The sequence below is a fragment of the Sabethes cyaneus genome, chromosome 3 (assembly GCF_943734655.1).
Source record: "Sabethes cyaneus chromosome 3, idSabCyanKW18_F2, whole genome shotgun sequence".
NCBI classification, from domain to species: domain Eukaryota; kingdom Metazoa; phylum Arthropoda; class Insecta; order Diptera; family Culicidae; genus Sabethes; species Sabethes cyaneus.
In genome coordinates this window covers 103,886,114-103,958,202 of record NC_071355.1, presented here as the reverse complement: position 1 = coordinate 103,958,202, position 72,089 = coordinate 103,886,114, and the positions used below count along the sequence as shown (strand labels likewise).

At 39.7% G+C, this 72,089-nt stretch overlaps 2 protein-coding genes across 2 annotated transcripts in view; both read left to right on the top strand.

The window, feature by feature from the left end:
* The first annotated feature begins 14,184 nt into the window (after positions 1 to 14,184).
* On the top strand, positions 14,185 to 58,724 carry LOC128744453 (gamma-aminobutyric acid receptor-associated protein). The gene is made up of 3 exons (XM_053841483.1): positions 14,185 to 14,358; positions 45,618 to 45,815; positions 58,469 to 58,724. Exons 1-3 carry the CDS (start codon positions 14,269 to 14,271, stop codon positions 58,535 to 58,537), a joined length of 357 nt encoding a protein of 118 aa, XP_053697458.1. The 5' UTR covers positions 14,185 to 14,268; the 3' UTR covers positions 58,538 to 58,724.
* A 7,566-nt stretch (positions 58,725 to 66,290) lies between these two features.
* LOC128739970 (uncharacterized) overlaps positions 66,291 to 72,089 on the top strand; it is a 5,973-nt gene continuing 174 nt past the window's right edge. The window contains exon 1 of the mRNA XM_053835477.1: positions 66,291 to 72,089. This exon is cut by the window's right edge and continues 174 nt beyond it. Within this exon, the coding sequence (XP_053691452.1) occupies positions 66,291 to 72,089 (5,799 nt within the window).

Here is a 72,089-nt window from a genome sequence, read left to right as displayed (position 1 = left end):
GGTCCCAATTCATCAAAGAAAAAAATTTTTGTCTTCAAAAACACCCACGTGCCAAATTTGGTTCCATTTGCTTGATTAGTTCTCGAGTTATGAGGAAATTTGTATTTCATTTGTATAGGAGCCCCCCTCCTAAAGTGAGGAGGGGTCCTACTTCATCATAGAAAAAAATTTTGTCTCCGAAAACACCCACGTGTCAAATTTGGTTCCATTTGTATGATTAGTTCTCGAGTTATGAGGAAATTTGTATTTCGTTTGTATAGGAGCCCCCCTCTTAAAGTGGGGAGGGGTTCTAATTCACCATAGAAAATATTCATGCCCTAGAAAACTTTCACATGCCAAATTTGGTTCCATTTGCTTGATTAATTCTCGAGTTATGAGGAAATTTGCATTTCATTTGTATAGGAGCCCCCCTTCCTAAAGTGGGGAGGGGTCCCAATTCATCATAGAAAAAAATTTTGTCTCCAAAAACACCCACGTGCCAAATTTTGTTCCATTTGCTTGATTAGTTCTCGAGTTATGAGGAAATTTGTATTTCGTTTGTATAGGAGCCCCCCCTCTTAAAGTGGGAAGGGGTCTTTATTCACCATAGAAAATATTCTTGCCCTCGAAAACTTTCACATGCCAAATTTTGTTTCATTTGCTTGATTAGCTCTCGAGTTATGAGGAAATTTGTATTTCATTTGTATAGGATCCCCCCCTCCTAAAACGGGGAAGGGTCCCAATTCATCATAGAAAAAAATTTTGTCTCTAAAAACACCCACATGCCAAATTTGGTTCCATTTGCTTAATTACTTCTCGAGTTATGAGGAAAATTGTGTTTCTTTGGTACAGGAGCCCCCCCTCTTAAAGTGGGGAGGGGTCCTAATTTTATATAGAAAATATTCTTGCCCTCGAAAACTTTCACATGCCAAATTTGGTTCCATTTGCTTGATTGGTTCTCGAGTTATGAGGAAATTTGTATGGAGGCCCCCCCTTTTAAAGAGGAGAGGAGTTATAATTCCCTTTATAATGAGGGGAGGGGTCTCAATTTACCATAGAATAAATTCTTGTCACCGAAAACACCCACATGCCAAATTTTGTTCTATTTGCTTGATTAGTTGTCGAGTTATGCAGAAATTTGTGTTTCATTTGTATGGGAGCCCCCCCTCTTAGTGGGGGGAGGGGTTTCTAACCATCACTAAAACCTTTCCTGGCCCCAAAAAACCTCTACATGCATATTTTCATGCCGATTGGTTCAGTAGTTTTCGATTCTATAAGGAACATACGGACAGACAGACAGACAGACAGACAGACAGACAGACAGACAGACAGAAATCCTTCTTTATAGGTATAGATATTATATTATATAATGTGTAATATAATTTACCATAATGAATGATATTAACATGTTATTCATGATCACCGATAATTGAACTGGGTTGCAGTTTGATTTCAGTTTCTACTGGGATGGCTAAATATTATTGAACGCCCACTGCGGGATTCATGTTCGTCTCCATCGGATTAATTCTGTATACTAAAAACATTTAATTTAATAATTTAGACTGCAGAGATAAATTCACTCTACTCACGCTCCAGAATATCAGTGATTTCGAAGGAAAACATGGTTTAATCTGCTGGTTTTACGTCTTTCTGCTGACTACTATAAGTTGCACTTTTGTTTCGCCCTTTGACATTTACGAATTGCAAAACAAAATTCAATTTCAATGGATGAAAACAGTCATGTAGATGGTGTGTTCCATTAAATACTTTTCAACGGAAGATCTCTATGTTAAAAAATAAAAATCTCTTGAAAATCAATGCTAAATCACTTCAATTTGCAGTGCGGCGAGACAAATTAAAGCAAATGCAAAAACACTTGAAATAAACGTGACGATTTTTTACCGTATAGTGCTTCAAGTAAATTTTAATTCAACATTGAGAATGCCATTTTAAAGCTGCTATGCATTGACAATGCTGAATTATATCTGGCAGCATGCAACTTGCAAATATAGAGCAGCTTTCAAGCTTAATTCAGTGCTTAGCGCAGCGGGGTGCTATCCGTATCTTAACGAACGGTGTTTGACAGTCCACTTAACGAAGGGCGCTATTTCAAAAAATGCAAGAAATAGCGCCCGTCTGACAGGTAGATTTGCTGCCAACCTTTGTCGAGATGTGCTGAGATGTTGGCAACAAAAACATGGCACCCATCGCAAGCCCCTGGCTTAGCGGTTACCTGGGTAGGGTATAAAGGCCCAGACACAATGCATACGGATTTTACTACGTTGCGGCAATTTGACAGTTTTTTCATGGGTTTTCTGTCAAATATCCGCAACATAGTAAAATCCGTATGCATTGTGTTTCGGCCTTAAGGGTACCGCCAGAGTGCAAACGACATGCGACGCGACGCGACATTTCTTGCTGTAGTTATACGCGCAGCCCTTTTTCGCCCGAAGCAGGACTGCACTCAAAATAATCCACACGTCCTTTCCACGTGAAAAATCACTTAAATTTCTCTACAGGCAGTTACGTGATTTTCAGCAGACTGTTATTGGAAAAAATAATAGCATCTATCTGATTTTCACGTTAACGCATTAGTATGCGTGCGAACTACCTGAAAATCACGTAAATAGTACAGGAAAAGTTGGATGGAAAATATTCACATAACTTTTCCTATGATTTCGACGTGAAATTTATTTTGAGTGTGTGCATTTAGCAACATGAGAGCGAAGTCGTGTCGCGCCGCTGTCGCGTTTACTCTGTACGGGGCCTAAGGCCTCGTACAGAGGCGTACACTCTGGCGGTACCCTAAGACATCAACCTACTAATCAACCTACATCGTCGGGTTTCGTAGGTAGGTTCATTTCGTCACCCGACTTATTGGCGAATTTAATCTGTTTTCGTAGGTTATCAATTAAGTCGGCCAAAGAGTCGGTTTAGTTTGCAAGGATTAGTTTGTCAATTAAGTGCAACGATCAATCATCAAACGGGGTCGGTTTTCGTCGCCCGACCCGTCACCCAATTTATTGGCGAATTTAATCTGTAATCGTAGGGTATCGATTATATCGGTCAAAGAGTCGGTTTAGATTGCAAGGATTAGTTTGTCAATTAAGTGCACCGATCAATCATCAAACGGGATCGGTTTTCGTCACCAGACCAGTAACCCGATTTATTGGCGAATTTAATCTGTTATCGTAGGGTATCGACTAAATCGATCAAAGAATCGGTTTAGGTTGCAAGGATTAGTTTGCCAATTAAGTGCACCGATCAATCATCAAACGGGATCGGTTTTCGTCACCCGACCCGTAACCCGATTTATTGGCGAATTTAATCTGTTATCGATATTTCGGTATATCGGTCTCTATTAAATCGGTCGCAAAATCGATTGAGCCTGTATAGAAATATCTGTATATACCTGTTGACAAATCTGAGTATCGAGAAAATGGCACTACGGGATGATGTTTGTGGAGTTTGCATCAATAGTTGGTAATTTTACAATGTTCGAGTGCAATTAGTTAGTCAACAATTTTAACAAAATGTTTTCGTAGGTACGAGCGGTTTGAATTGTGCTTTATTTGCAGTTGACAGTGACGGTACCATCGGAGGCCATTGCATAGCAAAGGATAAAACGCAGATTGCAAACTTATCAAGGAAGCAGCTGCCGAACCTGGGTCTAACCCAGGTTTAGCCGCTCTGATTCCGGCAGTGCAGTATTACCGATACAACGATCACTGGCATTTTCTTACCCAGCGGGTAATTTTCCTAGTTGCGCTTACAGTCTACTTAGAAAAGGAGGTTCTTGTGAGCAGAGATGCAGCGGAAATTTTGGGAAGTATGTTTCGGATGTGCAATAAATTCTAGAATTATATATAACATAGTTCATTGATTTCAGTGAAAACCAAACAAGTCGATGGCTTTCATTTGGATATTGAAAATTATCCTGTGGGCGTTCTTCATATGGCACCCGAACTGGTAAAAGTTTTGTTGCTACTGAAGCGGCCGAGGAGCCATAAGGTATTACAATTACTAATTTCAACAGTGAAGCAATAATAAAGATCTGAGTTTCAGGGTAAAGAAAAAGTCTACCTACCATGCCTTTACTTATGAACAGCTACTATGTTGTTTAGTAACTGTTATTTTAATTGAAGGCATCATCCCAACACGGTAATATGTTGAGAATAAATTGTATTACGTTCTGAGGAGAACTAGCCCATATTTCCGAAGGCTCCAACAGTCCTTTATCAAGAAATTTGCGCCTTTTATTGAATAATGCCGTGCATTCGCACAGTATATGATAAGCACTTTCACACTCTAGATTGCAGAAATGACATCTATCATCATTAAGCTTTCCTATTACCTTCAGATGATATTTGCTTGGACAATGACCAGTAACCACTCCGCTAAAAGTACTCAAATCTTTTTTTGAAAGATTCAATAGCTTTTGCGTGATTGAGGCATTTGGCTTAATGAACCGTTTTGCATGACGAGCTGATAGAGTATTATTCCAGTTCAATATGACCTGATTCTCTGCCCATTTTTTCAGTTCCATATTGCACGTACTATTGGATACCCCACAGAAAGGTTCGGGACCTATAAATTCCATTGTAGATCCAAATCTGGCTAACTCGTCTGCTCTTTCATTACCTTCTATACCACAGTGCCCGGGAACCCAAAAGAGGTTTACCCTGTTGTGTGTAGATAGCTGTTGAAGCAGTTTTACACAGTCCCAGACTAATTTGGAAGTGCAAGCAACAGATTTTAGAGCTCTCAGAGCTGCCTGTATTGTCTGAGAAAATACAAATATTTGCATACCTATATTTTCTCTTCAAGCAGATCGAAGTACATTCTAGAATAGCATATATTTCGGCTTGAAAGACCGTTGGCCATTTGCCCATTGCCACTGACCTATTCAGTCCAGGACCAGTAATGCCAGCCCCCACTCGGTCTGCCAATTTCGAACCATCAGTGTAAAAAGTTATTGAACCATCTCTGACATAGGAGCCCCCTCGTTCCCATTCACTACGATCTGGTTCATGGATGCTAAATAAATGGTCAAAATCGAATTTTTTTCCATTAGGTCTTCAGCTTGAAAAATAAGAGGATTAATTTCAAATTCCTTTAGGATACTTAGGTGGCCTTTTAGATCACCACTGAAAAGATTTTTGGTTCGTCTGAGTCTTATCGCGTTTTTAACAGCATCTAGTTGAATGACCTGAGATAATGGCAGCAGATTTAATAGAGCATCTAGGGCTTTAGACGGAGTAGTACCCATTGCTCCTGTTATAGCGATAGTAGCGAGCCTTTGCAGCTTTCCAAGTTTAATTTGAATCGTTTTTTGTTTCGTTTTCGGCCACCAAACCAATGCTGCGTATGTGATTCTAGGTTTCACTATAGCCGAGTAAATCCAATGTATCATTTTTGGCCTTAGACCCCATTTTTTACCGAACATTCTTTTACATGCCCAAAAAGCACTAGTAGCTTTGTTGATCACTTGTTCGATATGTGTATTCCAGTTGAGTTTTTTATCTAGAGTAATTCCAAGACACTTAGTTTCTGTAGAAAACGGTAAAGGAGTTTGGTCTAAGTGCAAAGTTATGAAATTAGTTTTATTTCTTTTTGTAAATGGTACAATTGGGTATTTTAATTTCCCCAAAAAAGTGGATTTTTTCACCTTATTTGATAGCTCGTCGTTTTCTGCATCTAACAGTTCTTTTTTTATTTCAACTAGGTCAATATTTAATGAAAAAATTAATAAAAATCAAAAATAGAATGATTTGCTGTTTGACAGATATCAACCAAGCTGATTGATTGAAATGATGTCAGAAGTTCTTTCCCTCCCTTCTATCTTTCTGATAGAGCTCTTCATTTTGACCGAGCTTTTGACAGCTCCCGTATGAAACCTGCACTCTTAAATGATTCTACCTGTAAATAGGTCGGATTTAGTTAAAGTTAGGTTGAAACTACTCAAAATGCCCTTAAAGTGTACAAACTCAAACTTTAGGTAAAAATTTCAACCAATTTTGGCTACTTGCTACCGATAATTGAATTATTCTCTATGACAAACAACGCAATTTTAAGTTCCTTCTACCAATTTTTTGGTTGAAAAACTACTCAAAATCTGAGTTTGTACACTTTAAGGGCATTTTGAGTAGTTTCAACCTAACTTTAACTAAATCCGACCAATTTACAGGTAGAATCATTTAAGAGTGTGTATCGTTCGATGACCATAGTTTATCTATTCACTGTGTTGTCTGAGTTGAACTGAGAAGAAAAGTGGGTTACTTTTCAGCTATCGTCTTATCAAAAAAAAAATTTTTAAATTAAAAAAATGCTATTTTTATTACTTTCACTCGTCAAATTTGAAAAAGTCTTCATGTGACGATACAGTGACATTATATGTTACCATAATATGTGAAAATTTATATACCGCTAAAATACTCAATTGTGGTCTTACTAGGATTTATATTCAGTCCTTCTTTTTTGCACCATGAAAGGGTTAAACTTAATGCTGTTTGCATTCGTTCTGAGACTGTTGTATCAAATTTGCCACGGACTATAATGACGACGTCGTCCGCAAAACCAATCACTTCGAAGCCTAGTGTACTGGAGTTATCTGTAAGATATAACACACCTTACAACGTCTGATAGAATACATTGGATTAGGAGCGATGTATTGAGTGTGTCTACTATGTGGGGATTATCGAGAGAGGGAGCGCGCCTGATAGCCGTGCAGAGAATCGGGAGTTTACAGATAGACACGACAAGAAGCACGTCAGTACACCTAGCAATTCCAGGTTTTTCAAAAGGTCATCTACCACCAACGACCAAAGCAGTGGAGATAAAACTCCCCCTTGTGGACAACCTTTAACAGCTATAACTTTTAATGAAGATTCTCCAAGATTGGAAACCCAGGTAACCGCTAAGCACTGAATTAAGCTTGAAAGCTGCTCTATATTTGCAAGTTGCATGCTGCCAGATATAATTCAGCATTGTCAATGCATAGCAGCTTTAAAATGGCATTCTCAATGTTGAATTAAAATTTACTTGAAGCACTATGAAAAGCTGATTAGATGCTCTAAGCAGGCTTTATTGCCGTTACCGGCATCAAAAGAGATTTTGAACTCTGCTCACACTTGAAGGAATTCTGCTTGCGAACGTACGTGTGATAAAAGAAAAAAATGCTTCCCTCTTTTTTTAATTCTATATTAGAGAGGTTTTCAGCCTGCGGCTGGTTCGCCTCTTCTTCCCTCTCTTTTTAGCTTACGCACAATCCTGCACCGCCGATAGAATAAACATCAACACGAATTAGGGTTGCCAAGTCTGAAAATTACAAAAACCGGCCGGTCGATCCTGCCTTCAAAAAATGCGGGGGGGGGGGGGGGGGTGTTGTGGCAGCATATTAGAGGATTTGTCTGTAATGTGTAACGTGCGTTAGACAGTTTCCTGTGTAAATTATTGAAGATAGCTAGTTTTTGAGTGACAACTACTTGCTTCTGGCGCTAGTGGACAATTTAATGTATATTTCCGCCAGAAGCAAGGTATTATCACTGCAAAACTAGCTATCCTCAATGATCCAATTTTCAGAATTGGTAATAAATTTATCAGAAAATTTAACAAACCAGGCAAAAAGTACAAATCCGGCTTCATACATCGGAAAACCGGCCTTTTTGCTGGATTGACCGGCCACCGGCTTTGCAAGTGAAAAACCGGTCGGGCCGGCCAAAAACCGGCCACTTGGCAACCCTAACACGAATCTATATGGCATATGCAGATGGATTTTACAAGAAATATTTCTATGCATGTATGCCATCACATAAAAAGAAAATAAAAGGTAGGTAATTCTCCCAAAGCGCAACTTATGGAAGAAATGTAAAAAATAAAATCTTTCCCTCCATTCCACCTCGATAAGCAAATCAAACATCCGAGTTAAGAATTTCGGTAATTTAAGTAGAGCTATTGGCAGCTGACTCGCAACTACCGTTTACAGATCAACTGGTAAAGGCGTTGCCCTACTCCTCCACTCCAAGCCACGTAATCGACAGATTGGCTGGCTGGCGGTTCAATTCTAACCGAAAAAGAATATAACAAAAAAGCAATCTTGTGAAACGTCAACAAAGTACGCCATAATAAGCATAACAGAGAGGGAAGATAAAAAAGGATGTACAATATATTTTTCGCATTTTTTTATGTTTGACGTTTTACCGTTACGCAACAGGCGTTACGTTTTATGACATTTGTAAGTCTCCAAGCACTAATGTAGCCGGATATTTCGCCAAAACCGGCTTTCTAGCAGCTTTTTATAGGCATATTAAACTATGCTGCACGATATGGTGTGCACCATAGGCTAATAAAAAGCTAGATTTCTGCTTCTTTAAGTGCTCACTGGTTACTTGGGAGGTATACCTCGATATAAGACAGCCTCGTTATAAAACAACCTCGATATAAGACAATTCGATATAAGACAATTTTGTCTTATATCGAAACAAATCCCTTTGACATAGCTGATAACGATACCAGAGCTGATTTTCCATTCTGAAATCGGTGCCATGAAGATGTTCATTATTTCAAAATAACCTTAAAAATAGTTAAAAACTAATAGTTCAAACAATAATAAATAGTTTAAAAACCGTAAACACATAACACAGAGTAAAACTGGCGACCGCTAATGCAAATTTTTTTTGAAAAAAACCATGTTTCGATATAAGACAATTTCGATATAAGACAACTTTTAGAAATTATAAATTGTCTTATATCGAGGTATGCCTGTATAAAGTGAACTCTATTTAACAGGTTCGTTATAACACCACCATTAAACAGAAATTTGAGTGGAATATTAATAGAGAGAAAAATGACTGTCACATAAGTGTATATATAAAGAGTAGTAAAAAAAAGAGAGAAAAAAACTAAATAAATAAGTAAAATTTTAAAAATTAATCTTCAATTAGCTATTTGTCAATACAGTCAACTTTCGTTCGTTGGGCTATCTTTAAGTGGGCTACGTTTTAATCGGGCTCCCGTTAATTGGGCTATAGCCCATCTAAAACGAAGTCAAACGTCATTTCTGACAGCGTATTTTTTCTTTCGAGGGGCTCTTGAATATAGTTCATTGAAGTGTGGAAAATACTAAAATTAATTAAATGGAAACACTTATGAACTTGACCCCCCCCCCCATTTTTAGCATCACGGTGAAACAGTTAAAAATGACAATATATATTAACATTGTTGTATGAAATTCTACTATTTACTTGTCAAATAATCTAGAAATAAATTTCAACTACGAAAAGATTAGTTTCCACTTTGATTCCGTATTTTGTATTGTATTTTGCAATCAAAATTTTACCATCCAAAGTGCGATATCGTCATAAAAGTGCTATTTTGCATTAAATCGTATCGGTATCTTCGGCGCACTTTTTCGTTATCTTCCAAGCAATAAGTGCGCCGAAGATACCGAAACGATTTAATGCAAAATAGCACTTTTATGAGCAATATCAGTATAATCAATATATATTGAATGCCAGTGTCGCTGGTGTTTCATGGATATTTTGGTGGCAAACATGTTGCTGGTTCGTGTCTTGGATACGGGAACCCAAATTGCCCAATAGAAAATTTTCCTGCCGACGAAATACCCCAAAACGACCAAATCGGATGATTTATCCTACGTGATTTACGGAAAAGTAATAGGATTTTTTATTGGGTTATCTTTTTAGTTTGACAATCAGATTCCCGTTTCGAATCGATCACTCATACATATGCGCATACAGTGTAAATACGTAATTTTAAAATGTGTGATGTTTACCACGAGCACTGCAGCGACACTGGCATTCTATATATATTGATTCAACTGCAATACAGCAAAGTTTCGTTAATTGGTGGTTCGTTAATTGGGCGGTTCGTTAATTGGGTGTTCGCTAATTGGGCTATGTGACAACCTGAATGTCAAAATTGTATGGAATTTTCGAGTTTAGAAATTTCTAACAACTGTCAGTCGGCCCAATTAGCGAATCAGCTGGAGTGCAGTCGTGGCCCAATTAACGAATTCAGGCTGTATCGCACTTTGGATGGTACAATTTTCCTTGCAATTGACAATATAAGTGTATATTATTATAAACCTTTCTGTGACGATTTCGACAAAAACAATCGATATATCCCTCGGTTTTGACATCTCAGCCCAATTAACGAAAGTCTTTCACTAAATGGGTAAAGAGCTTAGTGCAGTTAGCGAAAGTTGACTGTATATCTAAAAACCAGCGGGGTGGTGTGGCTGTCAAATCACATACATTATCCATGTCCCACTCATCGGTTTTGGTACCTTTGGTACTGGGACCTACTTAAAGGTTGATTCGTTTTAAAACAACTGAACAAGGCTGCTGATTTCTCCTGTGAACCAAAAATCGCTGCGCGTATCATTCGCACCGTGCTAACCTTTTACATATACACTCGCTTGCCTCATCGGTGACGAACGTATGTGCATAGGGAACGAAACAAGTGATTTTTATTTTATCCCTCTTCTGCATTGTCTTTCCATTCAGCGATTTGTTTTCTTTTACAAATAAGCGTCGAACATTCGGCAATGATTCGCTTCAGTATAGATGTGATCCTAATTGACTCACAGGCGATGCGAAGCAACGTGATAAGAAGCGATGCGATTGCGAGGTTGAACTGAAACTAATTAGAAAGTAGTTGAACACAGCTTTTTAGTTATAATTTAACTATTATTAGCTGTTATTTTCGATACGCTGGCTGGTTCCAAATTATCGCCATCCATGGATGTTTAGTCCGCATAATTTTGACAATTTCACACCCCCGCTAAAAACTCGTTAGTTTGATTTTTCCTTTTTTCCCCTTTTTTTCATTTTATTATTGTGCGCGCATTCCCTAACTGGACACGACGGTTGAAACCACCCCGCTGTCACAAATGTCATTCCCATACATTTTTCGTGTAGCCAACATCTCATCTAGCCCACAACAAACTTTGCCTCGGACAAAATGTATTTGTGAGTAGCCCGCTCTAACTTCAGCCTCGGATGAATGTGTATTGGTAAGTTCCCGAACAAAGTTACTTTTTTGCTTTTTTTCTTTTTGTGTCGGACGTGTAGGAAGCGTAAAAAGATGTTAGCTACTTCTTTACCCTTCAGTTTCATACGCCTGGTTGAAACAGTCGTGTTTCTGAACGATCGTAAAAAGGGTCGTTTTTAGCTTTTGACAGATAAAATGTCAAATTGTGTCATCATCGCTGTTTCATTACTGGAACCAATCGAGCAAAGTAAATAAACCTAGGAATTACCGTTCTATCAGAAGAAACGGAATAAAATTCAGCATGAAATGAATTTGTATTTTCAACGCCGGTTTGCCGAAATTTCATAGTGAATAAAGCGTAGTTTATCCTTCATTATCCAAACAAGCAATAACAAAGCAATAACGTTCGTATTCGGAAACAATTTGTTTAATGCTTTTGTATGATTAACACGAAGTCACGATTAAGGTTGCGACAGAAACGCAATGAGCCTGTGTTGCCAGTTATGGCGATAAAACATTACGAACTGTGTTGCCAATTTAGTCATTTTTTTACCTTTAGAACGTTTGAAACCAGGGCTATGGTGTGCTTGTCAAACTCCATATATTCGATGCGTTACTAACATGCACCAAAAATTTGGCTCTTAGGGTTACCAATTTTTCCAAATTCGAGTGACCAAGAAATTTTTGCAAGATTTTTATAAATTTTTTACTTTCAATTAAGGCGTTTTTTAATTGGTTATAAATTGAAATAACAGCGAAGAAAAAATTTGACTTACATATAAAACTAAATCGCTTGTGAAACTTGAAGCTCGTTTTAATTAATTACAATAAAAATTCATTACGACAATTATCAATGACCTTCAAACAAAACAAGTTTGGTTAGCTTATTACGAATAGACTGAATGCTTTTTACTATTGAGTATTTGTGTTTTTATGAAGAACGAACATTGGAAGAACTGGGATTGTTGTTTTTGAAATACTACTGCAAATACTAAATAGGAGGAATTTTTTATGGGGATGATGATTTCGATGCTAGGTACGAAATTTTCGCTTGACACCACCCCCCTGTTTGAAACAGTACCTGAACTCCCCTCGGAATCCATCGATCAAGTAAATGCACAATATCACACTGCATACCAGCATACCAGCCTTAATGACTTGCCATTAGTAGAGTGACTATGTACAGAGTGGCGACAATGTCAAAATTGGAATGATAATTATCTGTCAGTGTCATTCCAATCGAGCAGACGACCTATCCAACGCGTATGCAGGAAAGAGAAAGAAAAACCTTGGAAAAGCTACATTGCATACATTTGGGATGACTTGTCGCCACTCTGTATATAGTCACTCTAGCCATTAGTAGCAATCGATGCGCATGAAAGTATACACCGAAAAAACTGTACACGTGCGTTCAATATGCAGTACACATAGATATTCTCCTGATGCTAATCACTATAGTTTCATAAGAATAACACATGAATCATATTCAATGATATAACCATGGGTAAAAGACTTTGAGATGACCTGATATTCACATCAGCTCATCATGAAAGCCACGTGAATTTCAAATAGAATGACATTTCATAACAGTTACCCTTTGATTAAACGTGTAAAACCAGTGAAATATTTATAAAAACTTACACTTTAATTTCATGTGGATTCCAACAGGATACGATCTAATGGTAAAACACGTGGATTTGCAGTGCGAAAGCAGTGACATCCATGTTGATTGAAGGTTTGTTGGAAAAAAATGGTTGTTTAACGTGTTTCCCATATGAAATATTTCATTTCACGTTAAATCGAAGGGAAACGCTTTTGATACCCGAATGATTGACAAACGAAACAAGATTATCAATATTTGCACGGACTGAAGTTTTTGGAGCGTCTTAGTACACTGAGAAAACTTTTCGTATAGTTTCTATGTGTCCCACACATAGATTTTTGCAATGTGCCCAGTTAATGAACTTTAAATGCCAAACAGTTATAATTTATGGGTACGCGAAACTTTTGCACATACTATTCATTTGCGCATATTTTTTATGTGTATAATTGCACATACTATTCATATCCGTATAATTTTTATGTGTATTTCTAGGCGGATTGTGCTTATATGTGGCACATGATAATCATCTGGAATTTCATATGGAAATTTACCATTAGTTATGTGCAGAATATTTTGAGTGTAGAATACGAAACCTAAAAATAAAAAATAAGAAAACTTATCCAATTTAATTCTACTATGTGTATTTTATTCAATGACAGATACGTATTTCGCCTACGACTTGCAGGCTTCCTCAGTGTCTGTTTTCGAAAACAGACACTGAGGAAGCCTGCAAGTCGTAGGCGAAATACGTATCTGTCATTGAATAAAATACACATAGTAGAATTAAATTGGATAAGTTTTCTTATTTTTTATTTTTAGGTTAATATTTTCACGTTTAAATTCATGTGCAAAAGATCTCTTGGTAACGCCGTGTCTATTTTTATCAGTGTAGATAGTCACTCAAGGATAGGGTTGCCAGTCCCTTGATTTCACCTCAACGTCTGTCAAAAGGTCAAAATGGTCAAAATTTTTATGGGGAGATATCGATGTTATCCATCATATTATCGATATGTCTGGGTCTGCCATCCACAAATACAGAGATGCCAGAAGTGAAGACATGTCTTCATTTTGAAGACATTTTTGTTACAAAGAAGACTTTTATTTTGAAATGTCTTCACTTGAAGACATGTCTTCACCATGCAATTCAAATGGGTAAAAAAATCTGGAAAGCCAGGGGGCTGATATGACGTCACATTTTCATTGCTCACATGAAAAAGGCGGCAAACGCAAAGCGATTTCGCGAAACGAATTTAACTAATCATTTTCACAGTTTCATGTATTTCGCATCAATTGCCTGCCTGGTATTGGCTATGTGATACTAAAACCTTGGCTAAAATCAAACTAAAACTAACAAAATTGAACAATTTACACATCCCACTCGGTTGTCAGCTTGAGCCCATGTATGAAGCTGTCAGCTTGGGCCCGCTCTATGTTGGCTACGTTTTTTTGTACAGGTTGGTATTGGAAATGTCATTCCCGTGTGGAAAGCCGAAAGAAGACAAATGAAGACATTTTTCTTGATTTGTGAAGACTTTTCAAAAAATCACCTGGCATCCCTGCACAAATAGTTCGTAGTTCGTTTTCGTTCAATTATTATTTAATAGAGATTGAAGAACACAGTCACAGTGTTACAGATTACTTTTTTTCGTAGTAAATCAATCAAATAAATAAAAATGAAGTTCCAATATAAGGAAGAACATCCTTTCGAGAAGCGGAAGGCTGAAGGAGATAAAATTCGTCGTAAATATCCGGATCGTGTGCCAGTGAGTTTCAATATTTATTTATCAATGTGTTTATTCAGACAAAGCCTCGTCCTTTTAATTCTCGAGGACGACTGATACAATGGTTGAAGATTACTCTTCATTTCATAGCGAATGATTCATTGAAAACTGTAAATCAAAATGTCCGATCTACACATCTTGGTTATTCCTTTACAATTTGCGCATTTGCATCACACTGTTTTTTTGTATCTACATGGAATTAACAAATATCATGTATGAACAACAAGCTAATGAACTAATGCTAATGCCATATATGAAACAATGTAGATAGCTTTGCCCATGTTTGATCCCAAGAAGTTTTGTTATTGTTAGTATGTGTGGAAATAATTAAAAGCTGACCTTTACTACAGCTTGAAGTTGGTTTAAACTGCTCTTTTTGTCATCCGACTTAGACTAATAGCAAAATAAATTAATGAATCAGAGTTTTTGAACGGATCTTTTTAATTTTTGGTACTACCATTATGGAATTCCTGGTGAAATGATCATTATTTTAATGTAACTATTATAAGTATCAACATGTGAAGGAAGCCCAGAAAGTCATTCTTTTTTCACAGGTGAGTTGACTAAGTAAGCTGACTCAGTCGGTTGACTAAGACTAATACGGCCGCTTAAGACCTGAGACTAAGCTTAAGACTAATTTTTAATATGGGTCTATGTAGTTCAATTGAGGATTATAAAAAATACACTGAAAATTGATTTATATTTTGGGCATGAACGAGGGGCTCACGTAGGACTACGTACGCAGGTTTAATTTGACAAAGCTTGACATTTTGTAAATATTTGTCACGCACATTTTTAATTATCTGTCTTCTAATAAATAAATGCTCTGAAACCAGGGGTGTGAAATTGTCAAAATTTAGCGGACTAAACATCCATGGACGGCGACAACTTGGAACCAGCCAGTATACCGAAAATAACAGCTAAAATTAGTTAAATTATAGCTAAAAGGCTGTGTTTAACTGCTTTCTAATTAGTTTCAGTAGTCTTAAAATGGATAAACCTTCAAGTAGGCACTAGAACCAAAAGTACCAAAACCAATGAGTGGGACATGTACAATGTATGCAGTTTGACAGCCACACCACCCCGCTGTCTGAAACATTCTTATAAATTTGATAGGGTAATTGATCTTGAATGGACCTATTTAGCGCTTTTTAAACCCCAACTCACACTCCTGCTTAACTTCTCGTCATTTATAAATAATATGTGGTGATGTTACTATTTGTTGGAAAGTACCACCTTTTTACTACATTATCGGTACTTTAAAAATGTATAATTGATGAAGTTTTTATTAAATATATCGTTTTTTGCCAAAGCCTTTTTTTGATCTTGAATGGACCCAACATGATCTTGAATGGACCTAAATTAGGATTGTCATAGTTTCTTCCATGCAAATGAACAAAATAATAATAAAGATTTTTTTTAATAGTGCAACTATACTACTGTTATTTATTAATAGGACACAAGGTTGAACAGCTTTTACCTTTCTTATACTCTGTTAGAAAAGTATCAAAGTCGTTTGAAAAATATGAAATCGGTCACAGTCGCGGAGGGTCTTGTTTCAGCCCAACAATTGAACAATGTCTCAATGTTTTGGTATGTGTTGTGTAGGTATCTGTGTGTTTCATTTGTATATTGGAAATTTATTATTACCTGTTGTTCAGATTCGGTTAAAACGATTTCCAGGTCATAAAAAATTTATCTCCGCTGTTAGTTTCAAAAATTTAAACCATTCTTTAAAAAATACGTAATAACTTGTATTATACGTAGTTTATCAAGTAAAGCGTGATTTTAAGTTTTTGTTTATTGAATATTTCGAAAGCTATAAGATTTTTACTGACGTAGGACTACGTCTTACTGTAAAGTTTCAAAAGGTTTACGACTGCTCCTGTCGAACTTTTTGGACATAAAACCGTTGCAATCGTGACAAATTCGCTGATTAGTGGTAATTATTCAATTTTTGACACATTTATATGCAATTTTTTCAGTTCAAAAATGATCTAGATGATTTTGCCACGGTTTCGATTTTGGCAACATAGGTGACACGCATTTATTGTCAAATTCGAAGTCAAACTGTAAATGGTGCTTGATAAAATTAGACTTGGTAATTTTACTAGGTTTATAGGTTAGGCTAGAAGCTAGGGTTTAATTCTAAATGATGGTCGATGAAGAACTATATCAGATAGAAAGTAGGAAGTTTCAAAAATGAATATATCTCAGGGTCACTCAATTTAGGTGGAGATTTTTAATCTATCTGTCAATCGACTAAAGGGTAATGTGAAGTCAACCTGCTTACGGAATATAATTTTACTTTATTCAGAGCCTCACAATCATTTTGACTATTTAGAAAATTATCAAATACAATATTATTTCTTTTGGCAAGTCTTATCACCAGATCCACCAGGCACCAGATCATTATCCAGGCCTTTACCTAATTTTGTAATTTTGTAGGTCGGTTGGGCATCGCAGAGTTTCACGAGGGTGACGAAGTTGGCATTCTTGACCATCAGAAGTGGCTGCTTCTCTTTGCCTTTCTACTATATAAATATATAGTACTAGCTGACCCGACAAACTTCGTATTGCCACAAATTAACCTGTGTTGTACATAAATCATGAATCTCGGATGATCTTTGTCACTATCTCGAGTTTTGCAAGCCCCCCAGTGGGCGGCGCTTCCGACGGCGGGTCACCGGCAACACTCGCGACCGGCTCGTCCTGAATGATCTAGTGTTACTATAGATAGTTTTTGTGGTCTTGTTATTGATTAATGTTTTATGGAAGAGTCTCGAATTTCTCGAGTTGGATTAGTTTTTGAGTTTCGCAAAAATTTCTGTTTTATTTGTATGAGAGTCCATATCCCCCTACCACAGGGGTGAGAGGTCTCTATCATAAAATAAATTCAAGACTCAAAAATCTCCTACATGCTAAATTTGGTTCCATTTGCTTGATTAGTACTCAAATTATAAGGAAATTTGTATTTCATTTGTATGGGAGCCCACCCTCTTAAAAGGGAAAGGGGTCGTAATACACCACAGAAAAAAAATTCTGCCATCTAAAACTCTCACATGCCAAATTTGGTTCCATTTGCTTGATTAGTTCTAAAGTTATGAGCAAATTTGTATTTCGTTTGAATGGGAGCCCCCCCCCCTCCTAAAAAGGTAAGAAGTCCTAATTCATAATGGGAAAAATGGTTGCCTCCAAAAACACCCACATGCCAAATATCCATTTGCTTGATTAGTTCTCGAATTATGAGGAAATTTGTATTTCATTTGTGTAGAAGCCCCCCCTCTTGAAGTGTGGAAGGATCCTAATTCACCGTAGAAAATATTTTTGCCTCCAAAAACCTCCACATGCCGAATTTGGTTCTATTTGCTTGATTAGTTCTCGAGTTATGGGGAAATTTGTATTTCATTTGTATTGGAGCCCCCCCTCCTAATGTGGGAAGAGGTCCTAATTCATCACAGAAAAAATTCTTGCCTCCAAAAACACCTATACGCCAAATTTGGTTCCATTTGCTGGATTAGTTCTCGAGTTATGAGGAAATTTGTATTTCGTTTGTATAGGACCCCCCCCTCCTAAAGTGGGGAGGGGTCCCAATTCATCATTGAAAACAAAATTGTCTCCAAAAACACACATATGCCAAATTTGGTTCACTTCGCTTGATTAGTTCTCGAGTTATGAGGAAATTTGTATTTCATTTGTACAGGAGCCCCTCCTCTTAAAGTGGGGAGGGGTCCTAATTCACCATAGAAAATTTTCTTGCTCTCGAAAACCTTCACATGCCAAATTTGGTTGCATTTGCTTGATTAGTTCTCGAGTTATGAGGAAATTTGTATGGAAGCCCCCCCTCTTAAAGGGGAGAGGAGTTATAATTCCTCTTATAAAGAGGGGAGAGGTCTCAATTCACCATAGAATAAATTCTTGTCACCAAAAACAAACACCCACATGCCAAATGTTGTTCTATTTGCTTGATTAGTTCTCGAGTTAGGAGGAAATTTGTATTTCATTTGTACAGGAGCCCCCCCTCTTAGAGTGGGGAGGGGTCCTAATTCACCGTAGAAAATTTTCTTGCCCTCGAAAACCTTCACATGCCAAATTTGGTTCCATTTGCTTGATTAGTTCTCGAGTTATGAGGAAATTTGTATGGAAGCCCCCCCTCTTAAAGGGGAGAGGAGTTACAATTCCCCTTACAAAGAGGAAGGGGTCTCAATTTACCATAGAATAAATTCTTGTCACCGAAAACACCCACATGCCAAATTTGGTTCTATTTGCTTGATTAGTTCTCGAGTTATGAGGAAATTTGTATTTCATTTGTATAGGAGCCCCCCCTCCTAAAGTGGGGAGAGGTTCTTATTCATCATAGAAAAAATTCTTGCCTCCAAAAACACCTACATGCCAAATTTGGTTCCATTTGCTGGATTAGCTCTCGAGTTATAAGGAAATTTGTATTTCGTTTGTATAGGAGCCCCCCCCCACTTAAAGTGGGGAGGGATCCCAATTCATCATAGAAAAAAATTTTGTTTCCAAAAACACACACATGCCAAATTTGGTTCCATTTGCTTGATTAGTTCTCGAGTTATGAGGAAATTTGTATGGAAACCCCCCCTCTTAAAGGGGAGAGGAGTTATAATTCCCCTTCTAAAGAGGGGAGGGGTCTCAAATTACCCTAGAATAAATTCTTGTCACCGAAAACACCCACATGCCAAATTTGGTTCTATTTGCTTGATTAGTTCTCGAGTTATGCAGAAATTTGTGTTTCATTTGTATGGGAGCCCCCCCTCTTAGTGGGGGGAGGGGTCTCTAACCATCACTAAAACCTTTCCTGGCCCCAAAAACCTCTACATGCAAATTTTCACGCCGATTGGTTCAGTAGTTTTTGATTCTATAAGGAACACAGGACAGACAGACAGACAGAAATCCTTCTTTATAGGTATAGATAAAGGTATAGAAATCACTCGGAAAACCGGAAATGGAAAGAAGGTCCTGCGGGCCGATTGTCATATACCATTCGACTCAGTTTCGAAAACTGAGCATTTTCTGTGTGTGTGTGTGTGTGTGTGTGTGTGTGTGTGTGTGTGTGTGTGTGTGTGTGTGTGTGTGTGTGCGTGTGTGTGCGTGTGTGTGCGTGTGCGTGTGCGTGTGTGTGTGTGTGTGTGTAACGCTTTCAATCTCACTCACTTTTCTCGGAGATGGCTGGACCGATTTTAATGTTCTTAGTGTCAAATGAAAGGTCTAGGTGTCCCATAGGTCGCTATTGAATTTCATACTGATCGGACTTTTAGTTCAAAAGTTATGTATAAAAATACGAAAAATATGGGACTTCATTATCTCATAGGTCCCTTAACCGATTTGAACAAAATTGATTGCATATGAAAGAGGAGGCTTGTAAACCCTTAACTTCCAAATTTCATGATGATTGGGCTTGTAGTTTGAAAGTTACATAAAGAAATGTGAAAAAATAGTATTTAAAACATATTTTTGTAACATATAAGCAATGAAAAACATCCCCTCCCATGGGTAGGTGGTTTGTCGCGCACTTCGGCACACTCCTAAACTTAATTCCGCATGTAGAATGTAATATAGTTTAAGTTAGATATATGTGTAGTATGTAGTATAGTATTGCATAATTTAGCTTTATGTGTAGCATGTGTCTCGTAAAGCGGAATAGAGCGAAATTGAACAGATTTGATTTAAAATTCAATCCGTATGGGTCGAAGCACCGGGAGCGCTTACTCAGTTCCCTAGATGAATTGCTGGTATGCACAGAAATTTCTCTAGAAAACTGAAACCAAATCCAGCAACGAGGTAACAAATGACTGCACTGGTGACAACGATGGAGAGGACGGCGTGGAGCCTACTTTGGGCTTAAGTAAGATCGACGACGAACAAGACGAGGAAACAAACAAAGGAAGGAGAAAACAAGATAAGTACAAGCCATCTTATTCTATATTCACCAAGTACACAATTATAACGAGCCAAGTTCTGTCACTCTTCTTCCTCCTCATTAATCCATAATCACCAACGCATTATGGCGCTAGTGTTATCCGCAAGGATTCTTTTATCATTATCACAACCACCTTATCTCAGCCCTGGACAGAATTGGCTCTAACTGCCCCACCTCGTGCTGCAAACAATAACAGAAACAGAAACATATAAGCAATGAAAAACATCATACATTTAAAATCGGACGGTTCATTCAAAAGTTATTCAAATTTTAACTCTAAAGCACCGTATATTAAACCGTTAAAACGTGTGTTGATTGTATTCAATGTGTGTGATGTATGTGTGTATATATGTATGTATGTATGTATGTATGTATGTATGTATATATGTATGTATGTATGTATATATGTATGTATGTATGTATGTATGTATGTATGTATGTATGTATGTATGTATGTGTGTATGTGATGACAATTTGCAATTTTTCAATTTGCATTGAAATTCAAGAAAAGTGAGAAACATGTCAATTGTCTGAAGTTTTTGAAGCCTCTTCGTGGAATACGAACTCTGAAATCAAAGAAAAGAAAAAATTTTTACCGGCTAAATTCCACTATTTAATATTTATTCGCGACAGATACGTATACGCTTTGAAATAAGACACTGATGAAGCCTGCACGTCGTAGGCGAACTACGTATCTGTTGCAAATAAATATTAAATAGTGGGATTCAATCGAAAAGTTTTTTCTTTTCTTTGATTTTAGATTTCAATTGTCATTTTCTTCACTTGCTGTTACCGTGCAACCACCATATTCAAAACATTGCCTAATTCTGAACAGTTGCAAATTTTTCATAAATAATGACAAAACTCTGGTTATTTAAACCATTTTAATAATATGAAATCATCAGATGTAGTGATTGAATTGTTTAAATAGCTAGAATTTGGTCACTATTTAGGAAAAATTTGCAACTGTTCCGAATTAGGCGCTGTTTTGAATATGGTGCTTGCACGGTACTCACAATTGTACAAGAAAAGCAAAAAGCGAAGAAAAGCAGTTGATTTAAGCATGTAGGTATAGTAGTGTATAGGATTAAAAATACTAGTGAGTTGATTTTTCCAAATAAATTTATACAAATTTTGCGCATCAATAGATGCTCTTTTCAATCAATAGATACAAGAGCTTAGAAATGTTATATGAAAAATAGGAAGTAAACGTGGCTGGTAAACGGCTGAATAATGCGTACCGTCGGTGCCTTGTGCACGTGTAGGCATAAAATAGACCCTACAGTGGTTCATAGCCTCTTATTCAGCAACTCCTATTCCTACCGCCTCGTGGTACCAGCCGGGATACGAGCAACTTTGGTGGAGATCGGGTAACCAACCCTGGTGGAAGCCAAGGTCGTATGCTGACAGGAAAGGAGGGCTCTTTCGAGCTTCGTTGGCCCTCCGGCGAAACAGGGGGTTGGTGTAGCAGGCTTTGCAAGCCGTCACCACGAAAAATATTAAAGCATGGAACGAAGAACAAATATATTCTTACTGGAACAATCGGAATAGACCCACGCGACGAAAAAGGACTATGGATTGGAAACTCGGGACGTGGAACTGCCGATCTCTCAACTTCCAAGGGAGCACTCGAGTGCTCTCCGACGTATTGAAGAGCCGCAAGTTCGACGTCGTAGCGCTGCAGGAGGTGTGCTGGAAGAGCTCAACGGTACGTACGTTCAGAGATGGACATACCATCTACCAGAGCTGCGGCAACACACACGAGCTGGGTACAGCTTTCATAGTAATGGGCGAGATGCGGAAACGGGTGATTGGGTGGTGGCCAATCAATCCTCGAATGTGCAGGTTGAGAATCAAGGGCCGATTCTTCAACATAAGCATCATCAACGTGCACAGCCCTCACCTCAGAAGTACCGATGACGACAAGGATGAATTCTACGCGCAGTTGGAGAGTGAATACGACCGCTGCCCAAAACATGATATCAAGATCGTCATCGGGGATTTCAATGCTCAGGTCGGCCAGGAGGAGGAATACAAACCGGTGATTGGAAGGTTCAGTGCACACCAGCGAACCAATGAAATGGGCCTAAGACTTATCGACTTTGCCGCCTCCAAGAATCTGGCCGTACGTAGTACCTTTTTCCAGCACAGAATCCACCATAAGTACACCTGGAGGTCACCAAATCAGACAGAATCACAGATCGACCACGTTTTGATCGACAGTCGGCACTTCTCAGACATTATCGACGTCAGATCCTATCGAAGCGCTAACGTTGACTCGGACCACTACCTAGTGATGGTTAAGATGCGCCCAAGACTCTCCGTTGTGAACAACATTCGGTACCGACGCCAGCCTCGGTTAGATCTCGCGCGGCTGAAGCAGCCAGACGTCGCCGCAAACTACGCGCATTCACTCGAAGCTGCACTGCCGGAAGAGGACGAGCTGGACGAAGCCCCTCTCGAGGACTGTTGGAACACTATCAAAACAGCCATCAGCAGTGTAGCGGAGAGCTCCATCGGGCATGTGGCACGGAATCAGCGGAACGATTGGTTTGACGATGAATGTAGGAGGGTGATGGATGAGGAGAACGCTGCGCGGGCGGCCAAGATGCGCAGTGCCACACGTCAGAACGTGGAAAGACACAAACAGAAGAAGATGCAGCGAAACCAAATCTTTCGGGAGAAAAAGCGCAACCTGGAAGAGCAGGAATATGCAGAGTTGGAGCGGCTGCATCGTTCTCAGGAAACGCGGAAGTTCTACCAGAAACTGAACGGATCCCGCAAAGGCTTTGTGCCGCGAGCCGAAATGTGTCGGGATAAGACTGGCAGTATTCTGACGGACGATCGTGAGGTGACGGATAGGTGGAAGCAGCACTTCGACGAACACCTGAATGGCGCCCAGGCGGAAAACCATGGCGGCGGGGAAAGCGATTTCGACGGTGCAGCAAACGGGGAAGAGGTGCCAGCCCCAACGATAGGCGAAGTTAAGGAGGCCATCATGCAGCTAAAGAACAACAAGTCAGCTGGAAAAGATGGCATCGGAGCGGAGCTTATTAAAATGGGACCAGAAAAGCTGGCCGTTTGTCTGCACCGACTAATTGTTAGAATTTGGGATACGGAACAGCTACCGGAGGAGTGGAAAGATGGGGTTATCTGTCCGATCTACAAAAAGGGCGACAAGTTGGACTGTGAGAACTATCGAGCGATCACCGTTCTCAATGCCGCCTATAAAGTGCTGTCCCAAATCATTTTCCGCCGTCTATCACCAATTGCGAATAGATTTGTGGGAACTTATCAAGCCGGCTTCGTCGAAGGTCGGTCTACAACGGATCAAATATTTACACTGCGGCAAATCCTCCAAAAGGGCCGTGAATACAGAGTTCCCACGCATCATTTATTCGTTGACTTCAAAGCCGCATATGATACCATCGACCGGAAAGAGCTATGGAAAATCATGGACGAGAACAGCTTCCCCAGGAAGCTCATCAAACTGATTAAATCTACGATGGATGGTACGCAGTGCTGTGTTCGGATTTCGGGTGGATTGTCAAGTTCATTCGAATCACACAGAGGGCTTCGTCAAGGTGATGGTCTTTCATGCCTGCTGTTCAACATAGCGCTACAAGGTGTTATGAACCGAGCGGATATCAACACGCGGGGCACGATATTCAACAAATCTAGTCAATTCGTCTGCTTTGCCGATGACATGGATATTATCGGCAGAACATCTGTGGCGGTGGCTGAACAGTACACCAGACTAAAGCGCGAAGCAGAAAAGATTGGGTTAAAGGTAAATACGTCTAAAACAAAGTACATGCTGGCCAGTGGAACCGAGGCCGAACGACACCGCTTGGGCAGTAGTATATTGATCGACGGCGATGAGTTTGAGGTAGTCGATGAATTTGTCAACCTTGGCTCACTGGTAACGGCGGACAATGATACCAGCCGTGAGATTCGGAGGCGTATTATCAGCGGAAGTCGTGCTTACTATGGGCTCCACAAGCAATTGCGGTCGAGCAGGCTAAGTCCCCGTACAAAGTGCACTCTGTACAAGACGCTTATTAGACCGGTTGTTCTCTACGGGCATGAAACATGGACAATGCTCGAGGAGGACCTGCGAGTGCTCAGAGTTTTCGAACGGCGAGTGCTAAGAACGATCTTCGGCGGCGTACAGGAGAACGGCGGCGTACAGGAGAATGGAGGCGGAGGATGAACCATGAACTCGCACAGCTCTATGGCGAACCCAGTATCCAGAAGGTGGCTAAAGGTGGCTATATATTGCAAAATTGAAGCCAAGCAAACTAATAGTAAAATTTTGAGAATAATCATTTTGTTGTAGATATCCTTTTTCTTCAAAAGCGAAGTATAATAATAATTTGTCTGAACTCTTGTTTTCCAAGATGCTAACTGTTGAACGTATTAATATTAAAATATGAAAAAATCTGCAATGAACATATATTTCATATTGTCAATTCAATACAAGTTTCGTATGTGGATCTGAAGCCCGAAAGTTACGGCCGTCTGTAGAACCGTTACAGAGTTAATTTCTATATATATTCTATATATATTCGTTCAAGTCTGCAAAAATTATCTTTTGTATTTACATGGCTTATACAAATCTGGAAAAAAGTTTAAGTCCTGGTCTCGAAATATAATATCAAGAAAAAAATAATAATATCAAACCTTCATTAACTAAACAAAGGAGAAGAAACCAGTGTATATTTTTCCAGATTAATAAAAGTTCCTTACAAAAAAGTTGTACAGTACTTAAATTTTAGTTCAAACCAAAACAACTTTCAAAATTTTTTGATCCAAGCACATAAAGTAAGTATTCTGGCAGAGATGAATCAGCTTGAAAATAGTGGAGTGCTACAGGATCACTTTAGAGAGCCATAAAAGCGTAACTTGACCTTCATTTGAATTTTTTTTTTACTTGCATGTCACTCGGTTAGTTACCATGTATTTTAGAATAATCCAAATCTGTGTCACTTACTAGTTCAGAACTCGGTAACCACGAAATAGTATCGGAATCTAATCTTCTCGTAAAAATGGCAATTTAGGTCCCTAAAACTTTTTTACGTGGAACGCATGTGCTATGCTACTGACATTTTTTAAGAAAAAAAATCTCTGACACCATTCACGTTTGAAACCGCTTGTTTCTTGGTCAACCTTTTAGTCATATGAATATCAGCCCATTCCTCAGCTGATGCTGGTCAACAATAACGTGTTTATCTTTGATATATTAAGGATGCAAACGCACCACTATCAGAAGCGATTGTCATTGTTTGACTAATAGCATTTGTCCAGACCGGTGCACTTTGGATGAAGAACAGTACTGCGCTGGGAGTTTTCTAAATATCAGGGCTTCTAACAGCCCTTTGTCGAAGAACCTTGATCCGAAAAATGCCGAACATCGGCATAACAGGTGTTCCAAGTTTTTTTTTTCTGTGCCACAGAATCGACATATATCACCTTGCAGTTTCCTATAAGCTTCAGATGATAGCGGTTTGGACAATGTCCTGTTATAAGATCAGTATAAATGTTTAGATCATTCTTCAAAAACTCTAGGATTTTACGAACTATTGAAATGTTTGGAGAGATAAACCGTTTCGAATGCCTAGCAATGAAAGTGTTATTCAAATTTAATTCCACTTTCGTACATTTCCATACTAAAGCTCAGTAAAAAAGCAATATAACTTAACATGACTTGATTTGATGTAATGGTCGGGGCCACCGTTGATCCCAATAATAATCACAACATGACAATAGGCAGAAAAGTTTCGAACAGTTCAGTGACATCCTTTCTGCATGCGTCCAATGCATGGTAAAAAATTGTATCTTTAAGTTTTTCATCCCTTACATCCAAAATTAGGGTAGGTACAAGGACACTACAGAATAAAACGATCAATTTGGAGCCCCGAAATTCGGAGCTTTCGGAGTGTGTAACTTGTTGTATTTCTATTTTAAACTTATCTACTACCTATGACAGCAAAATATAATCCCACAGAAATTCGAAATATATCCGTCAAAAGTGGTAGCGAATTTCACTAATACATTGTTTAATTGATTGATGCCTCAATCTAATTCGGTTCTTTTGAAGCAAGTTGAATTAAAATGGAACCAAATTTAAAGCAAATGGAGTAAGAGTCTAATTCCATGCATCCCAATTTTCGGCGTTAGAACTTAAAGGTTAAGCACAATAGTCGCCTGTGACCTGTAGCAGAAATCAGAAAGCATAGAGGGTGTAGGATAGTGGATCGAGCCTAACGGGATAATTACTTCAACTTTGCACGAATTGGGTAATTTAGAGATGTAATCTGGTTGAATTGTAAAAATCTGCTTAACATTAAAGAATGCAACATAATTGCAATTTATTTTTTTGCCCCTTCAAATTTCGAAAATTTTTGAAGGGGGGGGGGGGGGGGGGGTGACATAAACTTTTTTTCAAATTTGTATAAGCCTTATTTTTCTATAAATTACGTAAATATTATAAAACTAAATAAGGTGTTCATCAATTAACATAAATGACGATACAAATATTTACGCACCCAAGGAAAGAAAATATAGTTATTGTACGCAATACGTTGTGAATTTTACTAGCAAATAAGGATTTTGAGGAATACGGAACGGATATTTAAAAATATAGTCAAATTAATTATAGATGTTCCTGAGAAATTAAATAATGATTATTGTGGCAGTAGAAGGGCGAGGTCACGCCGCTAGGTGGATTAATTCGGATTTTTTGTTTGTTTTGTGACTACAGGAGCTGGTTGACTTTTATTGGCCTTAGGGTTTTCGGTGAGCGTGCTGAAGGTGTTTTGAAGCTTTGGTACATGCTTGATTAACGTGTTTTCTTGTCTGAGTTTTTTCAAAACTTAAACTAATTTATTGCTGTGTTTATATGGAAAATACAGGACGTTATTCGTTCATGAAAAAATTTGTTTGATTCCAAACATTTTTACGATTTTGCCCGTTAAGCCTGTAGAGAGTTATGCAGGGATAACCACTTTAAATAGAGTTTGGAATATTAGCTTCGTAACTTATTCCGAAATTCCAGTACAATAAGGCTATAGATAAATCTGCGGAATCGTATTCTCAAATAACTTCATTCATTCTTCTGTGCCTACTTTTAACAATACAAGAACTGTTTCGTTTAGCATAATTTGGGATATTTTTTACACATGGCGACCAAATTGGGAAAATTTTACTCTACTTATGTAGATTACCAAAAGTGTTTCGTGCTAAAACAAATACGTAAAATCCAATTGAAAAACTTAACTGTAACTGCTTTTCTGCCAAATGCGAATGACGCAAAAATAGCTCTATTTTAACAGAAGGCAATTAGTATCCCTGTTATCTGTTAATCCATCTTATCTTTCAATCAATAAGAGTTAAAATTTTTGCACAATACTGAGAATAAATTAAGTTTACATAATTTTATGCATAAAATGACATATGTTATGCTAACTAGTTAGGAAGACCTTTTAGTTTCAAAACTAGAGCGTACAATGTACAAACACTGTGAAGCAACTACGAAAAAGGATGAGTAATAGTTTGTTTTATCAATAAGTTTTAACTAAGTTTTAATTCGGGTTTAACTAATAAGTTTAACTAAGTTTTAATTTGGGCTAGAAATTAAGCCTTCCCTCAATATACCCGTATACGGAGATACAAGTGACAACAAGCAGTTTCAATGAATATACAACGACGTGTTCGTTTGTGGTAGGTAAGCTACCACAGCTACCGTTAGTGATGTCTCGAAGCGCAAAATTAGGTCCATTATAAAATCAATACTAGGTCCATTCAAGATCACAAAAGAGGGTTAACATTTTCAAGGAATTTGAAGATTTTACTGGTTTTACTGAACTTTTAAATACCTTAATTGAAATTACACATATTTTAGCATCATTTTAAGAGTATTGTTTTATTTCAAACCAGAAGGGTTCCGGGTAGTAACAGTTTGAAAATACTCTATGGTGACTGCCAAAACGCTGAAAAACAGCTACTTTTAAATACGCGGCAATAAAATGGTTTTGGCTATAATTTTAATTTAATTTTAGTATATTTACGTTCAGAAATAAAAAAAGATAAACATAAAAGTAAAATACAGTACAAAGACTTGATAGATATATCCTAAAATTCTTATTTAAAAATAGGTCCATTCAAGATCAGAATTCGACTAGGTCCATTCAAAATCATTTACCCTACAAGAATAGAAGATTAAATTTCTTAAATGTTCGAACTCTATATCGTTCATACCTATCCGTTTCTTGGAGTTTGTAGTTCCACTAAGAGTTTCATCAAGCCACAATCACTCTTCTTCTGGTGCTTGGGGACTATATCACATTTTGAAAATTTTTGTGTCATAGACGAACCTCGTGTTTTTTTAGTCTTGACCTTGAAATGCGGTCAAGCATATAATTAATATTTTCTGAAACGGTGGTTCTACAATTGATGAAGGGACGGTAGGGGAAAGCTATGAAAATTTTTTGGAATGGTTGAGAAAGAGCGGAGATGGGGGGAGGGGTTATTGGTAGCTACGCTTAACAAGTAGTCGTTGTGACTCCTACCTTTTGTCCAATGCTGGAAGGTGCATGGGTCGAACCAATCTATAATCTGAGATTATGAGCGGATTCGAACCCACAATACCCGCCAGGGCATATGACTCGCTGGTACCCATGTACCTTTGAACTGCAGAGGCTGATGAGACTGCACAACCCACTTATCAAGGTAGCGACGTATCTGGTTAGGTATTTTTAGACACAAATTGTGCCTCTTCCTCCGTCTACTGTCCTGTGGAAACCACCGACCGAGAAGTTTTAATCTAACTAGTTTTTACTGTCAGGACGACACTGTGCAGGCCCTTGTGACTTACAAGGTATGCGCGTGACGCTGTTCGTCTATCACCGTGCCACCGTTTCAAAAAGTATTGATTTTTGTGTGACTTGTACTGCCCATACTTGCATGTGAGTCCCATGTCGATTTACACCGTTTTTGAGTAAAATGAATATTAGTGTGTATTTTTAGCGTACTTTCTAAAAACACATTGAAATTGACCTGTTTATTTCTACGAAAAAATACCAAAGTCATGTGGTCTCATATTGAGAGTACCCGCATAACAGTCCCATGATTGGATATTACCACAGAACAGAAGTGGAAGTAGAAATCCAAACACGTACATGTACGTGCTACTTTCCACAGATACTAGCGAACCTGGCGGCAGCGAGTTACTTTTCTCCACGAAACCACACGAACGCCTACGAATGCACACGAAAGCATGTGAAAGCTGCTATACGATTGGCAGCGAGCGTTCTGCTTATATTGCTGTCATTCGCTTCTATACGAAAACCTTCCCAAAGAAAAATAAAAACAAAAAAGACTGTTACCAGTTTTGATCGCCGAATCGTTCGGACTTCCACTTCTGCTCTGTGATATTACTGTACTGCCTTTTATCGCATATCAGTCCCATATTATCGGATGCAGACTTGTGTACGCTGACGACTCGAAACTGTTTCTACCTGACGATTATGGCCGCCTGCAAGCGTTACTTGATACATTTGTTGATTGGTGTAAACGAAACACGAAAGTGTGGCAAAATGTGAGGTGATAAGTTTCTACCGCATTAAAAACCCGATTGTATTCAACTATCGGATTGAGGGGTCTGAGCTGCGCAGAGTAGACCACGTTAGCGACCTTGGTGTGTTACTTGCAGGCATGGGTAAAACACCGAACCGAGCTTACACGTGGGCACCATTGCTCAAAACCACTCAACAAACTTAATTTCGTTTTGCACGCCGTTCCCGTACATGCAAACAAACACGAAGCGTAAGAAGCATTACACCGGTGGCGTTAGGTTTAAAAAATTTTCAGTCTAAGTTTTCAATGGCCTCGGTTTTGCACATTTCCGAGTGTTATCGATATCGGAATCCACCGTAGGCGAGTACTTTCAAGCTTGCAAAAACACGCATGGAGGCTAGAGTGTCCCAAAATAGCACTATGTCAGAAAACCTGGGGGCTCACCCCTCAAATGATAGCTTAGGGTGTCACAACAAAACTTTTATATGACGTCAATATTGGTTGCCGCGATTTAGGGGTCGCACATTTGAGTTTTATGAAAAAATGGCATTTTTCAGGAGTAAATTCAGAAAAACATTTTTAGAAATGTTAAAGTAGGTGAAAAAAGGTACTTAACTATTTTTTTCACATTCATTGGGATCTGATACATTCATAAAAAAGTAATGGTGGCATGTTTGGAGTCATATTTGGTTACAAAAATTTATTGAATTTGGCAAAAATTTAGAATTTTCGAAATTTCATTTAAATAAACGTCAAAACAGGGTATCGAACAGTATCTCAAAGTAACGTACGTATACTGTATAGATGGGAAATTTTATGACAAATAACTTTGCCGAAGAAAGTATGGACGTATGTTCAAATCTCGCTGAGGTATTCACGTTTTTGTGAAGGCGGGACCAAACATATTTTCGCAATTTTCAAATTTTAGTAGTTCCACGTGAAAAAGATAAATGAAAAAACTTGAAGTATTTATTCTAAACGTTACCTAGGTGTTTGATGGGAAGAAATATGCACCTTCCACAGAATTTAGCACCAGTTAGGCTCAAGAATCACTTATGAAAAGGGCGTATTTATATTAATAGGTACTACGTTTGAAAAATCGTATCTCCCGAAACTAGGGTTGCTCCAAAATGATGCCTAAGCATGAGTTGTAGAAAATTGATTTTTAAACCTGAAAAAATAAACTCTGAAATTTTTTTTGACCCTTTTTGTACTATCAGTAGATGGTAGAATCAGCAAGGTGTATTCAGATAAATTGAAAGGTAATATTTATTCTAGTTGCTAACAATGTAATATAACACGGATAACATATGAAATGGACACATTTAAAATAAAAAAATAAAACACATTAAATTTTTTTTCAAATATCTTAAATACGGCTGCATTTAGAAGCTAATTATTATTTTGAACGCGTGTTGTCAAGCACATACGAAGTTGTTCTTCAAATTCAAATATATGTATAACGAGAAATATAAGAATAACAATAAGAAATATAATAATAATCTTAGGTTACAAAATATTCATAAAAGTCGTTGTTCTACAAAATCCTTTGATAAATGTTGCACCATTTCAGAAAAAAGTCTCAAAATGCATCAAATCACCACTATTTTTCCAAAAAAATCGAGGTTACCATTTCCTGTATATTTTAATTTTACATTTTTTCCTGACTTTAGAACATAGAGAATTTTTTTTTCAGTGTTTATTTTTTTCATGTTTAAAACTCAATTTTCAAAAGCTCACGCTTATACTTCATTATGGAGCAAACCTAGTTTCAGGAGATACAATTTCTCAAACGTAGTACCTATTAAAATAAATACGCCCTTTTTAAAAGTGATTCTTGAGCCTAAATTGTGCCAAATTCTTTGGAAGGTGCATGTTTCCTCTTATCAAAAACGTTAGTGACGTTTAGAGTAAATAGTTACAGTTTTCTCATTTACCTCTTTCACATGAAACTTCTAAAATTTGAAAATTACAGAAATGTGTTTTGTTGCGCCTTCAAAAAATAGTAAATAAACTCCGCGAGATTTAAAGATACGTCCTTACTTTCTTCGGCAAAGTTGTTCGTCATAAAATTTCCCATCTACACAGTGAAGCTACGTTGCTCTGAGATACTGTGCGATACCCTGTTTTGACGTTTATTTAAATGAAATTTTGAAAATTTAAAATTTTTCCCGAATTCAATAAATTTTTGTAACCAAATATGACTCCAAACATGCCACCATTACTGTTTTATGAATGTATCAGATCCCAATGATTGTGAAAAAATAGTTAAGTACCTTGTTTCATATATTATAACACTTCTAAAAATATTTTTTTGAATGTACTTCTGAAAAATGCCATTTTTTCATAAAACTCAAATGTGCGACCCCTAAATCGCGGCAACCAATGTTGACGTCATATAAAAGTTTTGTTGTGACACCCTAAGCTATCATTTGAGGGGTGAGCCCCCGGCTTTTCTGACATAGTGCTATTTTGGGACACTCTAATGGAGGCGCTTCATACTTATTCTAATTGGCCGTGTGAGTGAAAGAAATAGAAAAGCAAAAAGACACGAGTTCACGCTGGTCGTCCAGCATATATCCGAGAAACTTTTACGAAGTAGAAATACACGCCATCCCGAGTGTTCCCGAAGTGTTAATACCCGGTGTGCAAAAAACAACACTGAAAAGGCTCGCGGTTGCTTTTTCACAGCGTACGGGTTGTTTTATCAGGCACGGCAACAGCGTACCGTCTCAAATAAACTTCGTGGTAGTTTTCAAATGCGGCACGCAGTTTGGTTCAGTTTTTAGACATGCCTGGTTACTTGGTACTAAACTAACATTCGACCTGCACCGTGAATCGATAATTTCGAAGGCAATGCGTCAGCTCAGCTTTATTTCGAAAATTGGTCGGAACTTTAACGATCCTCATTACCTAAAATCGTTATATTGTGCTCTGGTTCGATCGCTGCTTGAAAATTGTAGTATAGTTTGGTGTCCTCAGGAATTAACGTGGATCCTGCGCATCGAACGAGTGCAAAGAAAATTCATCCGGCTTGCCTTGCGACATTTACCTTGGCGCAATCCCGAAAACCATCCATGGTGAAATCGATTTTCCCAGGCTTTTGTCACTACTGGATTTTCGAGCTTCGCAACGGATTCTACGTTCTATTAAGCCTGAGGCCTGCACTCAGTGAACTTATTTTGCTTTTTTAACTGTAACACCTCAGCCAAGCAATATTCGAAAATATATATGGGGCATTTATAGAGTAAATTATTATCCATAAGATTGCTGAACTAAGTATTGCTCTATGTTTAGTATTTACGGCGCACTCCCAGTTTACACTGGCTGGTGCACCAAGGTGCGATCCCAGTGTGAACTGGGAGTGCGCCGTAAATACTAAAGATAGAGCAATACTTAGTTCAGCAATCTTATGGATAATAATTTACTCTATAAATGTCCCATACACAATATTTTGCTTGGCTGAGGTGCTACAGTTAAAAAAGCAAAATAAGTTCACTGAGTGCAGGACAAGCGTGATTGGCCTACTACAAGTTCCATTTCCATAGTACTGTTTTTGGATATAATGAACCATTTACCGCATGTATTAGATCTTTTTTGAAAGTAGAAGAGTTATTTGAGTTCAATGAACCTTTGCATAATTTTTTGCAGAAGATAAAAGCTTCTAATCTTTTATAGTAATTAGACTTCATGTAGACATTAGTCAGATGAATCTATACCTATAAAGAAGGATTTCTGTCTGTCTGTCTGTCCTGTGTTCCTTATAGAATTAAAAACTACTGAACCAATCGGCGTGAAAATTTGCATGTAGAGGTTTTTGGGGCCAGGAAAGGTTTTAGTGATGGTTAGAGACCCCTCCCCCCACTAAGAGGGGAGGCTCCCATACAAATGAAACACAAATTTCTGCATAACTCGAGAACTAATCAAGCAAATAGAACCAAATTTGGCATGTGGGTGTTTTCGGTGACAAGAATTTATTCTAGGGTAATTTGAGACCCCTCCCCTCTTTATAAGGGGAATTATAACTCCTCTCCCCTTTAAGAGGGGGGGTTTCCATACAAATTTCCTCATAACTCGAGAACTAATCAAGCAAATGAAACCAAATTTGGCATGTGAAAGTTTTCGAGGGCAAGAAAATTTTCTATGTTGAATTAGGACCCCTCCTCACTTTAAGAGGGGGGGCTCCTGTACAAATGAAATACCAATTTCCTCATAACTCGAGAACTAATCAAGCAAATGGAACCAAATTTGGCATGTGTGTGTTTTTGGAGACAAAATTTTTTTCTATGATGAATTGGGACCCCTCCCCACTTTAGGAGGGGGGGGTCCTATACAAACGAAATACAAATTTCCTCATAACTCGAGAACTAATCCAGCAAATGGAACCAAATTTGGCGTGTAGGTGTTTTTGGAGGCAAGAATTTTTTCTGTGATGAATTAGGACCTCTTCCCACATTAGGAGGGGGGCTCCAATACAAATGAAATACAAATTTCCCCATAACTCGAGAACTAATCAAGCAAATAGAACCAAATTCGGCATGTGGAGGTTTTTGGAGGCAAAAATATTTTCTACGGTGAATTAGGATCCTTCCACACTTCAAGAGGGAGTGCTTCTACACAAATGAAATACAAATTTCCTCATAATTCGAGAACTAATCAAGCAAATGGAACCATATTTGGCATGTGGGTGTTTTTAGAGGCAACCATTTTTCCCATTATGAATAAGGACTTCTTACCTTTTTAGGAGGAGGGGGGGGGGGGCTCCCATTCAAACGAAATACAAATTTGCTCATAACTTTAGAACTAATCAAGCAAATGGAACCAAATTTAGCATGTAGGAGATTTTTGAGTCTTGAATTTATTTTATGATAGTTAGAGACCTCTCACCCCTGTGGTAGGGGGATATGGACTCTCATACAAATAAAACAGAAATTTTTGCGAAACTCAAAAACTAATCCAACTCGAGAAATTCGAGACTCTTCCATAATACATTAATCAATAACAAGACCACAAAAACTATCTATAGTAACACTAGATCATTCAGGACGAGACGGTCGCGAGTGTTGCCGGTGACCCGCCGTCGGAAGCGCCGCCCACTGGGGGGCTTGCAAAACTCGAGATAGTGACAAAGATCATCCGAGATTCATGATTTATGTACAACACAGGTTAATTTGTGGCAATACGAAGTTTGTCGGGTCAGCTAGTTACAAATATAAATAAATAAAGATGCATTTTCATCGTTTTTGAGTTAAATATCAAATTCTCTGTTTTTCTTGTTTTACTATCCATTAAGAATACAAAAAAGTTGTTTTTATTCCAAAAATCTGAAAAAAATATGAAGCCAAATTGTCCCATCTGAAAAATAATCGCATATCAGTCCCATCAAATGTTTTTCCTGGGTATGGCCATATATTTTTCTTCAATCCATATGAACAATATATGTTGTTGTTTTTACGCTTTTTAATTATTAAAAATCATCAGTTAACAGGGTTGTTTTAAAGAAATTCCATACGAAAGTCAATAGAGTAATTTTCGTTGAAACAGAGCCACTAATGACACGTGAGGTGTTCAAATATTGGAACTTTTGTACTTGATTGGTTGGAAAATATGAGAATTCTTAATACCTACCTCGAAACAGTGGGCCCCTCGTTCGCGAAGGGTCCCGATGGTTTAAAAAAAAGGTGAATTTTTAGCAAAACATTGAAATATATATCATGAGGCGTTTCCTAAATTTGCAATAAAATAACTAACAAATGACATAGTTCTGTAAAGAAGAAGAATGGAATGAAATTCCTGAGGTAAAAATTAAATTTGTTAGTGGTCATCTTGGTTTTGGTCACTTTATAGGATTTTATGACAAAAATCGTCGTTTTCACCCCAACCGATTTTCATTTTAAGATCACCATTGGAAAGCTGAGAAAAAATGCTATTCGTCGCATAACTACTTCTATCACAGAACGATTGCGACTGAGCTGAGAGTAATATGCGATTATTTAGCTACTCGATGGTAATCGCATATCAGTGTAACCTTATTTTTCATTGCAATTTTCACAAAAAATGCAATGTTTTGATAAAGAAGTTATGTTTAAGGTCTATTTCATTATATTATGTCGAAAAAAATAGGAATAATTTACGCTCAACAGGTGAAATAACCCAAACAAGAAAAATACCTTCAAACGCTGTTTTCTCAAATCGATGATATTGCAGATGGAACTGATATGCGATTATAGGCAGTATAGCTTTGCCAATTTACATTTAATTTGAACGCACTGGTGGCATTTGACTCGTATGTTTATCTAGTTTTGATATACTAAAACATTTGGGCAAAAAACGACAAGAATTCCGGGTAGTCAGGAATTACACAGAATAGTGTTCGGGTCCGGTATAAAGCCCCAGACACAATGTATACGGATTTTACTACATTGTGGAAATTTGACAGAAAACCCATGGAAAAACTGTCCGACAGGAACGCGGCATCGGACGGACTATCAACTTTAGCATACAGCTTCAGAGAGTCGCGGGCTTTTAAGCAGGAAGTTGACATCGTTGAAGTAGACGAGCAAGATGGTCCAAGATGGCTACCTTGTGGAATTCCAGAGTTAGCAGTGAAAGATCTGGAGGTAAAACCTTGCTTACCTCTAGGTGGCGATCGGAAAGGTATGACTTAAACCATCGCACAATAGTCGGAAAATTGCGATTTTTGGCCAAAATTATTTTTGAGTTTCAAATTGATTCTAGATTATATTTGTTACAAAAGAAATGATTTAAACTTATAAGAACTCATATTTAGGGTGATTTGGGGAAAAATGATCAAATGTTTTCGATTTGCTTGAAAAAAAAAAATTTTTTTTTCTCGCAGGGATTCTCCAATTTGCTCATTGAAACTCTCTTCAGATACTAAATAAATTTAGTAACAAAGATAATCAAATTTGTTGAAAGAATACTTAAAATTTTAAGGACTTGCTAAAAATATGACAGTTATAAAATTATTTTTTTTTCGGAAAACGTCAAATTATAGCAAACTTTTTATTCATGTTTTGATACAAAATACTTCGAGTTTTCAGACGCACTGTAAGAAACTGCGGCGACAAGAGGCGACAAGAGTTGTTTTTTTGATTAAAGTTTATGAGAATTTAATTTTTATTAAAAGTAGCCTATGGCGCACCTCGTTGGGTTTAAATTTGTTTTCGTTTCATTTTGACGTAGGACTACGTCTTTGTTTACTATACTGGGACTGGGTAGCACTTTGTGAAAACTAAAATAGGAGTGTAACGTTTGAATTTGGAATGCTGCTCCTAATCAGGTGATAAATTTCATACGAAATGCATCACCTGATTGGGATAAATGCCGACAGTAGTTGAGGTGGCTCATCAAACTTTGATAGCTCACCGATACGACATGGCGTAAATTAAAAGAGGACAAACCACAATAGATCAAAATAATGGTCGCGGTGGTAAGTCCCCAACACAAAAAAAAAAACGTTTGAATGAAAGATTTCAAATGGTAATAGCTACTAAACTACTGAACGAAACTAAATATTTTATATGTCGTTGGATAGATAAAATAACTACCAATTTTATAGAGGGGGTAAGAAAGCAATTTTATAGAGGGCGTAAGACGGGGGGCTCCTATACAAATGAAACACAAATTTCCTTAAAACTCGAGAACTAATCAAGCAAATTGAACCAATTTTGGCATGTGGGGGTTTTAGAAGGATGGATTTTTTCCTAGGCAAGAATTTTTTCTATTGTGAATTGAGCCCCCTCCCCTCTTTAGGAGGGAGGGCTCCCATGCAAGCAAAAGGAACAAAATTTGGCATGTGAGTGTTTTTGGAGGTAAGAATTTTTTCTATGGTGTACTGAGAATCCTTCCCCTTCTAAGAGGGGGGCTCCCATACAAATGAAACAAAAATTTCCTCATAACTCTAGAACTAATTTACCCTTCCTTCATACTGAATTCTAAATTTACCCACTGAAGCCTCCTGAAAGTGCAAAAGTCCCTCCTATAGTTAAGTGTACTGGTCAGTGGAACAAATGAGTCCTCGCCAGGGACAGCTACAATATGGGATAGTACTGCCTGTGAGGAATAAGTAGATAAAGTAAATCAAGCTTTGAAGGAAGGGTAAACCCCGATACACACAAGCACTCATAAAATTTAATAAGCATATCGCTCATTCAATAGCGATTATAGCAAAAAGAAGTGCAGTGCGGGTCATACAGCAAACACCCGGGCGATATCACAATAGATCAACTATACTGGTCGCAGTGATGAGTCGACACAGAAAAAAAAATCATGCAAATGGAACCCAATTTGGCATGTGAGGGTTTTTGGCGGCAGGAATTTTTTTACGATGGTTTGAGACCCCTGCCTTTTATGATGGTAGGAAGATAAGGACTCTCATACAAATAAAACTGAAATTTTTGCGTATGTGCCATATTTTCTGCTATGTAACAAGCGGTAAGCTGTGAAAGTAAACTAGTAAAACCCTCTCGGAACACGAGACAGTGAATCGACGCCGCTAACTTACGTGCCGGTTGCCATTCATGTCAAAAGAGAAGGACATTCGAATAGCACGTCATATTTGCTATTGGCTTTAATGCGAATTAAAGTAAGATGATTGAAACATGTCAAGCTACGCATAATCATATTTAATTCAATAATCTGTGGGCTGGTCATTCATTATTATTTCATTCAACCTTTATGATGCACACAAGTGATTTTTAAAAGAAATCTTTATGTCCTAATGGTTTTCAGGCGTTGTACTTATGAACCCCCGTCCACGTATTTTCAAAGCCACCATTGCATTCAATGAAGAATTGAATCTGAATATTTCGCTCTTCTCTTTTAAACGTTCACTTAAATAATGGCACTCAGAGATTCTTTTAAACATACATATGCCAGAAATGCAGTTTACATTAGTCTTTGATCATCGGATATAGTCCTACGTCACCCTTTCGTACAACCCTTAGGGATGTATACCTTGTAGTTTTTTAATAGGCTAAGATATCAGTTTTAAAATGATATATAACAATAATATTTACATCCCCGATAACTATTTAATTTTTTGACTTTTTTAAAATGACTTATTTTTCAAACTTTCGAAATGGGCAACGAAATGGGGGTTTTAAGCAAAATTATAACAATATTTCATCCAAGGCATGTTTAATTAATGTCCTTATTGTTTAGTATTTATTATGTACTAGCTGACCCGACAAACTTCGTATTGCCAGAAATTAAACTGTGTTGTACATAAATCGTAAGTCTTAAATGACCTTTGTCACTATCTCGAGTTTTGCAAGTTTCTGGGGAGTTCATGGGTGTTTTAATATAAAAATTTTCCTCACAGTAAAGTAGAAAACAACTCCCCCATTGCTTAGTCTGATAAAATAAAGCGGATAGCATTTAAATATTCTTCATCATTACAAACCATTTTGCCGAATACCATTTTGCGGAACATCAATTCTCGGTTGTCCGTAACGCGGAATAAAGAGTTTAGAATACAATTTCGCGAAAAACCTTACGCGGGATGTACCATTTCACGGAAAATCTTCAATAATACCATAAGCGTATGCTCGCCCCTTACGCTTAACTCCACTTAAAAAGTTTTGTACAACCTAGCTGCAGCTTCATCTGTACGGAAATCCACTTTTTTTCATGTCTTCCTCAGACTTGACCTCCTTGGGATGCTTCCGTAGTGCCTGCTTCATAACAGCTTAGTATTTTTCGACTAGGTTGACCCGTCGTGGCTAGCCACGCTACCAAAACTTTGAAAATGTAATATGGTTTACAGTTCAGTAGCACGTAAAATTTATTAGTGAAACAGCTCTCAAATTGGCAACCTTCTATTAATTAAAACACATCTATACCTATAGAAATGGATTTCTGTCTGTCTGTTTGTCTGTCCGTATATTCCTTATAGAATCGAAAACTACTGAACCAATCGGCGTTAAAATTTGCATGTAGAGGTTTTTGGGGCCAGGAAAAGTTTTAGTGATGGTTAGGGACCCCTCTCCCCACTAAGAGGGGGGGCTCCCATACAAATGAAACACAAATTTCTGCATAACTCGAGAACTAATCAAGCAAACTGAACAAAATTTGGCATGTGGGTGTTTTCGGTGACAAGAATTTATTCTATGGTAAGTTGAGACCCCTCCTCTCTTTATAAGGGGAATTAAAACTTCTCTGCCCTTTAAGAGGGGGGGGGGGCTTCCATACAAATTTTCTCATAACTCGAGAACTAATCAAGCAAATGGAACCAAATTTTGCATGTGTGTGTTTTTGGAGACAAAATTTTTTTCTATGATAGATTGCGACCCCTCCCCACTTTAGAAGGGGGGACTCCTATACAAACGAAATACAAATTTCCTCATAACTCGAGAACTAATCAAGCAAATGGAACCAAATTGGCATGTGAAGGTTTTCGAGGGCAAAAAAATTTTCTATGGTGAATTAGGACCCCCCCCCCCCCACTTTAAGAGTGGGGGCTCCTGTACAAATGAAATACAAATTTCCTCAAAACTCGAGAACTGATCAAGCAAATAGAACCAAATTTGGCATGTAGGTGTTTTTGGAGACAAAATTTTTTTTTTATGACGTATTGTGACCCCTCCCCACTTTAGGAGGGGGGCTCCTATACAAACGAAATACAAATTTCCTCATAACTCGAGAACTAATCAAGCAAGTAGAACCAAATTTGGCATGTAGGTGTTTTTGGAGGCAAGAATTTTTTCTGTGATGAATTAGGACCTCTCCCCACATTAGGAGGGGGGCTCCTATACAAATGAAATACAAATTTCTTCATAACTCGAGAACTAATCAAGCAAATAGAACCAAATTTGGCATGTGTGTGTTTTTGGAGGCAAAAATATTTTCTATTGTGAATTAGGACCCCTCCACACTTCAAGAGGGGGGGCTTCTACACAAATGAAATACAAATTTCCTCATAATTCGAGAACTAATCAAGCAAATGGAACCATATTTGGCATGTGGGTGCTTTTGGAGGCAACTATTTTTTCCATGATGAATTAGGACTTCTTACCTTTTTAGGAGAGGGGGGGGGGCTCCCATACAAACGAAATACAAATTTCCTCATAACTCTAGAACTAATCAAGCAAATGAAACCAAATTTAGCATGTGGGAGTTTTAGATGGCAGAAATTTTTTCTATGGTTAATTAAGACCCCTTCCCCTTTTAAGAGGGGGGGCTCCCATAGAAATGAAATACAAATTTCCTCATAATTTGAGTACTAATCAAGCCAATGGAACCAAATTTAGCATGTAGGAGATTTTTGAGTCTTGAATTTATTTTGAAGTAGGACTACTTTGATTTCTATATTGGGGTGCACTTTAGAAAAACGAAAAGGGAACATGTAAAGAAAAGTGGTTATGGTTTGCACGCTTATAACTCAGTCATCCGTCAATAGATTCTAATGATATTGGTATCAATCGATTGGAAATTTTTCAAAAAATCCATTACAACACAGTAGATTACGTGTTTCCCTAACAGACGTTTAATAATTGAGAAAATATGAGTCGAATATTTAAAATTTCATTATTTGCATTTTTTTGCCTTCCCACGTCAGTGCTTCCCTAGCACGGATGACAGAAATATATACGAGATGAGCTATGGGTTAAACTTCTTTTCCTTACCTTCTTCGGTCACCGGCTTTCGTTGGAAACACATCGGGAAGCAGCTAGCTTGCGACGCATCGGACAGCAAGTTTTTGAGTCACATCCGTGGCATAATTTTAAAGGCTATATTTGAAACTTTGTTTGCCCTTTGCCTTACGGTGCGTGTCATCAGTCGGTCACCGGCTTTTGTTGGCGAAACATCAGCCAGCACATTTGTCACATCCGGATAACCTATCTGATGCACGAAAGTAGACAATGGACACCACGAGTCAGAAATTTGAGAATTCGAGATTAACAAACGGACCTTTTCAGGTCCACCATTTAAATTAGTTGAAGAGTTGAAATTATGAATTTCTCACATGTAAGAACACAATCCTTTATTTTTCGTTACTCGCGCCAACTCCGATTTATAGGCATGCTGAAACGAAACAGAATTCTCTCGAATACTAATGCCACTTGGTGAAAAACTTATGGAACTTTTTCCACCATTTGAAAGATCTTTGTCTGCGGATCAACTTTACTGAAAACAGCAATTTTATTTATTGCTGGATTCCAGAGGTATACCGAGATAAAGTCAACGGTTCACAGGCGTTGTACAAAATACAACAGCGCGAGTAAACCTTCCGTTACTGCGTAACTGGGGAATCTATTACCGTGTACCCCCGTTGGTATGACCTTCTTTAATCTGAACATTTTTAATCTGTACCCCGGTGGTATGAATGCGTTCACATTAAAAACCGATCAAGCGTCACACACAATTGACGTTAAAGTGGACCGGTAAATTAAAAAAAGCAAAAATTCTTAATGCGTTTCCTCTTGCTCAGGAGCTTTGGCAATATAGCTCATATGCAACTTATCTCTCTCCAGTACTCAAAATAGACCATTTTAGTCGAAACTGCCGAGCCAATTTCGTATTATACAAACCGAACCTTTAGAATTCGCGCATGTTTGAGATGTTTTCAAAACGTTTGTTTTCGTCAAATCAAAACAACAAGTTCATAGGGTGCGCGTCTTGCGCGTGTGTGAAAATGAATAGAGTTACCAAATATTCAGATTAAAAATGAACTCGCCCAATCTGAACGAGCTGTTTTTCATATTAGCGGGGGTTGAGTGTATATGAAATTCGTATAAAAATCGTCGGCTTTGGCATTGGGAGACGAATTGCTCTACATTCGTAGTTCTACTTCAAGCCTGCGCCCGTGCCACTAGGCATGGACCCTTGTACTTTTGGGAAAGGAGGGGAAAGAGTGGAAAGGAAGGGGGGGGGGGGGTTAATAGGTAGCTACGCTTAACAAGTTGTCGTTGTGACTCCTATCTTTTGTCCAATGCTGGAAGGTGCATGGGTCGAACCAAGCTATAATCAGAGATTGCCGTGGACCCCCGTTCGTTTGACCGTTTTTAATCAGAACACTTGAATTTGAACCCCGTTGGTTTGCACGACGTGCAAACTAAAAATGGTTCAAATGTCATTCTCAATATGACATCATTTGCTAATGCGGACAATGCACATAAACACGATTTGTTTGTACTGATCTAACGTGTTTAATCTGTTTCACATTGCGTTTTCCCAACGGTTATGGTAGAAATCCGATCGGAAAATGAAATATTCGCTGCTTGCAACTGCCAACTGAATCAAAACCACCAAAACAATAACAAAGAGCAGGGCAGCCAGTTCACAAACAAACTTCAGCATTTAGGGTTACTAGTTGTTCAAATTAAAAACACCCCGTTAGTTTGCATGAGGAATCGTTCAAACGAACGGGGGTCCACTGTATAACGGGATTTGAGCCCACAACACCTGCCAGGGCGTGTGGCTCGCTGGTACCCGTGTACCTTTGAACCATAGAGGCGCTGGACAACAGAAGTTCGCACAACCCCCCTTATTAACATAGCGACATGGGTTGGGTTATTTTTAGACACAAATCGTGCCTCTTCCTCCACCTACTGTAGAAACCACCGACCAAGAAGTTTAAATCCAACTTGTTTTTACTTTCAGGACGACAACACTATGCAGGCCCTTACGACTTGCAAGATACTGTGTGTGACGTTGTTCGTCCGAAAGCGTGTTAGTCCGCGTTTCTCAGCGCGGGTCTTCGGAGAAAGGCTCCGTTCCTATTCCTATGAAATGTCGCTACGTTAATAAGGGGGGTTGTGCAGACTTCTTTTGTCCAGCGCCTCTATGGTTCAAAGGTACACGGGTACCAGCGAGCCACACGCCCTGGTAGGTGTTGTGGGTTCAAATCCGGTTATAATCTCTGATTATAGCTTGGTTCGACCCATGCACCTTCCAGCATTGGACAAAAGATAGAAGCCACAACGACAACTTGTTAAGCGTAGCTAACTATTATCCCTCCCCCTTCCTTTCCACTCTTCCCCTCCTTTCCCAAAAAATTTTTTCATTACTTTTCCCTAGCGTCCCTCCATCAATTGTAAAAACCAACGTTTCAAAAATATATTAATATTAATGCCTGACCGCATTTCAAGGTCTCCGAAGACCCGCGCTGAGAAACGCGGACTAACACGCTTTCGGACGCACAACGTCACACGCAGTATCTTGCAAGTCGTAAGGGCCTGCATAGTGTCGTCGTCCTGAAAGTAAAAACAAGTTAGATTTAAACTTCTCGGTCGGTGGTTTCTACAGTAGGTGGAGGAAGAGGCACAATTTGTGTCTAAAAAAAATAAGCGGATTTGGAGTGTCTCGGCGCCTCTGTAATCTATAGTCTCTGTAGCACTGCTGGGCAGCCATGTTTATGCAGTCAACATCTAACCATTTGCCTAAATGAGACAGCATGACACCGCTATACGTTCTGTTCGTTTCACTCTGCAAAACCGGTATGCAGGCAGATGGGTATTATTTTAAAATCTTAGCCAGATTTTTGCAAATAACACCCATGCCGGCAGTAGATGTTGGCTACTGTCAAACACATAGTGTAAGGATAGGGTTGTCAGTCCCTGGTTCCAAAGGTAAAAAATGATTAAATTGGCACTGTGTCGTAATGTTTTATCGCCAACTGGCAACACAGGCTCATTGCGTTTCTGTTGCAACATTGATCGTGACTTCGTGCTAGTCATACAAAAACATTAAACAATTGCTTTCGAATATGAACGTTATTGCCAACCGGGTGTCATCTATTGTCTAGAGCTGTTAGATTTTTAGTTGGTTGCTGGTTGCACCACCAAAATTTCAAAACGACGTAGTGTACATATTAATAAAATGTAAACAAAGGTAAAAGTGCAGCAGTGAAATGATACTCATTCCATGCAGCCAAAGTCTATTTCATGGAAGGTCTATGCGTATCTATATGGGTACAAAAAGTCTAAAAGGGTAGAATCTAAATGCGTAGAAATGGTAGAAAAAGAATAAACGTTAACATAGGTACGCATGTCGCTTAATGTCCTTTCGTATTTCTCTCTCACTCTTTCTCATTGGCGGAACTAGCGCTCATTTCTGTAAGTCACGTCGAGTGTCACTTTGCTCGACTAGTCGACTTTTGATATTATGCAAGTCACACGCGACGCGATTTTGTCGATTAACTCGAGTCCACCGCTAAAATGCTAGTGACTAAACCAGCGGGGTGCTATCCCTATCTTAACGAACGGTGTTTGACAGTCGACTTAACGAAGGGCGCTATTTCAAGAAATGCAAGAAATAGCGCCCGTCTGACAGGTAGATTTGCTGCCAACCTTGTCGAGATGTGCTGAGATGTTGGCAACAAAAACATGGCACCCATCGCAAGCCCCTGGACTAAACGGTTAGCAAGTGACGCCTGAGCTTGCTTTGTTTTGGTCGTGCATTGAGCCATTCTGCTGTCTATTCTCCCTGCACTCGACACTCCACAGTGACTGAGTCGAGCCGAGTAGCTCGACGTGACTTACAGACTAGGGCCCATAGCCCCCTGCATTTTTTTCAGCCATTTTATTTTGTCGGTATATTAAAATTAAATGCACATTAATGCATGGGATCACATAACTGTGATGCACATAAAAATTACTCTAGTTTTTATTATTACAAAAAATAAAAATACGTTACTTCCCACATTACGTAAGCATCTGTTTTTTTACATTAAGTTTAAAAAATGTCTTTTCGTTTCTAGGTCATAGTTGAGAAAGCCCCAAAGGCCCGAATTGGCGATTTAGATAAAAAGAAATATCTGGTACCATCTGACCTTACAGTTGGTCAGTTCTATTTCTTGATCCGCAAGCGCATTCATCTAAGGCCAGAAGATGCTTTGTTCTTTTTCGTGAATAATGTTATTCCGCCGACTTCTGCTACAATGGGATCTCTTTATCAGGTAAGACTTGAAATTCGTACAGTAATATAGAGTAACTATATACCGAGTGGGGACTCGGTCACTCTAGAGTAACAGAGATATGCGCAAATAGCCGAGGGGAAATGAATTTTTTTGAGTTATTATCGTTTGGTAAATATTTACATATCTGTGTTTAATCTTAATCAGATATGGTGGAACAGAACCACCCTATTAATATCTTCTGTCGAATTGCAGTGAATTTATTTATTTACTAGTTGAGGCCGAGTCTGACGATCCGGAAAATATAAATGACGGTCAAGAAAACTGCGGATACATTCCATTTGCCAGTGTTTGCGCAGATGCTTAACTTTTGTATAGTATTAGTTTTTTAAGCTTTATATTAAATTTATTTGCACCACGGCATGCGAAGATCTTACGATTACAATAATATAGCTCTAAGATATGGTACATAAAAGAGTCATAGCCTGAAACTGAAACAAATAGTTTTTTGCTCTCATTGGGTTTTATTTAAGGCCATTAAAAAATATTTTTGTAATTTTTGTCCTTCCGGTGTTGGCCAACTAAAGTGGAGAGGGGTCGTAAACAACAATGATTTTTTTAATCTAACAAAAAAAATATTCATTTTAAGCATTTTTACTTAATCGTGAAAACCAAATCTATTCTTGCTTTTTATATACATGTTATTATTTTCCTTTAAAAACCTACCAAAAGAAAGAAAAATCAAATCGAGTCGAGCAGGTGAGTAGCTCTACTAGTTGATTCAAGCAGCTGAGTCGAACAGTCCAGTCGAGCATTCAAATCTCAAATCGAGCAGTTGAATCAAGCTGTTCAGTCCAGCAGTCCAGTCGAGCTGTTCAGTCGAACAGTTGAGTCGAGCTGTCACGTTGAACTTTCAAATCGAGCTGTTATATCAAGTAGTTTAGTCGATCAGTTGAATCAGCAAAATTCAACTGAATCAAGTCGTCCAATTGAATCGAACAGTTTAGTCAAGTCAAGTCGATGCGATCTGGATGGTAAATGGTTGAATACTGCGCTCCAGAACTACCACGAAGTTCCACAGCCTCTTATTTAGCAACCCCTATCTCTACCTCCTCGTGGTACCATCCGGGATACGTTCCTTAGTGGAAACCGGGCAACCGGCGGAAACTAGGGTCGTATGCGGACAGAGAAGGGGGCACTCATGCGAAGGCTGAGTGTAACCTCTCCGCCTGCAAATGACGATATTTTCTTGATATTTATTTGAATGATATTTTCTTTCCTTGGGTACGTAAATACTTGTAAGCGTCATTTATGTTAGTTGATTATTTAGTTTTATAATCGGTCGGCCTTAACTTTCGGGCTTCAGAGCCACATGCGAAATTTGTTTTGAATTGACAATATGAAATATGTGTTCATAGCAGATTTTTTGATATTTTGATATTAATACCAAAGTTAGCATCTTTGAAAAACAAGAGTTCAGAAAAATTATTATATACTTCAATTTTGAAGAAAAATCAGAGGGGTTGTGTACAAGACACGACCGCATATATAGGTGACGCAGGACTACGTAAGTCTCTTTGTAGTGATAGTAGCATGTATTCATGCTTGTAATCATTCGATTCTTCATGTATATGTACATGCTATATGCAACATATATACAAGCTACATGCGTTGTATGTGACATTTGTCAAAGTAGTAACATTGCATACGTTCAATTCTCAAAAGATTGTGTATTTGAAAACAATTTAACAAAATCAAGAACACAAACTATTACTTTCCTGCTACCTTACTAAAATTAAAGATTGTTTTTATTATCCATGATTTCCCACGTTGAAGGGATTTTACCAATTCAATTCAATCCTATTTTATCAACAGCACATCTTTTCACTACAATTCTAATGAAACGGCAAGCATGCGTATTCATACAGAGCCGTATTATAACCGAACACTACAGCTGTAGCACATTTTTCCAACACAGATATCAAATTCGCCGAGGTTTAATCGTCACACAGTAAAGAATTTGCGATCTGTTGGGACGACGAACTTGTGTCATTTTTTCTGGCACACTTCCCTAACTCAGACATCAGATTGGACTAGGTTTAATCGCGTTCGTAAGAAATCTGTTGGCACGAGGGTGCTTTGTCACTCTCTTTTGCGTATTTCCCAAGCAAGGACGTCAAAATGGTCTAGGTTGAACCGCGGTGTCAAAAAATCTTGTTGAAATGAGGAGACTTTGTCACTTGTTTTGGCTTACTTCCCAAGCACAGATATCAAATTGGTATAGGTTTAGATCATCGTAAAGAATCTTCCAACCAATCACGAAGCGAGAATTCTGGTAAAACATAGGTTCATTATTTTCAATTTTTCAATAGTTCAACATCAAGAATCCATGCTTTTCTTCATTTGGGTCAATTCTTAGAAGATTTTCCGATAGATTGGTGTAAGAATATTGAAAATCGATCGGAAAACCGCTGAGCTATTAGCGCTCAAAACCTTTCATTTTTCGTGACGCTCGCATTTTTCGATTTTTTGGAATGACACCCTATCTTAAAACTTGCCGTAAGACGTAGTCCTACGTCAAAAGGATTACGACAACAAAATGATTAATCTCAAAATTTTACTATTAGTTTGCTTGGCTTCAATTGTGCAATATATCTGAATCAGAAAAAATAACTGAATAGAGCATTAGAGATGAAAAACAGAAATTGAACTTTTTCTTATCTGGCGCTCCTTCAGATAATTATTTTTGCATGGAAATCAAAACTTAAGCTTCTTTTGAATGTATTTCTTGAAAAAATAGTAATTAGCTTGATCGCATCGTTTTTACAATGTTAGTGGGTTAGGAAAACAAGATGAGGTCGAAAATTAGTGCAAAAGCTGCGCCATAAACATGCTTGAGAATGGGAAATATGATCGATATGATTTCCAGTGCTTGTCATTTGTGGTTTATTTATTAAAACATGATACATGACATAAGACATCTGTCCTTTAAAATGTCACTAACGAAAACAAATCTTACAAAATTACTACCGCGCAACGTTTACTTCCTATTTTTCATATAACATTTCTAAGCTCTAGTATCTATTGATTGAAAATCCATTGATGAGCAAAATTTGTTTGAAATTTGTATTAATTTATTTGGAAACCCACTAGTATTTTTAATTCTATACACCACTATACCTACATGATTAAATTAACTGCTTTTCTTCGCTTTTTGCTTTTCGTGAGTAACAAGTGAAGAAAATGACAATTGAAATCTGAAATCAATGAAAAGAAAAACTTTTCGATTGAATCCCACTATTTAATATTTATTTGCAACAGACGCGTAGTTCGTCTACGACGTGCAGGCTTCATCAGTGTCTTATTTCAAAGCGTATACGTATCTGTCGCGAATAAATATTAAATAGTGGAATTTAGTCGGTAAAAGTTTTATCTTTTCCTTAAATTAAGAGTTCGTATTCCACTAAGAGGCTTCAATAACTTCAGACAATTGACGTAATTCTCACCTTTCTTGCATTTCCATGCAAATTTAAAAAATGCAAATTGTCATCACATACACACGTACATACACACCTACATACATACATACATACATACATACATACATATATACACACATACATCACACACATTGAATACAATCAACATTTGATTGATATGTTTTGATTTCAAACGTTTTAACGGTTTAATACACGGTGCTTAAGTATTAAAGTTTGAATAACTTGAATGAACCGTCCGATTTTAAATAACTCGGTTTCGTTTGATAGATCTCAGCAGTAATTTTCAAATAATAATAAAATGCGTGATGTTTTTCATTGAATTAATGCTTATATGTTACAAAAATATGTTTTAAATACTATTTTTTCACATTTCTTTATGTAACTTTCAAACTACAAGTCCAATCGTCATGAAATTTGAAAGTTAAGGGTTGGAAGGCTTCCCTTTCATATGCAATCAATTTTGTTCAAATCGGTTAAGGGACCTATGAAATAATGAAGTCCCATATTTTTCGTATTTTTATATATAACTTTCGAACTAAAACTCAAAATCAAAATGAAATTCAATAGCGACCTATGGGACACCTAGACCTTTCATTTGACACTAAGAACATTAAAATCGGTCCAGCCATCTCCGAGAAAAGTGAGTGAGATTGAAAGCGTTAGACACACACACATACATACGCACACACACAGAAAATGCTCAGTTTTCCAAACTGAGTCGAATGGTATATGACATTCGGCCCGCAGGACCTTCTTTCCATTTCCGGTTTTCCAAGTGATTTCTATACCTTTTATTTATATAGTAGAAAGGCAAAACGTGAATGGATAAACCCCTAATCCAAGGTGTCATGCGACCCGTGCCGAGGGATGAATGGTGGGGGGGGGGTTCTATAAATACCCAGCCTCAAACGGAGCCTGTGGAGTATCAGAGCGCCCTCCGCAGTAATCAGCCCTTACCGCATCATGAGGGGCTCTGATGCGGCGGACTCTTCTTTCCCCTCAACTCGTGGGATTCTATATGAACAATCAAAATCAAAAAAACTTTACTTCAGTGAGCGCGGACGGATTAGATAATCCGTTCGCAAGAGGTGGTATCCAGCGACCTCCGCCGATGGATACGAGCAGAAGCGCCAGCGTAAGCGGCATACCTGTCGCTCCAACTGCATCTACGCCGGACGCAGCGTTGAATGGTCCGTCGCTAATAAAAGCAGTGGAAGGAAAGAGAGACATGCTACCAAGAGTGGTAGCGGCGTCTCATCAGCTCGATGCCATTATCGAGTTCGTGGCAGGCCGCAGCACCCTAGCGAAGGACCTGAAATAAAGTCTGCTCATGCTTCGGGGCACCATCCGTGCTGCGACGAAGGAACACGGCGAACTCGAAGCGCGAGTAAAAGTGGTAGAGAAGGCGTTTGTATCGAGGTCTGTACAAACGGATGCCTGCCTGTCAACGACTGACCACACCGTAGCCCTTGCGACTACGGAGCAGTCCAGTGACAACAAGATATCCACTAAACGTGCAAGGCAGTCCCCAGGGGAACAAGCCCCCACGGGACCGAAGAAGCGCTTGATCGCTGAGGATCGTAAGCGAACTGTGAAACCCACCGAGGGTAATAAGACGCAGTTAGCTCCCGACAATCAGTGAAAAAGGAAACAGTGAAAAAGAAGAAGGCCAGGAAGAAAGAGGAGGATCGAACTCCACCGAAAGTGGCCAGAAAAAAGAGGAGCAAAGGCGATGCCCTTATCCTCAAAACTGAGGGGCTGAGTTATGCAGAAGTTCTGAAGGCCATGAGAGGGGATGAGTAGCTGAAGGGTCTTGGCGCGGATGTGCGGAGTATCCGCCGCTCCCGCACCGACGACATGATCCTTGAGCTCAAAAAGGATGCCACTGACAAGGTTGATAGCATACAGATCCGCGCATTAACGCCTGAGATGACTCTCCAGCTTTAAAACCTGGACACGAGCTCTCAAGGAGCAATGTAACGTGGTGGTGACTACCGAAGCAGTTCGTCTGCGCAAGGGACCGGCGGGAACCCAGGTTGCTACAATAAGACTTCCACTGGACGGAATCCAATAGCAATCAGCTGAAAGTCACGTAACTCCCTGTAGAGAAATTTACGTGATTTTTCACGTGAAAAGGACGTGTGGCTTAATTTGCGTGTAGTATTTGATGGTATATTGCTATTGACTAATGGTTTATGGAAGTCTAAAACCTTTCGAGTTCGATTAGTTCTCAAGTTATGCAAAAAAAAATCATTTGTATGGGAGCCCACCTCTTTCAAAGGGGATAGGGTTCTCAAATCACCATAAAAAATATCCTGTCTTCGAAATCCCTAACATACCAAATTTGGTTCCATTTGCTTGATTAGTTCTAGAGGTACGAGGAAATTTTTATTTCATTTGTATGGGAGCCCCCCTTCTTAAAAAGGGAAGAGGTCCCAATTCATCATAGAAAAAATTCCTGCCTCCAAAAACCCACACATGCCAAATTTGGTTCCATTTGCTTGATTGTATCCAAGACACGAAATATCCATGAAACACCACGACACTGGCATTCTATATGAGCCGTTTCGAATTATAGTGGTCTATTGACCATTCAGTAAATTTTACAGGACATGCAATTGTCTAAAAAACTATAAAAAATTCCATTCACTTATTTTCTCCAAACTCATTATTCTAATGTGCAGTGTATAAAGTGATTCAACATGACAATACATAAAAATTTCAACTTTTGTCAAAATATGCGATGATTTCATAATTTATCCGCAATCCCCAAAACGTTCCGCAACATAGTGGTCTATATCCATAGGATTTGTAAATGTTAATAAATGATGCAAAACCTCCATAAAACGGGTATTGGTGGAAGAGTATGACGGCTGGGTATGAAATATCGTGATTTGACACCAAAGATGGCGACTTCTGGTTTTCTGAAAATGACCGCATTTGACTAGAAATAATGAAAATCCCCACAACATGGGTATCAGATGAAAGAGTTCAACGAGCAGAAGTCGAATATTGTGTTCCAACCTAGTTTTAAAATCAAAAATGGACAAATATCGATTATTAACATTATTGTCCGTTCAGAGAAAAATTAGCGTTTTGCGCTCATTCTGACAACCGAAACTGACAGTTCTGATAAAACACTGATACAAACTCATCTAAAGAAACACGTAAACATTATGCGTACACGCTGAATTATTTTTAGTCATAACCTGCAAAAATATACATTTAATCGCACAAAAATTTAAAATATACATTTCAACGACGCAGAAACATATTTTTTTTTAGAGTTAGCAGTGTAAATACGAATTATTGACATGGAAAAGGTTATAAAAAGCATCCCATTAGAATCAAACATAGAGCTGCTGTGAGCTAGACAGAGTATCTAACTAAATCGTGCAGTAGTTTAAAAACCTACTCAACTCGTAGTGAACTACATGTACTTGCTACCCCTATCGGGGCTGGTGACGGTCAGTTTCATCACTGATACTAAATGTCATCTTGCAAAATAGTCTCATGCGTTCTTTGTAAGTCTCGTCATTTTGAAATCCCAGATGACGGACTATTGTTTAGCATTTTAGATGAAAACCCTTGCAATTAGACTTTTTTAGAACGGGTCTAACTGCCAGTAGTCGAAAATAGATGTTTGACATTACAGGTATACCTCGATAGGATGTACACCCGCGTATCGTTTAGCGTACGTACTATCGAAACGTACGTAATATCGTATTACAATTTTCAATGTAAAGTATTATTTTTATTATGCTAAATATTGTCTAAAATTTCCAAATTTTTCCGGAGCCGTGACAATTACCCAGTTTTTTTTTGTAGTTTGGACTTTGGAATAGTAGTTTGCATTGTAATTTACAAATTATTGACTCAGGTGAAATGCCGAAGTCGCAGAGCAGCCAATTTTTATATGTAACGGTTTGTAAACGAATTAGAAAGCGTGATTTTGATGACCACCTCGATATCTTTATCTTGATTTTGCGAGAAACCTCATCCTCATCTAACAAGACGGATGCAATATTATTCGCCCACACAGTAGATTCGCGCGAGACTGGTTTATGTTTTGCTTACGGAAATAAATATCCAAGGCATAATATTCATATCATTGAAACGAATTCAGGCCCAAATACGTCGCATACGTTTTCTAGACGACTATTTGTTTACAATGGTGATCGCGAAAAGTTGAGATGAAATGTAATCGCTGACGCGTTATTTCGTTGGATCATATCATCTACCAAGATGAACCCTGATCTGTACCTTACTAACATAAATCCTATCCCGTGATACTTGTGGAGATGCAGTGATACCTGCGGTCCCTAGCAACAACAAGTATCGGACTAATATTCTTTCCTTTTCCCATGTAGTACAGTCTTTTGGTCGTTGCCAGCGTCGTTATTGGTCAATTTTCAAAGTATTGAATCAGTAAAAAATGTACAAGTATGTCATGCTGCTCCCAAGCACTAATTCAATTGGTTCTTTATGCAATCTTACTGGTTCGACTAATTACGGAGTGCAACTACGGGCATTCTACTTAAGCTAAGCTAATTATAAAATAAACAATTATCTTGGTAAAATTATTTTAGAAAAAACACTACCAATGTTAAAAAATAGTTGAAAAGTAAAGCAAAACGAATCCAAAAACATTTTTTTTTTTGTAAAATTCTCTCTCAAATTGAAAATTTACATATTTTAATCGAACAAATCTAGGTAAAGGTTTGGTACATAGTTGCCAATATAAGCTGAAATGTTCGAGTCTCGGTTAGACGGTACTGCCAGACAGAGTCAGTAGGATTGTTGCACTAACCCCGAAACAGCCGGCTGCGAAGTCTACCGATAAAGAAAGGTCAAGTCTTAGAAAGATGTTTGAGCCCAAGACTATGCTTTATGGGACCAAAATTGGTCATGAAAATCGCCATAAGAGTACAATAAAACTCACATTGTTGCTTGGGTAGTATCTGCAAACCAACGAATATAACATTGCCTGCTGTTCCCCCCATCGCAGTTAGAAAGATTGTGAATCGCAGAAAAGGTTAATTTTCTGAGCAAAAATCTGCAAAATCAGAATGCTTAGACAACTGTTATTTAGAACGTATATTTGATTAATTTACTATTTAGGAATTGTTTTTAATTTTAAAATAATGGTTTTTACATAACAGAAATAACTGATACTATTCAAAAATTTAGAATTATTGAATACGTTTTTGCTTGTATTGACTCATAAATATTCATAAAAAAGTTTCTGCTTTATATAGAAAATAAAAAAATCATTGCAGGAAAATGTACGTACTATCGAGGCAAAATGTACGTATTATGGAGGGTACGTATTATCGAGGGTACGTACTAACGAGGGCACGTACTATGGAGGTATACCTGTATTTTGAAATCCAAGATGGCGGACTATTATTTAGCATTTTTCATGAAAAACCTTGCAATACAGACTTTTTTAGATCGGAGCTAACTGCCAGTAGTCGAAAAAAGATGTTTGACATTATTTTGAAATCAAAGATGGCGGACTATTATTTAGCATTTTTCATGAAAAACCTTGCAATACAGACTTTTTTAGATCGGAGCGAACTGCCAGTAGTCGAAAATAGATGTTTGACACCATTTTGAAATCCAAGATGGCAGACTATTATTTAGTAAGCGTTTTATACATTGAATACGGTTTTCTGGATAAACTGACGCGGCTGATCAACGCTACTCTGGGGTAAGTGATGTGCTATGTGCGCGTTTCGGGGACACCCTCGTGTCCTTTTGAATCACGCAGGTTGCGGCAAGCGGATGGACTGTCCTGTATGTTTTTCAATATCGTTCCACAAAGAAGTAACCTAATACCGCTATTGTTTTCCTTATTCTTTCGACATTTTTGCAGACTGGTGTCAAAAGAATGAGCTTTCCACTAGCGTGCGCAAGTGTTCGATCATCTCTTAGTCGCATGAAAGAACCTATTATATGAAACTACCGCATCAGCAACGAAATACTGGAAAGGGTAAATGCAATCAAAGAACTCCCAAGTCTTCTTGATACGAGCCTCTGTTTTTGCAAACACAACTCCCAAGTCTTCTTGATACGAGCCTCTGTTTTCGGAAACACTACTCATATGTAATATCTAAAGGCAATCAAAATTTGGGCTTCAAATTTAGGGTATCCAAAGAATTTAGATATCCATCTTGCTTACGTTCCCTGTACTTCTCTATTGTGTGTTCTGTCCTAGAGTATGCTGCTGAAGTTTGGAGCCCCTCACTGGAATTTGGTCCTCCAGGTTGGAAGCAGTACAAACAAAATTCTTACGGTATGCTTTGAGATTTCTACCCTGGTGAAACCCTTTAGTGCTTCCACCGTATCAAGACCACTGCAACCTACTCAATATTGAAACTCTCGACAATAGGAGAAAAACTGAAAGAGTTCTGTTAATCAGGAAAGTTTTAGTGGGCGAATTGAACTCCAAACATCCTCGTTCAAATTAATTTCAATGCCACGTCACGTGCGCTTTGAGACATATAATTTCTACGCCTGGACTTCCGATGAATCCTGGTTTCCTACGCTAAAACCGGGTTTTCTCATTCCTTCATATTCTTTTCCAGAAGGCGTAGATATTTCTACCTAATAAATTATATCCTGCCTGGCTTCTACACTGTTTATCAGATAATTCTTTCTTAAATCCAAATCTAAAGAAGTACATAATTTTAATAAAATATAAATTCAACTTAGAATCTTATTTGTATGACAAAAGTAAAATATCAAAATTTGTCTTGTTCTACAGACCTAGGAAAGAAAACGTGCGATGTATTAGGGAAATGTCAAAAATGTTGTTCAAATATTACGAACACGTCTACCAGTATGGCTCGTAAAAAGCTGAATAGGTACGGATTATGGGTAATTTATTTTTGGCCTACACCAAATCCAACATAATTAAAAGATTATTATTCACGCGTATTTTTAATTAGAAGTGTATTTCGTTTTATTGCTTCAGCTTAATACTTTCCCTAAAAACTTCATAGGAAAACTTTTCATTTGGAACCAAAATCATTAAAATCGGTTCGGTTGTTTGAATGTTATAAACAAATAAATTTCGACGTGACGTTTTTTCAATATGTGAGTAAGTAAAATATGGCAATATGTGACTAGATAAACGTTTTTCTATATTTAAATGAAAAAAAAACAGACGTTAGTCCTTCGGAATAATCGGCGTCGACTTACGCGATGAAATAAGGACTACGATTGGAAACTCGGGACATGGAATTGCAAATCGCTCGGCTTCCCGGGTTGCGATAGGATAATGTATGATAAACTGCATCCCCGAAACTTCGAAGTCGTAGCACTGCAGAAACTTTGCTGGACAGGACAGAAGGTATGGGACCTAAAAATAAAAAATAAGAAAACTTATCCAATTTAATTCTACTATGTGTATTTTATTCATGTGTATTTTGTATACCAGCATCAAGGAACCTTAAGCTCCTATAAAAACTGTAAAATTGCTTTGGCTAATTTAGTTCGAAAACAGACACTGAGGAAGCCTGCAAGTCGTAGGCGAAATACGTATCTGTCGTGAATAAAATACACATAGTAGAATTAAATTGGATAAGTTTTCTTATTTTTTATTTTTAGGTTTCGTATTCTACTAAGACGCTCCAAAAACTTCAGTCAACTTCGGAATAAATTTTTTTTGTGACGTTTTGTGCGAAAATTTTATTTTTGTGCATTTCCAATTATGAGTGTATCACGTGTTATTCATAACGGCGTTTTTGTTTCAGTGTTTGAGAAGTTTGACAACTGCGGGGTTGCTTCTTCTTTTTCGTTCAAAATCGCTCGATGAGAATTTTTCTCTGAACTGACAATACATAGACCACTATAATGCGAAACAGAATAGTCATTCTGTTTCAAACCAAAAATTCAAACGATAAAAAATAAGAAAACAAAAGTTATTTATATCCTTTAATTCTACTACTGCGTTTTGTTGATAAATACGTATTTCGGTCTCGACGTGAGACCTTCATCAGTATCTAACTAACTTAGACAGTTTGGGGTATAGCAGCTCGGTCCCCTATTTAAACCGAATAGGAATTGTGGACGCACAATCCGATGGCTGCGCAAAAACCGGTAGTTGCCCTATCAAAAAAAAACATTTTAATTACCTACTAGGTAAAAAGCGGTGAAATGTTACTACCTGTTTGAGAAGATTGGATGGATTTTCTTGAAAAATTTCAAGAGATTCGGCTACATCCAGCTTCCAAATATTATTGACAGGGCGGAGAAGGTTAATATTTTCAGAAGTAATGGGATGTTCTTCTTCGAAAATGAGCTCGGCTACTTTGGATTTGAAGTGGTAAAATTCTTTCTCCTGTACTTCTTTTCTAGCTTTTGTTACTTCTGAAACATGCTCCTGGAATCGGATTCCAAAATTTCTTTTTGTTTGTCCGATATACATCTTATCACAATGACTACATGCAATTTTGTAGACTCCTGCTTTGTTTAAGTGCTAAGAACGATCTTCGGCGGCGTACAAGAGAACGGAGTATGGAGGCGGAGGATGAACCATGAACTCGCACAGCTCTATGGCGAACCCAGTATCCAGAAGGTGGCTAAAGCTGGACGGATACGATGGGCAGGACATGTTGCAAGAATGCCGGACAACTACCCTGCAAAGATGGTGTTCGCCTCAAATCCGGTAGGAACAAGACGACCAGGAGCGCAGCGAGCAAGATGGTTAGACCAGGTGGAGCGAGATCTGGCGGAGAGTACTCGGTGCCCGAGGAATTGGAGAGCGGTAGTCCTCAACCGAGTTACATGGAGAAATTTTGTTCAACGGGCTTTGTCTTAGGACGGCATGTGGTGAATCATGTGGTGGAAAGCAGCCATTTTGTTTTGCATTGAGTCGTTGGATGTGATAGGTATCACCCGTTTAGTATTAGTAGGTTTCCATAAATTTCGAAATCAAATTTTGTGGCATTCCTTATGACAACAACCTCTAAGAATGAAAGTCTATTGTTCTGTTCCTTCTCAAATGTAAAATTAATATCTGTGGACATTCTATTAATTCATTTAAGCGTGTTAGATTGGCTCCCTTTTGACAAATCTCGCTGCTCGATTGTTTCCAAAGATGACTGTTTTGCGCGTATCTCTCATACTCTTGAGTATTTCTAGATAAGACTACTTGTAAAAGATTATAATCCAAATATTATTTTTTAGGAGCATCACGAGGAAGATTATTTCTTATATATTGCTTATTCGGATGAAAACGTCTACGGATCCAATTAAGACAAATGGCTGAAACCAGTTATTGATTGCTGTGTATATGTATTTTATTTCTTCCTTATGTTTCAGTATATTTTACTTTGCACTATTGGGGTCATTTACATTTATTCTAATATCAAGTTTGCACTTTATCCCTATAAAATAATGATGATATTAATAAATATATACTAAAAACAACGCGCTTGGAGTGCAGTTACCTATTGTAAACGTAAAATTCCAAACATATCGTTCAATAGACAGTTTTTATATCATTTGAGACACTTCACTCATGTATTTATTTGCAGGTGTGTACATGAATGTATTCATGTATGGTGGTTGTATATATTGTGGTTGGGAAAGGTTGAATCTTCCTCCCGGCACGTCGCACATCGGCGCTCCTCCATACAAAGCTTGGCCAAAAGTCAAAAGTTACTTCAAATCAGCTACATATAACATTCAATTTTTTAATAGTACGTACTTTGTAATCAATAGGTTTCATTACTGGTGTGGATGCGTAGAAGATTTTCCGATCGATTGGCGTAAAAATATTTAAAATCGATCTGAAAACCGCTAAGCTATTAGCGCTCAAAATCTTTCATTTTTCGTGACGCTCCCACTTTTCGATTTTTGGTATAACACCCTATCCCAAACCTTGGCGTGAGATGTAGTCCTACATCAAAAAATTGAATTTAAGATACTTACAATAAAGGAGGGGGCTAGACGGTCAGACCCCCCCCCCCCCTAGTTCCGCCAATGAATTTACCTTTTAATGTCTACAATAAAACTGTTGTAGGTGCATTGTTTATACTACAACATTTAATGTCAATTTTTTACGAGTGTACATGTGTGTATATTTTTCAGTGCTGTGCTGCCCATTCGCGTTGACGGCATTAATCGATCTCTTGCACACGCATATCAATTCCCAATCCTATATGTGATTGCGGGTGAAAATCTGCCAAAATTTTGCGATCTCTTGCGCTATTTAACAAATTCCTATTCTGCTTCACCCAGGCCGGCAAGTAGCTGGCAGGCAGCCATGTTTTCGATGCCAACATGTTAGCGTTAGCGTAAACGAGAAATCATATATTCCTAGCAGCACGGATCGATTTCGTGACGATACGATGATATTTGTTGCCGTTTGCTTGCAGTCATTATTTTCAGTCGCGTTCATCGACTGATTCTCCGCAAGTTTTCGAGCAAAAGATTCAGGAGGTTTCATCAAGATTCATGCGCACTTGGTTTCGACGAACTGAAAATGAGTTACCTGTCACTTCTTAAGTCAGATTTAAAGAATCTAGAATAAAGATTCATGCGCACTTGGTTTCGACGAACTGAAAATGAGTTACCTGTCACTTCTTTAGTCAGATTTCAAGAATCTGACTAAAGAAGTGACAGGTAACTCATTTTCAGTTCGTCGAAACCAAGTGCGCATTAATCTCGATGAAACCTCTTGAATCTTTTGCTCGAAAACTTGCGGAGTATCCGTCGATGAACGCGACTGAAAATAATGGCTGCAAGCAAACGGCAACAAATATCATCGTATCGTCACGAAATCGATCCGTGCTGCCTAACGAAAACACCAGGCAATCAAATTTGTATCGTACAGTTCGCCTAAATGTTGAACTCGAAAAAATATTGTTCGAACTTTTCCTAGCAACTTTGAACAGAGTCATGCACAACAATCATCGTTGAGCAAACCAGGTTTAATGATGACAGGAGGCCGCGAGTGACTGAGCTCCAGTGTCTTTTCTTTAGTCAGATTCTTTAGTCAGCTGCTGCGTCCCAAATCAGTCTTATTTTACTGGGTTTTTTCGGATTGGTTACTACGCCTAATGGCAAATACCAAACCTTTCGTAGACTCGTTTGAACGGTCTCTTCATTCGTAGTGACGTGAGCGTAACCCTTATACAAATAGCTAGTGATTTGTTCCCGAACTCGTTCTTCAAGTCGAGGATCCCTGGACAGTTTTTTTCTCCAGGCATTTCATACGATTTACGGCCATGCTCCAACTGTCCGGAAACGTGATGCTATCACTTCTCCATAACAGCCCGGTTTCAAACCCACCTGGTACCCTTTTCGTAGTGGACTACAACAGCTCTCTTTACCTCTCGGGACACGGGAGTAACGCTTGACGCAACTCCTAAATTTTCTGTAAGAAAGTACTGCTTGACCATTTCGTGCAGCTGTAGATCAGAATCGGTAACTACCGGACGGCTAACGTGGTATGCCCGGCAAAAATCTTTATTTGATCGCTGAGGGAGCCCCCATAAATACACCAACCCAATCGCGTTTTCGTGGGCTTCAAATGGTGAGTTGACAACCTGGAAGGAGCGTCAAACACAGCTCTGGTCCTCACAAGCTCCCGCCTCACGCCTCCACGAGTCATATGATACCAAATGCGGCGTAGCCTGGGTAATGTTGTCAATCTGACAATAGCGAAGTGAGGAGGTGCGACGCGAATACTGGCGCGGTAACCATAGCATGGCGGTAGAGGAAATGCTTCGTCAAACACGAGCGTCTGTTCACCAAGGAGGTGCGGCTCAATCAGCGTCTGTTCTCCATGTTAGGGGCGGCTGATTATTATACTCGTCCTTATGCCAGCAGGGACTCTAAACAGTGCTGTGCACGATGGTCCTCCGGCGAGACAGGGGGTTAGGGGCAGGCCCAACAAGCTGCCCTGGAAAACAAAAAGTTACCAACAACGAAGAAGAAAATAGGGATCGGAACAATCGGCGTCGACTTACGCGATGAAATAAGGACTACGATTGGAAACTCGGGACATGGAATTGCAAATCGCTCGGCTTCCCGGGTTGCGATAGGATAATATATGATAAACTGCATCCCCGAAACTTCGAAGTCGTAGCACTGCAGGAACTTTGCTGGACAGGACAGAAGGTATGGAAAAGCGGGTATCGAGTGGCTACTTCCTACCAGAGCTGTGGCACCACCAACGAACTGGGAACCGACTTTATAGTACTGGGAAAGATGCGCCAGCGTGTGATTGGTTGGCAACCGATCAACGCAAGGATGTGCAAGTTGAGGATTAAGGGCCGTTTCTTCAATAACAGTATCATCAATGTGCATTGCCCACACGAAGGGAGACCCGATGACGAGAAGGACGCGTTCTACGCGCAGCTGGAGCAGGTGTATGATGGCTGTCCGCGACGGGACGTGAAAATCGTTATCGGTGACATGAACGCGCAGGTAGGACGGGAAGCTATATATAGACCGGTAATCGGGCCAAACAACCTGCATGCCGCAACAAACGACAACGGCTAACGGTGTGTAAATTTTGCAGCTTCCCGCGGTATGGTAGTCCGAAGTACCTTTCTTCCCCCGCAAAGATATCCACAAGGCCACCTGGAGATCACCAGACCAACGAATATAAACCTCCGCACCTACCGCAGTGCGAATATAGATTCGGATCATTTCCAAGTTGCAGTCTGCATGCGCTCAAAACTCTCGTCGGTGCATAACACGCGTCGAAGTCGTACGCCGCGACCCAACATCGAGCAGCTACGAGTCACCGGAGTTGCCCAGGAATACGCGCGGCAGCTGGAGCACTACTACGGATTTCCGGATAAACTAACGCGATTGGTCAAGGCGACGATGGATCGAGTAATGTGGGTTGTTCGAGTATCAGGGGCAGTCTCGAGTCCCTTTGGATCTCGAAGAGGGTTACGGCAAGGTGATGGGCTTTCATGTTTGCTGTTTAACATCGCTTTGGAGGGTGTGATAAGGAGAGCGGGTATAGACACGAGTGGCACGATATTCACGAAGTCCGTCCAGCTTCTTGGTTTCGCTGACGACGTTGACATCATTACACGTACCTTTGAGAGGATGGCGGAAACGTACATCGGACTGAAAGCTGAACCCAAACGGATAGGACTTGTCATTAATGTATCGAAAACAAAATACATGAAAGGAAGAGGTTCTAAAGAAGTGAATGCTGACCTCGCTCCCCTTCATTTAGACGGTGATGAAATCGAGGTGGTAGAAGAGTTCATGTATCTGGGCTCACTGGTTACCGCAGACAACGACACCAGCAGAGAAATACAAAGACGCATTATGGCAGGAAATCGTGCCTAATTTGAACTCCGTAGGACGCTGTGATCGAACAAAATCCGCAACCGCTCGAAATTAACAATCTACAAGACGCTGATTAGACCGGTAGTCCTTTACGGCCATGAGACATGGACTATGCTCGTGGAGGACCAACACGCCCTTAGTGTTTTCGAACGGAAGGTGTTGCGCACCATCTACGGCGGAGTGCAGCTGGAAGACGGAACATGAAGGAGGCGAATGAACCATGAATTGCATCAGCTGCTTAGGGAACCACCCATCGCTCAAACCGCAAAAATCGGTCGCCTGCGATGGGCTGGGCATGTCGTGAGGATGTCGGACGACAGCCCGGTTAAAAAAAATCTCAATAACGATCCGACTGGAACGAGACGGCGGGGCGCGCAGCGAGCAAGATGGATCGATCAAGTGGAAGGCGACCTGCGGACTCTACGTAGACTACGTGGCTGGCGAATTGCGGCCATGGACCGAGTGAAATGGAGACGACTTCTTCGTACGGCAGAGGAAACCACGGCCTGGAGCTGATTAATGGTATCGCGTTTTCGTGGCCACAGGATGTCCTCGAGGTCCTTCGCGAATTTTTAGCGGCGTGGTCAGATAAATATTTTCAAGTCCAATTAACAGCTGTGGTCTCGCCATATGATATTCTTCAAGTGGTAGACCACGTAGGTACGGATACTGTCGCTCGAGAACTGAAGGGCATACGGACTGTATTGGAAGGTCGAGCTGGTCAGCTGTACGAGCGTTGATCAGGTTGAAACGCTGAGTTTTTCCCCTCCCGGAAATATTCACATCTGTAACACGAGAGTCCGCTTCAATGCGAGACACATTTCCAGTCCAATTAAGATGAAGCGGATCAGGCAAACCCTTTAATTCCAGTTCATCTGCTAAACCTTTTTCGATCATTGTTACTTCAGATCCTTCATCTAAGAACGCAAATGTATTTAAAACCTTTGTTTGATTATACCGTGGACCCCCGTTCGTTTGACCATTTTTAATCTGAACATTTTTTAATTTGAACCCCGGTGGTTTGCACGACGTGCAAATTAAAAATGGTTCAAACGTCATACTCAATATGACATCATTTGCTTATGCAGACAATGCTCATAAACACGATTTGTTTGTGCTGATCTAGCGTGTTTAATCTGTTTCACATTGCGTTTTCCCAACGATTATGGTAGAAATCCGATCGGAGAATGAATATTCGTTGCTTGCAACTACCTACTGTATCAAACCACCTAAACAATAACAAAGAGCAGGGCAGCCAGTTCACACAAGTTCCAGCATATTTAGGGTTATCAGTTGTTCAAATTAAAAACTAACCCCGTTAGTTTGCATGAGGAATCGTTCAAACGAACGGGGGTCCACTGTACACCGTTACAGGAATTATTCGATACACAGTCGGCTGCCCAACACTGTGATGATTTTGTCGGTTAACAGACACTTCCGTGTCTTGGGGAGAGTAATGGAGTAGAGGGTGGTGTCGCAAACGGCACTCATCGACGGTACAATCTTTGGGTCTTCTGTACGGCCAAGGTGAATGGCTTTTTAAACAGGATCTGCACAAATCATGCTGGCGAAGAGCTCTCCACCTTCTCACCTCAATTGGGCTAAAGTGTATAAACTTACCGCACAGCTCTAAACCGTGACCGGACTTTTCACACACCGGACAAATCTTCTCAAATCGTAAGGATTTCGAGCCATCCCTGTTTCTGTATTCACCGGTCTGATGATTGTAAGAGGATTTGGTCCTATAATTTCCACCATTAGCTTTGTGTTCCTCGCCTTGTGAGACCTTGGAAGACGACGGACAGTACGGAGTAACTTCGCTAGCTTTCCTCAATATTTCCGACATAAACTTCCCGAAGCAGCCTACGTTTGCATATCCTGCCGCTTCTTTATAGTCAACCCACTGCAACTTTATAGTGGATGGCAATTTCTCCACCATTTCCTGTAGCAACGTTGGATTTGCTAGATGATCTTCCATGTTGGCTGCAATAAGGTGATCGCAGTAATTTTGAACCGCTAACCCATATGCAATTAGTGTGTCTAATTTTCCTTCTCTCGGCGAAGGAGTATTGCGAATATCATTTAAAAGCAAATTAATCAGCGTTTCTGATCTACCGAATAACATCCGCAATGTATCTATCACGTGGGGTACCGCCGCAGGTAGCAACAGCCTACTTCGTACTGCTGCCAGTGCATCGCCCTTCAAACTTCTTTGGAGGCGGATCAAATTTTCCGCATTGGAGTATCCACGTTCGCTTGTAGAATTCTCCCAGTTGCTATAAAATAGCGGCCAATCAGCTGGGTTACCAGAAAAGGTTGGTAAATCTTTTGGCAAAACCTGGCGTGCTGCCAGTTGTTCTTCCGTCAAAACACGGTGAGCGGCATTAGTGTTTTCGCTCGAATGCTTCCTTTCCTCTTGCGGCGCTAGTTTGGGCGTCATCGGGTTTTGTCGTGTCATTCGCGATGCGGCTGATGGCGGTTGATCGTCGGCTTTATTACCCGTCGGAATAGCAGCGGACTCAAGTGCAGTCGAAGATCACAGAGGATTCACTGGAGGCACACATGTGAAAACATTGAAAATACTCCAGCAACTGCTAGATTGCAGAAAATCCTCGCTAAAGATCATTCTAATGGGTTAGGTACTTTGAAAAAAGAGGATGGCTCTTTTACTAACTCAACTAAGGAAACATTAGAGTTAATGATGAGAACACATTTTCCCTGTTCAATCATTAATACATGCGGAGACCAAAGTGCACCGGCATTGAGAACTGTAAATCTTGAAACCAGGACAGACATTCTCGAAATAGCGAGTGAAATGACTGGGTTAGATAGAAACAGGAATGATGCTTGTACTTTGGCCAAAAAAATTTTTACAAGAAGCAAGGTTGAATGGGCGATTGACACTTTTGAACCCTTCAAATCACCGGGTAGGGATGGAATTTTTCCTGTACTACTACAGAAGGGCAAGGCGTTTTTAACACCTATTGTCAATGAACCACCCTCTGGATCAGAGCACAACGAACGCACTCCAACAGTAACGACCCTGCTCGAGCGAAAGCTGGCTGTGTAGGGTATGCAAGCGATGAGTGGGAATAAATGTAGCTGTCAAAAGTGCAGCGCGAGAAAAAAAAGGTAAACAAGCTAGAAGAACTTAGAAAACGCGAAGTAGAGTGCTATTATATTTTTCTTAAAGTTTAATTAAACAGTTATTTGGTTGTGGGAAATTATATCTAAGAGTGGTGCATTAAAGGTAAAATTTATATTAGTAATGTGCTTAAAATTAGTTTAAAATCGATTATACCTAGGTTCAAATCCAAAACTTAAAACTATTAGTACGGAACGGAGTTTAACAGTACGGCTGATTGAGTTACGGTGAGAAACTAGTTTATGAATTCAAATACATACTTACAAATAACAATTAAATGATTAGATAGCGACGAAGGTGGACACAGGAAAAAGAATAAGTATCGGACAAAGACAGTAGAGGAGATTGAAGCACTAAAACGTAAGAATACAATCTTGTAAAATCCTAACCCTAAATTAAAACATAATTATACGTACAGGAATTAAAAACGGTCTAGGACTTCGTACGAATAAAGGCCGTTAGATATTCGGAATAGCTAAAATCGACTGTTTTATTGTTACAACGCGGTACGCAGGTAACAAAATTTTTAATTCGTTTTACACGATGTCGAGTCCGGCTGAAACTGCAACCACTAGCAGTCAAGGTAAGAGTCCTGATGTTCGATCTACAAGCACACCTGATAGAGCGCTCGGCTCTAAAGCAGAAGCTTTGAATAAAGAACCCCTTCTCAACCCCCCCTCGAATATGAATAAAAAGGCCTCCTCAGTCAAGAGTGCATGCTCTAAGACCTCCCGTAGAAACAGCCAAGTTTCCCGCGGAAACTCCTTGAAACAAGTCGGTCAAAACTGTCGGTCGTGTTCTTCCGTGGACAATAGTCGTATGGTACAGTGTGATGACTGCGATGAGTGGCATCATTTTAGTTGCGTCGGTGTCGATAGTACAATCGAATCGAAACCGTGGCGATGCGCGAAGTGCAACCGGAAAGTGAAGAAACGTAGCTCTGGTAAACAGACAAAAGCGCTCAAGGGTACAGTTAACATGAAAGCTACTGGTGTTTTGAGACGAGGTACTTCCGCAGAAAAAGTAGGTCATCAAGAGAAAGATACTTGCAAGGTGGTTAAGTCATCGGATGCTGTATCGGTCGCCTCAGCTACGTCGAGACGGTCGTGTAGGGAGCGTTTGGAATTGCAACTGCGTCGAATCGAAGCTGAGCAGACACTGCTAGAGGAGAAGAAAAAGTTGGTGAAAAAGCAGTTTAGTGTTCTTGAGGAACTGGCGGATCTCGACGAGAAAGAAGCGGAAGCTGAATTAGATGGAGAGAAAAGTGTTTCCAAGGTTAAAGACTGGCTGAACGAGAAGGAAGATGGTACTGAAAGTGAATATTCGGGCGATGAGGAAGAGTTACTGGATAGCAGTGACTATTCGGAAGAAGAGGAAGAAGAACCACCGGTGAAGAATTCGTCTACATTCCAGCCGAGTAAGCGGTCAACGGCAAGGGAAGGTCACCGGAGCCAGCGGAGGATGCTTACAACTAGCAACCAGTTTAACTGTAGCCTAAACCGTAACCAGATTGCCGCACGCCAAGTGGTCGCGAAAGATTTGCCCGTGTTTTCAGGGAATCCCGAGGATTGGCCGCTCTTCTTTTCTACCTACGAAAGTACGACGCGCATGTGTGGTTACACGGAAGACGAAAACATGATTCGACTGAGAAGTTGTCTGAAAGGAGATGCCTTCGCTGCAGTTCGGAGCTTTTTGCTGCACCCCTCTACTGTTGAGAAAGCGGTAAATGCACTCAAACTCAGGTTTGGTCAGCCGCGAGTAGTGCTACAGTCTATAAAAGACAAGGTGCTAGCCATGCCGGTTTTGAAAGCTGATTCGCTGAACAAAACTATCGATTTTGCGTTAGCCGTTCAAAACTTCGTGGCAACAATTGAGGCCTGTGGAAGCAAGGAGTATATGCGGGACATTTCATTGCTTAGTGAGCTTGTTGGAAAGCTTCCCGCCGCTATGAAACTGGAGTGGGCAAGATACACAAGGAGCTTACGTAGGGTGAACTTGGTCGCCTTTAGTGAATGGCTCTATGGTATTGCCGAAGATGCCTGCTTAGTCTCAGAGCCGCGAAAAAACCAGGAGGTCAGAAGCCAGGAAACATACAAAGCACCGAAAGGCTACGTTAGCACGCACACTGAGCACCAAAGCTGGAGGAGCGACGATTCATCCGGCCCCGGTAGCAGTACGCAGAAAATGGTTAGTGAACCCGAGAAGCTTCCCGCTGGAACTTGCGTGAGCTGTAAGGGTGATTGCGTGTCACTAGCTAAATGCAAACGATTTTTGGATTTATCTTACGACGGAAAGTGGGCGACAGTTCGCGAAAATAGAGTGTGTCGCAAATGCTTGAAGCAACACAAGGGAGGCTGTGCCTCAAGGGATTGTGGAGTAAACGGCTGTAACTTCAAGCACCACTCACTGTTGCATAAGGAGCTGCACGCAGAGTCGCAGATCGTCAACACTAATCTGCCGCGCGAGGCGCAGTCTTGCAACACTCATCAAGCTGGATCCAGTGCCGTGTTGTTCCGCTATATTCCGGTAATAGTATATGGCAACGGGATCGTAGTACACTGTTACGCTTTCCTGGATGATGGATCTTCGCTAACTCTAATGGACCAGGACCTAGCCGAAGAGCTTAACCTTACAGGAGAGCGCAATCCACTATGTCTTAGATGGACGGGTGGGACACATCGTTCCGAAAAAGATTCACGCAAAGTTGCACTGGACATCTCCGGACTAAAAGGGAAACGCTTCCACTTCGAAGACGTCCGAACCGTGAGCGAACTCCAACTTCCATGTCAATCGCTTGATGTGGAGCAACTTCAATCTGAGTACCGTTACCTGAAAGGTATCCCTGTACAATCATACAGTGGTGTGCGCCCCCGTTTGCTGATCGGAGTTCAACATGCCTACGCGACGCTCGTTAGGAAAAGTCGAGAGGGGAAGGTTGGCCAACCGATCGCGATAAATACAAACCTCGGGTGGACGATCTACGGTGGAGCTCCGCAAGGTCAGTCGGTAAGCATGCTACACTACGTTTACCATGTTAACACATGTGTCAACGACACCGAAAGGCTGGACGATGGCCTGGACCGCGCCGTAAAGGAGTACTTTTCGATTGAGAGTCTAGGTGTAACTTATCCAAATAAGGAAATCCGATCCCGCGACGACGAACGCGCCATGCAACTACTGCACGATCTTACTCAGTTCAACGGAGAAAGGTATGAAACGGGCCTGCTATGGAGAAACGTGGACACGAAATTGCCGAATAGCAAGCCTATGGCCCTAAAGCGGTTCTACAGCCTACAACGGCGCATGGAAAAGGACCCAGACCTGGCGCGGACCCTGGACGAGAAGCTAGTGGATTATCTGAGCAAAGGTTACATACGCAAGTTAACGGCAGAGGAGCTGGCGGAGAGCCATGAGCGTATCTGGTATCTACCAGTCTTCCCGGTGTTTAACCCTAATAAACCGGGTAAAGTCAGACTTGTCTGGGATGCGGCTGCTACGATAAACGGAGTCTCGCTGAATTCAGCACTGCTTACTGGTCCTGATCTACTCACTCCCCTAGTTTCCATTCTCTACAAGTTCCGCGAATCTCGTTTCGCGGTATGCGGCGACATTCGTGAAATGTTCCACCAAGTCGGAATGCGTGGCGAAGATCAACATAGTCAGCGATTCCTGTGGTGGGACAGCGAAGATAGAAATAATATCAATACTTATGTGATGCAGGTAATGACCTTCGGAGCATGCTGCTCACCGGCGAGCGCTCAGTTTGCCAAAAATCTGAATGCGGAGCGCTTCAGCGAGAAGTTTCCAGCCGCTACAAAGGCGATTGTACAATGCACGTACGTAGATGACATGCTGTGCAGTGGAGAAACGGAGCAAGAGGTCATCGAGTTGGCTAAATCGGTCCGGTTTATACACAGTGAAGGCGGATTCGAGATCCGTAATTGGACATCGAATTCACCTGCAGTTCTCGCGGGAATTAGTGGTGAATCATGCATAGAAAAAAACCTCGATCTAGGGTCTAGTATGGCGACTGAAAAGGTACTAGGCTTATGGTGGTGTACTGCAACAGATTGCTTCACTTTTAAGATAAACTGGAGCAGGCTGGGAGATGATCTACTGAAGGGTGAGCGCTGTCCTACGAAACGCGAAGTCCTTCGTATTATGATGTCCATATATGACCCAGTAGGGCTTGTAGCACATTATCTCATGTACCTGAAGGTCTTGCTGCAGGAGATTTGGCGATCTGGTGTCGGCTGGGATGAGAATATTGATCAGAAATGCTTCGCAAAGTGGCAGGTGTGGCTTAGACTGCTTCCAGAAATTGAAAATTTAAAAATTCCGCGCTGTTATAGGCTCTGCACGTCGGCTAGGAATCGAACGGAAGTTCAACTCCATACCTTCGTCGACGCTGGCGAGAATGGGATAGCAGCCGTCGTATATCTTCGCTTCGCAGAGGATGGGATAGTTGAGTGCTCACTTGTTGGCGCAAAAACCCGCGTAGCTCCGCTCAAATATCTTACTATACCGAGACTGGAGCTTCAGGCGGCAGTGATTGGAGCCAGGTTAGCCCAGTTCATCGCAAAAGGACTGACAGTTAAAATCTTTCGTTCTTTCTTGTGGTCGGATTCCAGGAACGTGCTTTCGTGGATTCGTGCCGATCATCGCAAGTACAGCCAATTCGTAGCTACGCGTATTAGTGAGCTTCTGGATCTAACAAAAGTGTCTGATTGGAACTGGGTTCCATCTAAGTGGAACGTAGCTGATGAAGGGACGAAATGGCAGAGTCGACCATCACTAAAGAGTGATAGCAGATGGTACAAAGGACCCGAGTTCCTTTACCAGTGCGAAGAGGAATGGCCAGCGTTACCCGAAAAAATAGTAGAGCCTGAGGAAGAATTGCGTGCCAATGTTCACGTGCACGTCGTCGCCGAAAAGTTAGCCATCCAAATGGAGAGATTCGGCCATTGGAGACGTCTCGTTCGTGCGACAGCATACATCTTTCGTTTCATTAGGAACACTCGACCAAAGCTCTTTACGCAGATTGAAGGTGGTCTCACGTGCGAAGAAATACGTGATGCTGAAGACTTTCACATTCGTGCCGCACAGCTGGATACCTTCCGGGACGAGCTCCTGGTCCTAAAGCGAAATGACCTCAAGTCAGCCTTACCCAAGCGGAGTCCACTGTACAAACTCAACCCATTCGTTGATGAACGCGGATTGCTGCGTATGCGAGGCAGAACAGGATTGTGCGAATACCTGTCCCAAGATACCGTGAACCCCGTTATTCTTCCCCGAGATCACCAAGTCACTGACCTCATCGTTAGAAATTACCACGACAAGTTCCACCACCGGAACCACGAGTCGGTTATCAACGAAATCCGACAAAGGTTCTGCATCAGTCGGTTACGACGAGTGTATGCTAAAATAAGATTTAATTGTCAACACTGTAAGTTGCGAGATGCCCGACCGCGCGCCCCGGAAATGGCTGACTTGCCTAGGTGCCGACTAACTGCGTTTGTCCGTCCGTTCACTCATACGGGAATAGACTATTTCGGTCCTATGGAAGTTGCTATAGGGAGACGGGTTGAGAAGAGATGGGGGGTACTTTTTACATGCTTGTGTATTCGCGCTGTACATTTGGAAGTAGCTAGCTCGTTGACCACGAATTCCTGCATAATGGCCATAAGGAATTTCATCGCACGCCGCGGAACACCTTCCAGTTTCTATAGCGACAGGGGCACTAACTTCATTGGTTCTGAACGTGAATTGAAACAAGCGTTGCAAGCAATCGACCAAAACAGAATGGCTCAAGAGTTCGTATCTTCAAGCACTTCTTGGCACTTCAATCCGCCAGCTGCTCCTCACATGGGTGGGAGCTGGGAACGACTCGTCCAATCCGTCAAGCGAAACCTGTCCGAAATGAAGCTGCCCACCCGTCCAACCGATGAGGAACTACGAAACGCGTTAATCGAAGTAGAAGGCATCCTCAATGCACGACCACTTACACACGTGCCCGTCGAAGACGAAGCAGCACCGGCGCTCACCCCAAACCACTGGCTTTTGGGTAGCTCCGATGGTTCCAAACCATGGTCTCTCTTGAACGAGGACTCCATTGCGCTGCGACGCGGGTGGCACTCATCTCAAAAGTTCGCGAACCAATTCTGGACTAGATGGCTCCGGGAATACCTTCCGGAAATCACTAGGCGTTCTAAATGGCACGAGAAGGTCCCACCGATTACCAAAGGAGATATCGTGCTTATTGTCGATCCAAACTCACCGAGAAACTGTTGGCCAAAAGGGCGTGTCATTGGGACGGTGAATCACAATGGACAGGTGCGGACA

What these genes read in the sequence shown, in the direction of transcription:
- LOC128744453 (XM_053841483.1), top strand. Translation starts at nt 14,269, where the DNA reads ATGAAGTTCCAATATAAGGAAGAACATCCTTTCGAGAAGCGGAAGGCT. An exon ending in AATATCCGGATCGTGTGCCA is followed by an intron (nt 14,359 to 45,617) that starts GTGAGTTTCAAT and finishes TTTCGTTTCTAG; the next exon opens with GTCATAGTTGAGAAAGCCCC. An exon ending in CAATGGGATCTCTTTATCAG is followed by an intron (nt 45,816 to 58,468) that starts GTAAGACTTGAA and finishes ATTATTTTTTAG; the next exon opens with GAGCATCACGAGGAAGATTA.